This window comes from Excalfactoria chinensis, unplaced genomic scaffold (assembly GCF_039878825.1).
Source record: "Excalfactoria chinensis isolate bCotChi1 unplaced genomic scaffold, bCotChi1.hap2 Scaffold_68, whole genome shotgun sequence".
In the NCBI taxonomy this organism is placed as follows: Eukaryota; Metazoa; Chordata; class Aves; order Galliformes; family Phasianidae; genus Excalfactoria; species Excalfactoria chinensis.
This window is the reverse complement of record NW_027315710.1, coordinates 1,306,635-1,371,654: the sequence shown is the minus strand read 5'-3', so window position 1 is coordinate 1,371,654 and position 65,020 is coordinate 1,306,635. Positions and strand designations below refer to the sequence as shown.

The window sequence follows — 65,020 nt, the reverse complement described above, 5'->3', positions numbered from 1 at the left end:
TAATGACACAAGAGTCCGACCCCCAGCTCTCTACAACCTCCCTTCAGGAAACTATAGAGAGCAATGAGGTCTCTCTCCTGAGCCTCCTCTTCTCCAGGCTTAACATTCCCAGCTCCTTCAGCCTCTCATCATAAGGCCTGTGCTCCAGACCCCTCACCAGCTTTGTTGCCCTCCTTTGAAAACATTCCAGGGCTTCAATGTCTTTCTTGCAGTGAGGTGCCCAAAACTGGACACAGTGCTCAACGTGTGGTCTCACCAGAGCTGAGTACAGGGGGACAATTACCTCCCTGTTCCTGCTAGTAACACTGTTTCTGATGCAAGCCAGGATGCCGTTGGCCTTCCTGGCCATCCGGGCACACTTTTGGCTCATGTTCAGCCAAGCATCAATCAGTACCCCCAGGTCCATTTCCTCTACACAGTCTTCCAGCCACTCCGCCCCAAGCCTGTACTGTTGACTGGGGTTGATGTAGCCAAAGTGCAGGACCCGGCATTTGGTCTTGTTGAACCTCATCCCACTGACTTCAGCCCAGCTCTCCAGCCTGTCCAGACCCCTCTGTAGGGCCTTGCTACTGAAGAATTTAAGACCCTAGAAGTCCGCAGCTGGGCCAATTACCGAAGTAACACCAAGAGGATGAGCGGTAAAATGGCGATTTCTTAAAGCAAACACACACTTATATAAACTATGCTCTTCGTGTACACCTCTCTTGTACACGTCATTGATCCTTCCAGAAATTGGGGAAGGCCTGTCGCGTGACAGCCCGATATCCCCATATTTTGTCTAATACAACATCTCCCCCTCCCCATGCTAAGAAAACTTAACCCGTTACAATACGCAACACTATAAACCTAACCAATGCTTAAAGCTTATCCTGCATTCTATGGTATTCTATACTCTAATGGAAATACCTAAAGAAACTCTATTGAATTATCCGTCTTATTTGCTATACCTTAACATACTATGCATAACCTTAAAATACACTCTTACCATAACTAATATTATATAGTACTCTATATAAACCCTTAACTAAACCTTAACAAACTCTCTATAATATAATCAGTAGCATAAGGCACAACCATGTTATGAAAACACCACCACAACTGTGTGAAGCAAGTGATTGAATATTCCTCTTGTTGTCAGGAACCTTTCGAGCAGCAATTCTTGTCTGCGATGTTTTCCATCCCTCTTCATTCTTCTTACGCCTGATGTATCTTCTCTGTATGGTGAACATCCGTCAAAGTCTTTCTGTCCATATCCTCGATAGCGTCCATCAGCTCATCAGCACATGGCATCATGCACCATCGTTGCATTAACGCGTACTCGATATGTAGTGACTAGGTAACTAGAATCTCAACCTATAGGATAAGAAGATCACACCTTAAGAGATAAGTGAAGTTGCAACCACAGATTAAGTGTGAATCTACTGTTGGCTGAGACCCAACAATTCCAGACTGAATCCCAAAGGTCCCTGCACCTGTTGTTTGAGCGATACTTATCACTGAGACCAACAGGAGCAGAACAACCTCAGGTACCAGATTCGCCATTGACTGCTCCTATAAAGAAAGAACTCTTATCCCACTTCCCATAGTCAGTAAAGCGAGAAATGAAGCAGGACCCATTGTGAGTCTTAACGTAACTGGATAAACCAACCACAGCAACAGCGATTGTCCAATGGTATCGGACTGCAGTCGAGCCAGACCTGACATGCTGAGTGTCCATAATGACAATAGAGGAGGTACTCACAGCAATAACCAACCATTGGCAGGGAGACAAGCAAGGCTCCCAGGTGACATCCATTTGCCAGATCTGCAGCGATCCAAGGCCAATGACAGGTGTGCTGGTAACTATCTGCTGTTGCATTACCTGTGGCAAAAAGGCTTTGCACCCCAGAGTGACCACACACACGTAAGGGTGCAACAGGAGCTGTGCGGAAGACCAAGGCCTCTTCCAGAGTTCCAGCAGCCTCTGTACTTGAGAGACCCTCCTGGCCCATCCGGGCCAACTGCTTGACTGCAAAGATGGAATCAGCAACAATGTTAGAGGGTATCATTCGCCAGAGGTGCACTGCAGCTGTTACAGCCATCACCTCAAGCATCTGCACGCTGACCTTTCTGTTTGTGAAGACAGCAGCCTGTGAACTACGGTTGGGATCCTGCCAAACCATTGCCCTGAGACTAAGAGTCTCATGCTGCACAAGCGATCCTTCCATGCAGCTCTGTATGATCTTTTGCCAAACTGCAGCCCTTCCGTTAGACCGATTTTTGGGTTCTTCTGCATCGGATCCCTTTAGCTGACCATACAAGGGTTTCCTCAATCCTGAAGGCATTCCCAAAGCACTCCGAACCCACTGGAGGGTTCCTACCACATTCTGCACATCCCATAGTGTCTTTACATGTGGTTGAATATCAAGACCCACCAGCTGCATTATCTCAGGACTAAACTTATATCCCAAGCACTCTGCTCTAATCCTCCCCTGCATGCCTATACCATGCACAGGGTGAAAGGAATCATCCTGCTCAGCTGCCAACACTCTCCCAAGCTCTGTCATCCACCCTTCTTTCCAGAGTGTGTATTGCACCCACTTGAGAATCACGTATGCGAGGCTTTCAGTGTCATGAGGGAGCACAGGGCCATGCACCGTCAAAGTTTCCGCTGTGTTTAAAGCTAGAGGCAAACGAAACTCTCGGCAGCAGCCAGCAGCCCGATGCCGGAAGGCGGAGCGGCCCCGCGCCGGCGAATCGAGCCCCGGTCCCCTGCATGACAGGCAGGCAGCAGGAGCCACAGCGAGCAAACAACTTGCAGCTGCGGGCCCTGTTGGTCCCCTTTGGACCTGGCTACTCCCCCCCCCGGGATAGCACCACGTTTGCGCTCCCCCCGGGTCTGGAACACGCCTACTTCTCCAACCACTTGAATTAACCACACGCTCGCACTCCCCGCCCCCCAATGACAAAGGAGAGGGGTCGAGAGGGGATGCGGTCGACTGGAATTCGCCATCTCCCTGTGGGGGTGCAACCAGCGCCGTTAGAGCAGCAGCTGACTGCAACTTTGTTCTCTCTCCGGGAGGTGCAGCTAGCACTGGAGCAGCGACTGGCTGTAATACTTGCTCTCCCTGATCCAATCTCTCAGCTGCTTTTCCAGGCTGGTCCCGGTCAAGTACAAGCCCAAGCGACAAACACGCTTCAACAAGCTTCCCCTCCATCCTGGAGGCTTTAAGAGAACCCAAAATCAGACCCCAGGTCGCAAGCTCTGCAAATGTCTGGGTAGTCTCTGCATGCTCTGCAAGCACATCAGTGAGCGGATCCCATTTACGATAGTCCAGGATCTCGCAGGGTGATGAAAGTTCCCTGTCCCGCTCAAGATAACTAAGTACTGCAGCAATCTCCTTCACAGATGGAGCACTTTCTCCACAGTATTCTTTGCAAAGAGAAAACAACACCTCACTGATACGCTCCCTGCTATCACTTTTCCCACGTTGCGCAATAACTCCTCTGGCCGACTCATGGGTGGGTGCTGAGGGGCCACATCCCCCCTGGACGGGCTCCTGTGCTGCCCACATCGAATCACCACCCCCACATCCACATCCACGTCCACTATCACACTGGGCGGTGCGATCCACCCCTTTTTGGGAGTGGACACAGCAGCAGGCAGATCCCGACAGTAGGGAAGTACTGCCCACCTCCTCAGATTTCATTGGCTGCACCACACCTCCCCCATTCGGCTCACCCGCCCCCTGCACGCTGTTATCAGCTTCGTTACTAACATCACCACACTCCTCAGGGGGCCCCCCTCCCCCCTTGTCCCTGAAAAGTTTCAAGGAAGGATATAGGCTCCGAGCGGGATAAGGAGGCGGGAGTAGGGTGTACTCTGGAGCTGACTGGTCTTGATCAACGTCCTTCTTCGTCGTTCTCGAAGGTGAAGCGTTGGGTGGGATCGAGGGGGTCGGCGCCATCTTGGCCCCTTCCGAACCTGCAGAGGAGACAAGACTCACCCCCGCTTCCAACCCCAGCAGTTTCCTAGTGCGCTGGTATGCAAGCTTCTCCTCCCACGCTGCCTTTAGCGCTTCTAAGATAAATCCCCAGTCCTTGAATTCTGACTCTTTTCGGGCGGCTAGCGTTCCTTGAGATAACGCTGCCGTAATTCCATCCCAGTTGTCGGGATCGTATAAATCAGAGGGGGATACTAATAGCCCTTCATTCTACAGCAGCAAGAGGACTGCTATAACCTCCTTCTTAGAAGGAGTCTGTTTTCCACAGTGAAGATTACAGGCATGAAGAATTACCTTGATAACAGCTTCCATGTCGCCCCGGCCCAAATCTCCGTCCGCCTCCAGGCGCTTCCCAGACAGCTCCTGGGGGTTCCGAGCGCTCTCTCTCTCCCGCTTAACGAAGAACCTTGGCCACGATCTCTCCGTCCCGAGCATCTACCACTCGCGGCAAAGGGAAGTAAGGCGCCGCCCTGTAGTAGGGATCTTGCCGTTACACAGACAGCTGCCCCGTTTCTTCTAGGTCTTCTAGGTCTCCTTATCAGTCTGCACTGTTGTAAATTGCAGCTTATCACGTCGGGGTCACCATTTGAAGACTTTAAGACCCTAGAAGCCCGCAGCTGGGCCAATTATCGAAGTAACACCAAGAGGGTGAGCGGTAAAATGGCGATTTCTTAAAGCAAACACACACTTATATAAACTATGCTCTTCGTGTACGCCTCTCTTGTACATGTCATCGATCCTTCCAGAAATTAGGGAGGGCCTGTTGTGTGACAGCCCGATATCCCCGTATTTTGCCTAATACAACAACTCTCTATCATCTTTGAGAGGTCTTGGAGAATGGGGGAGGTGCCTGAAGACTGCAGGATAGCCAATGTCACTCCGGTCTTCAATAACGGCAAGAAGGAAGATGCAGGTAATTACAGGCCAGTCAGCCTCACCTCTGTCCCTGGAAAGGTGACGGAACAGCTTGTGATGGATGCCATCTCCAGGCAACAGGAAGAAAAGGAGGTTATCAGGAGTAGTCTGCATGGGTTCACCAAGGGGAGGTAATGCTCAGCCAACTTGGTAGCCTTCTATGACATTGTCACTGTCAGGGTGGATGGGGGGAGAGCGGTGGATGTAGTCTACCTTGATTTCAGAAAGGCATTTGATACTGTCTCCCATGACATTCCATGGCAGTGAGGTATAGATAAGTGGACAGTGAGGTGGGTTGAGAACTGTCTGACTGGCAGAGCAGAGAGGGCTGTCATTGGTAGTACAGAGTCCGGTCTGAGACCTGTAAGTAGTGGTGTTCCCCAGGGATCCGCGCTGGGTCTGGTCTTGTTCAACATCTTCATCAGTGACTTTGACGAGGGGATAGTGACCACCCTTAGCAAGTTTGCTGATGACACAAAGTTGGGAGGATTGGCTGACACGCCTGAAGGCTGTGCTGCCATTCAGCGAGACCTGGACAGGCTGGAGAGCTGGGCAGTAAGAAACCAGATGAGGTTTAGCAAAAGCAAATGTAGAGTCTTGCACCTAGGGAGGAGTAATTGCATGCACCGGGACGGGTTGAGGGATGAGCTGCTGGAGAGGAGCTCTGCTGAGTGGGACCTGGGCGTCCTGGTGGATGACAGGTTGACCATGAGCCAGCAGTGTGCCCTTGTAGCCAAAAAGGCTAATGGAATTCTGGGGTGCATTAAAAAGAGCATGTTCAGCAGGTCGAGGGAGGTGATCTTCCCCCTCTACTCTGCCCTGGTGAGGCCTCATCTGGAATACTGTGTTCAGTTCTGGGCTCCCCAGTACAAAAAAGACAGGGATCTCTTGGAAAGAGTCCAGCGGAGGGCCACAAAGATGGTGAAGGGCCTTGAGCATCTCCCCTATGAGGAGAGACTTAGGGAACTGGTCTGTTTAGCCTTGAGAAAAGAAAGCTGAGAGGGGACTTGATCCAGGTTTATAAATACCTGAAGAGTGGAAGCCATAGTGGCGAGGCTGGTCTGTTTTCAGTAGTGCGTGGGGACAGGACTAGGGGAAATGGGCTGAAATTTCAGCATAGGAAGTTCCGCACGAATGTGCGCAAGAACTTCTTTACGGTGAGGGTGACGGAGCACTGGAACAGGCTGCACAGGGGGGTGGTGGAGTCTCCTTCTCTGGAGATATTCAAGACCCGCCTGGACGCCTACCTGTGCAACGTGTTGTAGGGAGCCTGCTTTGGCAGGGGGGTTGGACTCGATGGATGGTCCCTTCCAACCCCTACAATTCTGTGATTCTGTGATTCTGTGATGCTGTGTGGAGAAAGGATAAGGGGAAATGGCCAGGAACTGGAGCATAGGAAGTTCTGCATGAATGTGTGCAAGAACTTCTTTACGGTGAGGGTGATGGAGCACTGGAACAGGCTGCCCAGGGTGGTTGTGTAGTCTCCTTGTCTGGAGATATTCAAGACCCACCTGGACGCCTACCTGTGTGCCTACTTTGTGTTCTCCAGAGGTCAGTGCTGGTGCCTTTGCTCTTCAATATCTTTATTATTGACCTGGATGAGGGCATCGAGTGAACCCTAAGTAAGTTTACAGATGACACCAAATTGGATGGGAGTGTGGATCTGCCTGGAGTTAGCAAGGCCCTGCTGAGGAATCTGGACAGGCTGGAGAGAGAGAGCCATCCAATGGGATGAAGTTCACCAAGATCAAAAACCATGTCCTGCAATTTGGGAAATGGAATGGACTTCCCGGGGTGGGGGGAGATTCACTGACCCTGGAGGTATTCAAGGAATGATTAGATATTGTGATGAGGGACATGGATTAGTGGGAGCTATTGGTGATAGCTGAACAGTTGGACTGGATAATCTTTTACATCTTTTCCAACCTTGGTGATTTCATGATTCTATGATATCCTGTAGTTCTCTGTATGCTCCTTTTTGTTTCAGCAAACACTCTCTGGGAGGACTCACCACATGTCTGGAATTAGTCACTGACCACTAGAAATCTGGTGTTAAATTCAACAGATTTCAAAGCACAGTCATGATGCTGTTGTCTTTCAGGAGCTGTTGACCATGAAGATGCAGAGAAATCTCGGGGGATACGAGTGGGAAGGATAAAAATGACATCCTCTGCTACAGAGCTGGGCTGGGCTCCTGGGACACAGGGAGCTCATAAAAGTTTGTGGTGCTGCAGAGACAGCTGTGCCCAGGAGCAGCTCTTGTGCACAGCACAGCCTGAAGGTGACAGAAGGAGAGGAGAGAAAGGGAGAGAGCTTCCAGGATGCGTGAGGTGTGAGCAGCCTTCTGAGCCTGCTGCAGGAGCATAGCCGACAGACCATGACAAGGTAAGTCTCACTTCAGGCCATGCAGCTGGTTTTCATAGAGGGTTATCTTAATCAGGGACATTCAATAGCAGATCTGGGTGCAGGCACTGCATGTTTCTTTATTGTGGAAAAAGACTTCTGCTCCAGCTGAGGTTTTCCATGCTGCAGTATGAAAGCACAGCCCTGAGGGCTGCGTGTCCCAGCACGGCTGCAGGATGAGCAGCTGGAGCTGCAGGCAGGTGCCCAGGGCTGTCCTGCAGAGCAGGGTCCCTGCTGTGCCCCAGGGGCTGTGTGCCGGCTATGGGACTCTGCCGCCTGCCAGGCTCAGCACTCAGCCTGCCCGGGGAGCTGCCCAGGGTGCTGCGGGGAGACGTGAGGGGGAAGGAGCCCCCCGGCAGGGCTTGTGCTGCCACAGCTGCTGCCTGGGGCAGGGGATCACAGCTCCACTGCACAACAGACTCTTTCTGAGGGTCCTTTGCAAGAGGAGAGCCAAGGCAGGGATTTTCCTTTTTCTGTTCTGAGTGAAAACAGAAAGGAATGGAGCCAAAAAATCTAAAAGGGGCTGTCAACATTGAACACAGCTCAGAGACTCCCCAGTATTTCTCCAATCAGTTGGCTGTTTTGTGAAAAGTCACACAGGTTGTGTTTTCAGCCTCACCTACCTAAAAGGGTACAATCAGCTGAAGTTATAGTTCTTTTCTGCAGGCATTAATAGTTCAGTTGTCCTGCAAACAGGCTGATTTCTCTAAGACAAACTGAAGTGCAAAGAGGCTGGGGCTGTGGTCTCAAAGAGCAATTGGAGTAAAGAGGAAAATATCCAGGAGGCTGGGGTATGATATAGGAAATGAGAAGAAAGTAAGAGCTCCCCAGTCTTCTACTCGTTACGGGATGGTGAAGCTCATGATACTATACAAGTTCTGGAGTTAAATAATTATTTTCCTAAGGGAAATGAAAATTTACATAGTATTGCAGGAGGAGTGAGTTTGAGAGTGGTCTGGATTTGACATTATCTTCTTCACTCTGAGCAGGACTCCAAGACCAGGAACAGCAGATGCCCAACAGCAGCTCCATCAGCGAGTTCCTCCTGCTGCCGTTGGCAGACACGCGGCAGCTGCAGCTCCTGCACTTCTGGCTCTTGCTGGGCATCTACCTGGCTGCCCTCCTGGGCAACGGCCTCATCAGCACAGCCGTAGCCTGCGACCGCCGCCTGCACACCCCCATGTACTTCTTCCTGCTCAACCTGGCCCTCCTCGACCTGGGCTGCATCTCCACCACTCTCCCCAAAGCCATGGCCAACGCCCTCTGGGACACCAGGGCCATCTCCTACGCAGGATGTGCTGCACAGCTCTTTTTCTTTCTCTTCTTCATTACCGCAGAGTATTTCCTTCTCACCATCATGTCCTATGACCGCTACGTTGCCATCTGCAAGCCCCTGCACTACGGGACCTTGATGGACAGCAGAGCTTGTGCCACCATGGCAGCAGCTGCCTGGGGCGCTGGGGTTTTCTATTCCTTGCTGCACACTGCCAGTACGTTTTCACTGCCTCTCTGCCAAGGCAATGTTGACAACCAGTTTTTCTGTGAAATCCCCCAATTCCTCAAGCTCTCCTGCTCAGGCTTCTTCCTCAGGGAACTTGTGCTTATCATTTTTAGTGCCAGTTTATTGTTTGGGTGTTTTGTTTTCATAGTTGTCTCCTATGTGCAGATCTTCCTTGCTGTGCTGAGGATGCCCTCTGAGCAGGGACGGCACAAAGCCTTCTCCACATGCCTCCCTCACCTGGCTGTGGTCTCCCTGTTTCTCAGCTCTGCATTTTTTGCCCACCTGAAGCCCCCCTTTATCTCTTATCCACTCCTGGATTTGACAGTGGCACTTCTGTACTCCGTGGTTCCTCCAACACTGAACCCTATTATCTACAGCATGAGGTACAGGGAGATCAAGCACGCTGTCAGCAAGGTGTTGCAATACGCACTATTCCAGCTTCAATAAAGTGCACATCTTTCACACACAGTTCCCAGAGAAGGTTCTTTTTTTAGTGCATGTTTGAGTGTTTGATTCTGTGTCTTCTTTCCTACCTACTTTCCATTTTCTCACTCCAAGAGCTCTGGCACTGCCATAACAAGAGGGACCATTCAAAGCAGAACCAGAGAATTCGAGGCCTCTTCCAAAGTTGGTGTAAGGAATGTACCTCAGGAGCTGCTCCCTGAGAAGACCTCGAGATCTTCTGGTGATCTTCACTGAGTGACTGGGTCAATTTCAGGATTCCCAAGGAGATCTGTAAGGGACTCAGGACAGTGTTGTGGTTTAAAATTTATGGGTTGAGATAAAGAGAAAATGGAGAATAATTATGACAAATATATTTATACATATATAATATATTTATTATATTTTCAAATGTCTACAACATATGCCGTTGCAAACAGATATGCATAGATACTGACACATATGCGTATCTATTGCAAGTCCAGGAGTTGTTGCAGGGTTTTTAACAGCCACAGGGTTCACTGTAGGAGCTGAAGCAGCTGTCGGGCTGTTGCAGGAGTTGGAGCAACTGCAGAGCTCATTGCCAGAGCTGGAATCACCACAGGACCTGTGACAAAGTTGGAGCTGCCACTGGGCTCATTGGAGGGGTTGGAGTAACCACAGGGCTGTACCTCCTGGCACAGTGCAACTCCCAGAGGGACGAACACTATGCAAATGAGTTATAGGAAACAATGAATATGTGGCACTGAATAAACGGATCCCTGCTTTATAACCTAACACTTGGTTATAGGGTTTCATTACACAAGTCAATTTGGTGACACAGATGGGGCCAGCTCTGTTTGGCTGCAGGACCAGCTGAGAGGGGAGACACCTTTGGCTCACCCTGAGATTTCTCAGAAGGACTCCCTTCCTCACCTGACCACTGCCGGGACAGACATGAACCCTCCATAGGTGGACCATGTGTGTGTATGGTAATGGGAACCTATAAGTCGTGAGGAGACGTCAAACTCTGGGTACAGCCATCCATGCTGCCCCTTTGGAGGTGATCTTATGGGTTAGGTTAAGTAATAAATCATGGTTTTTGATGTAAATTTCAGAGTGACTGTGGTGTGAGTGAGAGACTGCATAGCTGCGGGGTGAGTGCAGAGTCCTGATCTGCTGTTCCTTCCACCTGAGGGAAATGTCAGGAGATATATGAAGTGAAGGACTCTGTGTTGTCTGTCCACTCATTTGTACTTTATGCTTGTATGTAAGAAGACGGGAGTTTGAACTCCATAGATTAGGAATAGGGTAGGTGTACATTCCACCCGACAAATGAGTGTCAACCCAGTTCTGTAAGACTATGTTCTGCTTGTGAGGAAGTGTGTGAGGGATGTGGGTCAGTCAGTGCTGGTTCTGTGGCGAGGTGTTTATAACTGAACAAAACAGACTGTTAAGGGAAAGTTATACGGTATTAAAAGTGTTTATGGGAATGAAGAACTGCATTGTTTGACAAACTGTTCTGATGTTATAAGAAAGTGTAATTGTTAATGGCATATGCAAGTGTGCTTGAGGGTATGTGGAAGTGTAAATGAGGGCACAAGTAGTGGAATAGTGTGCAGAGGAAAAAGGGTTAAAGAGGATGTGAGTTAATGTATGCTGGCATGAGAGCATCACCCCTGCCCCGTTCCCCTGCAAGCAGAGCAGAACTCTCAGATTGAGAGAGTGAGTTGGGGTCAGAGACTGCTGCTGCAAAGAGCACTACTTGCAAAGGGGGCGGTGGAGAGGACAGGGCAAGGGAAGTGAAAAGAGCCTTCATCGGCAGATATCTAGGAAAGCCGAAATCCCAGTGTTAGCACCAGAAGCCTCTGGAGAGGAGGAGGTGGGACTCAAATATGATGTTAGTAGTTGAAGTAATAATGAGAGTTTAGAAAACTGTAGAGGAGCTACGGATACTACAAGATTCAAGGGCTAGAAACAGAATAGTAGAGGATTTATATCCATGGGTAGCATATCCACATACACCGCTTACAAAATTATCAGGGGAATTGGCATGGTCCCTCTTGTGCCATCCCGTGGCACCCAGTCTGTGTTGCTGAAAGGGTTGGACTGAGGCACCAGCTCTGTCAGCCTCATCTCAATTCTCCTGTACCACAGCGGCATCTCCCGGTGGTGGGTGATGAGGTCATAGAGGCTGTCAAATTCTCGGCTGTCAGTCAGAAAGAACCTGTGGATGCTGGCGTCTTGCCGCCAGTGGATGTGACAATGCTGCACCTTCCTATTATACGAGATGGACAGAATGCAGTCACCAACGAATGTTTGGCTCTCCCTGACAGGAAAGGAGCCATCGGGGGCCCCCATCTCAGTGCAGTACTCTGTCAGAAGCCACTCAGCAATGTGCTGCACACCACACCCTGCTCCCATCCTGCCATGGAACCATTCCTGTGTGAGATGCAGCTGCATGTTCGCGCTCACCTCCTTTTGCACAGCTCGTCTTCCCCTGACGCCTCCCCCTGCTGTCCTGACCAGGACAACACAGAGTGGGTTCCATGCACAAGTGATGGGGTCTTCCACTGTTTGGCACTCTGCTGTTTGCTCTTCTGTATTTGCCATCTTCTCCTTTGTCAGCCATGAACCCATGGCTCCTTACCGCTCACTTCAAGCCACCTCAGGTTTGGTGGGGCTTGCCATTGGTCTTTATAGCGTCTGCTAAGACCCACGCTAGATGTCTCATGATTATGCTGAGAGGGTCTGTCTGGCATGGATAGTTACAGTCTGTCAGTTTTCTTCCTCCATGTCTGCTGAAATTAATTCGGAGGAGGGAAGGGGGGGCTGGCTTGGAGTGTTGTGGCTCGGAAGTTATACACCACCACTGAATAAGTAGTGCAGCAATGTGAGGTTTGTTTACAGAATAATCCTAGAACAGGCCCCAGTGTTCTGTGGAACAAACAGGGAAGGGAATTTACCCTGGGCAACAATGGCAAATGGATTTCTCTGAACTCCCAAGGAAAAGGATGGTTTCATTATATGCTAGTTTGAACCAATACCTTTTCAGGATAGCTGTATGGGATTCATTCCCCGATCGTACTCAGAATGTCCAGGATGGGGAAAAGAGAGTGGAAAATCTTCCTAAAAATCCTGCAGTTGTAATAGTTGCAGAACTAAAGGATCTCAGTCAAACATCTGAAACTGAGACAGGGTATGGGGATATGAATGCCTGTGTAGAATCAATTAAATAAACTGCCCAGTGTCTCAACCATAGCAATATTTTGAAACTCCACTGTCAGCGTTATGGGGAACTCTGGGCAAGGGACCAGCTGGAAACAGATTATTTCTGTGAAGCTGCAGCGGCGTGAAAAGGGCAGAGTGAGGAAGACTTTGAGCCTTCGCCAGGAAGACGTCGAGCCTTCATCCAGCAACCACCAGGAGGAGCCCCCTGCTGTGGACAGTGCATGCACCAAGGGGAGGGGCAGTATGCAAATGAATTCTCAGGAAAATTATGAATATGTAGATGGCTTCCAGGACATCTGATGAATATGTATGAGCTTGGCTTCCAAATATGAAACAATTTTGCTTGCTGGTGTGCCAGTTAGGAGGAGCGATCCCCCTTGCACCCTGCATGGAAATTTCAGCACCGCTGAAATAAACATACCTACTCTACATCTCTCGGGCTATAGAGTTTGATTCCGCAAGTCAAGCAGAGAGCTTATTGTATGCTGAGGTACAAAACACCCCTGTTTCTTCAGACCTCTTTTCTCTTTTCCAGAGCCTCACTGTCAGTGAGTTTAGTTTCTGTCACTGTCATTCGGTGAGGCCAAGCTGACCTCTCTGTCTCCCACAACAATGAGTCCCCAAAACGATTGACATTTTTCCCTCTCCAGGTCTCAGTTCTTTTACACATGCAAATCTCTTGGTGGTTCATTTGTGGTCTTTCAGATGAAGGCCCTCATCTTCTTTTTCTTTGACTTGAGTCAAGCTGGTAAACACTTGGCTGGCTCTGATTGGTGGTCTTAAGGGCTACAACAATTAACCAAATAAAGTGTGAGAAAAACCCACAGTAAAATGTGAGTAAAATCAATGAAAAGTTGTAAAGCGTGGTGTAAAGTAGGAGGAAACCCAAAGAAAATTGTGAGTAAATCCTTGAGTAAAGCGTGAGTTGGTCTAGAGAAAAGGATGAGTAAACCTGGATTGATGTGCTAGTAAACCCACAGTAAACCCAGGATCCCATCCATTAGGCATCTACAGCCTCTAAGGGCAACTTTATCCAGTGCCTCTGTGTAAAAAATAAGTTCTTAACATCTAACCTATGACTCCCCTTTTTGATTTAAAGCCATTTCCATTGTCCTGTTATTATCTGACCATCCCATCCTAACTCTAGAGTTAGGCATTGCATCCTCAGCTGGAAACCCTGGGGCTGAACTGGGATCAGTTCCTCAAAGAACCACGGGAGCAGGGAGTTCACTTAGCTCAATTCAGATGTGTACAATGAGGTGTCTGTGTGTGAGTCCCTCATCTGAATCCTTGGTCTTTATTCAACAGGGACCACAATGCATTGCTTGTGCACAGACTCTCAGTGATGCTCAAGGTGCCTGGGGTGATCCTAGTTGTGTGCTAGTGCTTGTAAACTGTGACAGAAAATCTCTGAGATAGACACCTCTTTCCTGAGCAACAGCTGAGAGCCAGAAGGGAGGTATTCATGGCCATCCTAAATGCTACCACAGCCCCATGCTTAGGGCACCCAGTGTGTCTTTTGCACCTATCCCAGAGTAGCATGTAGTGATGTTCTACTCACCAAATGAATGAGCTCTCAACAGAAGAGGCAGATCTTCCTCCCTGCTCCATCTGTGTCATACTCTGGAGTTCAAGGCATCGCAAAGTTATGGCACATCTACGTTCTTGCAGTGAGGACACTTTAGTATGCTCTGGGCTCTCATTTCAAATGCATCAAAGTAAGTCTTGGGTCATGCCACTTGACAGGAAGCTGGCAAATGTTGTCCCATTATAACGAAGAGCAAGAAAGATGACACGGGCGATTATGGACCTGTCACTCTCACTCCAGTGCCTGGTAAAATTTTGGATGAAATGATGGCGGGAGTTATGGAAAAACAGCTGAAGGACAATTCTGTCATTGGTTGCAGTCAACACAAGTACACTGGGTCCTTCTCACATCCCACATCCTGCAAGGAAACACAGGGCACACATGGGACATGAACTTCACAGCATCATTGCACCCCATGAAGAGCCTGGGATCTTCTGTCCCCATGTCTTTATTTTGAAATCATACAGACCTCCATCCCACTGCCCCAGGAAGGGCCCTGAGACAACATGAGGGACAGGATCTCCCTGCCAAGGGTCTGGGAATCAGGGCTTGGCCTGTCTGCTTCGTAAGACAAAGGAGATGTTTCTTAGCATGAAAGCCACCATGTCAGTGTCTTTGCCTGCCTGTACTCATGGCTTCCAATTATCTTCTCTAACAAGTCCCTTGGGAAGCTGGCTTGGTAATGTTCCTCAGTGGGCCCATTAATACTCCAAGAAACTTCACTGTTACTTCTGCCTTTGTCTTGTTGAGCACTCTGTGCAAACTTCTTCTGTCTGCACTGGAGGTTGATGGACTCAGCAGCAAATGCCGCCTGGGGCCCATTATAACCTGAAGTGCCTCCTGTGCCTTGTGCCTTCCTGTTATTTTCTTCAAGTTTTCAGAACATGTTCAGCAAAATGGAGAGGTAACTGGAGAGAATTTAAAGAGGAAGTATCCAAAATACATTTATTGTTTATTTATCATTGTGTTTAAAGAAGGAATTAAAGCAGCACTGTGCAAATGATATCAATCCAGGGTGTCCCCAATGTGTTCTATTCCGTTACTATGTGGACAATGGTCCTCCTCAACTTCCCAACTCTACATGTTACATGGGTAACTCTGTATGCTCCGTGTAGATGGGTGACAGAGGCACTTTGAGATGCCCTAAATGTTTGCCTCTGATGTCATTAGGATGGCCAACAATAGGCCTTTCCCCTCACAGATCCTTAGCTCATTAAGGAGGTGTCAATCGCAGGAAACTGAGATGGTTAATTCAGCAGAACTTAAAGCACAGTCGTGATGCTGTTGTCTTTCAGGAACTGTTGGCTATGAAGATGCAGAGACGTGTCAGGGGACATGAGTGGGTAGGATAAAAATGACATTATCTGCTGCTGAGCTGGGCCAGGCTCCTGGGACACAGGGAGCTCATAAAAGTGGGCAGTGCTGTAGAGAGACAGAGCTGTGCCCAGGAGCAGCTCTTATGCACAGCACAGCATGCAGGAGACAGACAGAGAAGAGAGAAACTGGAGAGAGCTTACAGGATGTGTACGGTGTGAGCGGGCTGTGAGCTGACTGCAGGAGCATTGCTCAAAGACCACGACATGGTAAGTCTCTTGAAGTAGGCAATGCAGCTGCTTTTAATAGAGGGTTATCTAAACTGGGACATGCCATAGCAGATCTGGCTGCAGGCACTGCATGTTTCTTTACTGTGGAAAAAGACTTCTGTTTGAGCTGAGGGCTTCCGTGCTGCAGCATCAGAGCACAGCCCTGAGGGCTGCGTGTCCCAGCACGGCTGCAGGCTGTGCATATGGGGCTGAAGGTGGGTGCCCAGGGCTGTCCTGCAGAGCAGGGTCCCTGCTGTGCCCCAGGGGCTGTGTGCCGGCTATGGGACTCTGCCGCCTGCCAGGCTCAGCACTCAGCCTGCCCGGGGAGCTGCCCAGGGTGCTGCAGGGAGATGTGTGGGGAGAAGGAGCCCCCCGGCAGGGCTTGTGCTGCCACAGCTGCTGCCTGGGGCAGGGGATCACAGCTCCACTGCACAGCAGGATGTTTGTGAGGGTACTTTGTGAGAGGAGAGCCAAGTCTGGGATTTCCCATTTCCTGTTCTGAGGGAAGGCAGAAATGACTGGAGGCAGAAATCTGAAAGGGGCTGTCACAGCTCTGAGAATTTTCCTTCCATCCAAAAGTTGTATTGTGAAACACGTGATTTTCTTTCAATCTCTCCTTTCTCGCAGGGTGGAACCAGCTGTAATTATAATCATTTTCTGAAGACAAGAATAATTCACCTAACCTGCCAACAGGCAGCTTTTTCACACAGAAATTAAAAGTCAGAGGCTGGGCTTGGGGGGTTCTGAGAGCAGTTGGTGTAAAGATATGAGACATGAAACAGATAAAAATATCCAGTGAGACGGAGTAATATAAAAAAAAAGAAGAGGAAGGTTAGAGCTCCAAATGCTGCTTCTGCTTAAAAAATGATGAACGACATGAAATTAAATGCAAGTAATGGTGCTAAATGTAGACTGTTTTAGGAGAATGAAAACATGTAATATTGTAGCAGGAGGAGTGTCTCTGAGAATGATCTGAACATGTCATTACCTTCTGCACTCTGAGCAGGACTCCAAGCCCAGGAACAGCAGATGCCCAACAGCAGCTCCATCAGCGAGTTCCTCCTGCTGCCGTTGGCAGACACGCGGCAGCTGCAGCTCCTGCACTTCTGGCTCTTGCTGGGCATCTACCTGGCTGCCCTCCTGGGCAACGGCCTCATCAGCACAGCCGTAGCCTGCGACCGCCGCCTGCACACCCCCATGTACTTCTTCCTGCTCAACCTGGCCCTCCTCGACCTGGGCTGCATCTCCACCACTCTCCCCAAAGCCATGGCCAACGCCCTCTGGGACACCAGGGCCATCTCCTACGCAGGATGTGCTGCACAGATCTTTTTCTTTACCTTCTTCATGTCAGCAGAGTATTACCTTCTCACTATCATGTCCTATGACCGCTACGTTGCCATCTGCAAGCCCCTGCACTACGGGACCTTGATGGACAGCAGAGCTTGTGCCACCATGGCAGCAGCTGCCTGGGGTGCTGGGCTTCTCAATTCCCTGCTGCAGACTGCCAGTACGTTTTCACTGCCTCTCTGCCAAGGCAATGTAGTCAACCAGTTCTTCTGTGAAATCCCCCAGATCCTCAAGCTCTCCTGCAAAGAATCAAATCTCAGGGAAGTTGTGTTTCTCATTTTTAGTATTAGTTTAGTCTTTGGGTGCTTTGTTTTCATAGTTGTGTCGTATGTGCAGATCTTCATGGCCGTGCTGAGGATGCCCTCTGAGCAGGCACGGCACAAAGCCTTCTCCACGTGCCTCCCTCACCTGGCCGTGGTCTCCCTATTTGTCATCACTGGCTTTTATGCCTACCTGAAGCCTCCCTCCATCTCTTCCCCATCCATGGACCTGATGGTGGCAGTTCTGTACTCAGTGGTGCCTCCAGCAATGAACCCCCTCATCTACAGCATGAGGAACAGGGAAGTCAAGGATGCAGTGAGGAAAGTGATGACCAAATGTGTTTCAAAAGCAGTGAAGTGGCCATTTTTTGGTATTATTGTCTTGTAATGCAGCTTTTTACTAAATTATGCTCTCTTTAATTGTTTTACTTTTTGTTGTTTTTTTTTTTTTTTTGTGTGTGTGTGTGTGTATTTTGTTTTGTTTTGTTTTGTTTTCATTGCACCATTTTGTGTGTTATTTATTCTTACTCATTTTTTTAAAATACTGTAATGTTATTCACCAAAACATCATTACTCAAGTCACTTCCGATTCTGCTTGTTCCTTTGTACATTAGCCCATTAATACTCTAAATAATGAACCAGATTCTCTCTGATCCTGAACAAAATAAAGGACATGCAGTGACTCTGTCTGTCCTCCTTCTTTTGGAGCTGTCAGGGTTGGATGGTCTCAGAAACCCACAGTCCATCAGGAAACATGCAGCTGTTCATCAATCTGTGCAGTGGCTTCAGCCTGCAACAGCTGACGGGCCATCCCTGGGCTCCTGGCTGGGGTCTGTGCTTTCAGGCTCACATCTGCCAGTGCCTCTGAGAGGCCAGAAGCAGCAGCTGGTTTGCACATTGGTTGTCAGGTCCCCTCTTGCTCATTCCTTGTGAGACCCTGCACAGAACAAGTTCTTGGATATGGGTTATCAGGTCAGAATCTGCCAAGCTTCATAGAATCATAGAATCACAAAATTACCCAGGCTGGAAAAGATTTTGAAGATCATCAGGTCCAACCACAGCCTAACCATAGTACCCTAACTCTAACAACCCTCTGCTAAATCTTATCCCTGAGCACCACATCCAAACAGCTCTTAAACACATCCAGTGACGGTGACTCAACCACCCCCCTGGGAGTCCATTCCTGTGTTTAACTGCCCATTCTGTAAAGAAGTGTTTCCTAAAGTCCAACCTGAACTTACTCTGGCGCAACTTGAGGCCATTTCCCCTCGTCCTGTCACTTGTCACTTGTGAGAAGAGACCTGCCCCACTCTCACTGTAAGAACCTTTCAGGTACTGGCAGATGGCAATAAGGTCTCCCCTCAGCCTCCTCTTCCTCAGACTAAACAGCCCCAGCTTCCTTAGACTCTCCTCGTAGGGCTGATTCTCCAAGCCCTTCACGAGCCTCGTTGCCCTTCTCTGGACCTGCTCCAGTACCTCCATATCTTTCTTGTGCTGAGGTGCCCAAAACTGGACACAGTACTCGAGGTGAGGCCTCACCAATGCCGAGTACAGGGGCAGGATGACTTCCTTAGTCCTGCTCACCACACCATTCTTGATACACACCAGGATGCCGTTGGCCTTCTTGGCCACCCGGGCACACTGTCGGCTCATGTTCAGCCGTGCATCAATCAGTTCCCCCAGGTCCATTTCCTCCACATAGTCCTCCAGCCACTCCGCCCCAAGCCTATAGCGCTGCCTGGGCTTGTTGTGGCCAAAGTGCAGGACCCGGCATTTGGTCTTGTTGAACCTCATCCCATTGGCTTCAGCCCGGCTCTCCAGCCTGTCCAGATCCCTCTGTAGGGCCTCGCTACCCCCAGGCTGATCCACACTCCCAGCCAATTTAGTGTCATCTGCGAACTTACTGAGGGTGCACTCAATGCCCCCATCGAGGTCATCAATAAAGATGTTGAAGAGGACAGGCCCCAGCACCAACCCCTGGGGAACACCACTCGTGACCGGTCACCAGCTGGATTTAACTCCATTCACCACCACTCTCTGGGCCCGGCCCTTCAGCCAGCTCCTTACCCAGCCGAGACTGTACCCGTCCAAGCCATGGGCTGCCAGCTTCTGCAGGAGAATAGCATGGGAGACAGTGTCAAAGGCTTTGCTGAAGTCTAGGTAGAGCACATCAACAGCCTTTCCCTCATCCAGCAGATGGGTCACAGGGTCGTAGACGGAGATCAGGTTGGTCAGACAGGACCTGACCTTCATGAACCCATGCTGGCTAGGCCCGATCCCCCGGCCATCCCGCACATGCCGAGTGATCTCCCTCAAGACAATCTGTTCCATTACCTTCCCTGGCACTGAGCTCAGGCTCACAGGCCTGTAGTTCCCCGGATCCTCCTTACAACCCTTCTTGTAAATGGGAGTCACGTCGGCAAGCCTCCAGTCTTCTGGGACCTCACCAGTCAACAAGGAGAGCTGGTAGATGATGGAAAGCGGCTCGGCTACCACCTCTGCCAGTTCCCTCAGCACTCTCGGCTGGATCTCATCCGGCCCCATGGACTTGTGGCAGTCCAGTTGGTGTAGTAAGTCTCTGACCGTTTCTTCCAGAATCACAGGGGGGTCAGCGTGCTCCCCAGCCGAGACTACCAGTTCAGAGAGAGGAGTACCCTGAGGATAACTGGTCTGACCTTTAAAGACAGACGTAAAGAAGGCATTCAGAACCTCCACCTTTTCCTTATCCTCAGTGGTCACATTCCCAGTCTCATCCAGTAAAGAGTGGATATTCTCCTTTGTCCTCCTCTTACTGTTAATGTACTTATAAAAGAGTTTGCTATTCCTTTTCACCCCAGCGGCCAGGTTAAATTTGAGCTGGGCTTTTGCCTTTCTGATTTCACCTCTACACATCCTAACGACTTCCTTGAATTCATTCTCAGTTGCCCATCCCTCCTTCCACAGGCGGTAGATTCTCTTTTTCTCTCGGAGCCTCAAGAACAGTTCCCTATTCATCCACCCTGGTCTTCTTCCCCACCAGCTCATTTTGCAGCTCAGGGGGACCACCTGCTCCTGTGCCCTTAGGACTTCCTTCTTGAAGAGCAACCAGCTCTCATGGACCCCTTTGTTCGCTAAGATTGAATGCCAGGGGACTCCCCCTACTAGTCTCTTGAACAAATCAAAGTCTGCCCTCCGGAAGTCCAAGATAGCAATTCTATTATGCATTATTTATTAATTACACATTATTTATTATTTTATTACACATGCTGTAAGATCTCAGTGGACTCTCAATTAAAGCTCTGATATGAGGTGCTAGCAGGACCATCAGGGAGTGTGAGTGGGAGATCGACTGTTGGAGTGACTTGCTGGCATCCCCGAGAGAAGAGTGACAGTGAGATACCCCCAGAAAAGTGGTTGACCCCCTGCCCTGTCACAGTCAGACAGACCTGACTGATAAGGAGGGCTGGAAGAGAGTCCCAACTTGGCTTCATGGGAGCCCCCCCTGCCTGCCTGGCCCTCTTCCCCAGCTCCCTCTAAGCAACAGGTTTAAGATACAGGAACCTGACGGAGATGTGAGTGGGGAGGCAATGGAGGTTCTGACTAGGAGGGAGCCTAAGGCAAGGTGGTCACCATGCCTCAAGACTTCCTCTGTCATGAAATAAAGAAGGGTGGTCGTAGTGGGTGACTCCCTTCTTAGAGGAACAGAGGGCTCCATATGCAGACCAGACCTGAGCCATTGGGAAGTCTGCTGCTTTCCTGGGGCCCGGATCAAGGCCATAAGCAAGAAACTCCCAAAGCTGGTTTGGTCCACTGATGATTTTTCACTACTCATAGTTCAGGTGGGCAGTGATGAAACTGCTCAGAGAAGCCTACAAACTGTGAAAAGAAATTTCAGGGGTTTATCATATCATAGTATCATAGTATTGTGTGAGTTGGAAGGGACCTTAGAGATCATCGAGTCCAACTCCTGGGATTCGAGCCCTTCTGTGTAGCAGAGCAGCATTTCTGCCACTTGCGCCACAGGGGGGATTCGAACCCCGGGCCTCTGGTGTTGCAAGCAGCAATTCTACCACTGCGTCACCAGAGGCACACAAGGCTGTGAAGGCTGTTTAGTTCGAAGAGCGAGAGCTCAAGCGATTTTTTTGCTCTATACCTTCAGGGAGTGAGGGAAACAGAGCAGGCTTGGAAAGCACAAGCAATGAATCATTGGCTCAGAGGCTGGTGTTAAGCCACAAACTTTGGGTTCTTTGATCATGGGGCAGTTTACTTGGCCTCAGGCCTGTTATCCATGAATGGAACCCAACTATCTCAAAGGGGGCAACGAATCCTAGCGCAGAAGATAGAGGGGCTTATCGAACGAGCTTTAAACTAGCCATGATGGGGAAGAGGACCAAACAGTGCTCACCAGAGGTGAGCCTAGGGGAATGATGCTTGATCTGGGGATGAGGCAGATGACTCAGCTGAAGTGCATCTACACCAATGAATGCAGCTTAAGCAACAAGCAGGAGGAGATGGAAGCGATTGTGCATCTGGAAAACCATGATCTAGTTGCTATTACCAATCCATGGTGGGACCGCTGCCATGACTGGAGTGCTGTGATGGATGGTTACAAGCTCTTCAGAAAAGATAGATGAGGAAGGGTGGTGGTGTGGCCCTTTATATTAAAGAGAGTTTTGATATCGAATAGCTTGGGCTTCGGAATGGTAAAGTTGAGTGTCTGTGGGTAAGGATCAGGGGGAAGGCCTGTAGGGGTGACATTTTGCTGGGGGTCTGTTGTAGACCACCTAATGGGGATGAAGAGATGGTTTGAGGCTTTCTACGAGCAGCTTACTGAAGTCACACAATAACCAGCACTCATTCTCTTGGGAGACTTCCACTTCCCTGATATTTTGGAAATACAATACAGCCCAGAGGAAGCAGTCTAAGAGGTTTCTAGATTGTATGGAAGACAGCTTCCTTACGCAGCTGGTACAGAAGCCTACCAGGGGTGGTGTCCTGCTAGACCTGCTCTTCACTAATAGTGAAGGACTGGTAGGAGATGAGAAGGCTGGGGACTGTCTTGGGCAGAGCGACCATGAAATGGTAGAATTCTCTATTCTTGGAGATGTCAGAAGGGTGACTAGCAAAACTACTATCCTGAACTTCGAGAGGGTGGAGTTTAACCCGTTCAAGACACCTGCAGCACAGGTCCCTTGGGAGTAGCTCCTTACGGGTAAAGGGGTCCAGGAAGCCTGGATGCTCCTCAAAATGGAAATCTTCAAGGCACAAGAACAGGGTGTCCTTGAATGCTGTAAGGCGAGCCGTAGGATGAACAGGGAACAATTGTTGAGACTCCAGAAGAAAAAGAGAATCTACGTCCTCTGGAAGAAGGGACAGGCTACTTGGGGAGACTACAAGGAGGTTGCTAAGGAATGCAGGCAGGAAGTTAGGAAGGCTAAAGCCTAGATCAAATGTAGATTGGCCACGATGGTAAAAGAAAATAAGAAATCTTTTTACAAATATATCAACAGGAAGAGAACCAAGGAAAGTGTCCATTCCTTACCTGATACAACAGGGAATGTGACCACTGAGAATAAGGGAAGGCTGAGGTCCTCAGTGCCTTCTTTACACCTGCCTTTAATGGGCAGAACAGTTGTCCTCAGGGCACTTCATGCCCCGATTTGAAAGTCTGGGATGGAATGCAGAATACACCCCCAGTGATTCAGCTGGAGACAGTTAAAGAGCTCCTCCTCCACCTGGACTGTCACAAGTCCATGGGACCAGATGGGCTCCACCATCAAGTGCTGAAGGAGCTGGCAAGGGTGATTGCTGAGCCACTCTACCATCTATCAGTGCTCCTGATTAACTGGAGAGGTCCCAGAGGATTGGAGGCTTGCTGATGTGATTCCCCTCTACAAGAAGGGTAGTAAGGAGGATCTGGGGAACTACAGGCCTGTCAGCCTGACCTCGGTACCGGGTAAAGTTATGGAGCAAATCTTCTTGGCTGAGATCACATGGCATATGCGTGGCATCCAGGGGATCAGGCCTAGCCAGCATGGATTCATGAAAGGCAGGTTGTGCTTAACCAATCTCATCTCCTTCTACGATTGGGTGACCAGGCTGGTAGATGAGGGTAAGGCAGTTGATGTAGTCTACCTGGACTTCAGCAAGGCCTTTGACATGGTTTCTCACAGTATCCTCCAGAGGAAACTGGCTGCCCGTGGCCTAGACAGGTATACCCTTCTTTGGGTAAGGAACTGGCTGGAGGATCGTGCTCAGAGAGTAGTGGGAGTTAAGTCCGGCTGGCGACCCGTTACAAGTGGTGTCCCCCAAGTGTCGGTTCTGAGGCCAATCTTGTTTAACATCTTCATTGATAACCTGGATGAGGGAATTGAGTGCAAGCTAAGTAAACTTGCAGATGACACCAAGTTGGGAGGTGGTGTTGATCTGCTTGAGGGTGGGGAGGCCCTGCTAAGGGATCTGGATAGGCTGAATTGCTGGGATGAGGTTAATGGGATGAGGTTCAACAAGGCCAAGTGCCGGGTCCTGCACTTTGGCCACAACAACCCCATGCAGCTCTATAGGCTTGGGGCAGAGTGTCTGGATGACTGTGAAGAGGAAAGGGACCTGGGGGTGTTGGTTGATGCTTGGCTGAATATGAGCTGACAGTGTGCCCAGGAGGCCAAGAAGGACAACAGCATCCTGGCTTGTATAAGAAATAGCGTGGCCAGCAGGAGCAGAGAGGTGATCATTCCTCTGTACTCATCTCTGGTGAGGCTGCACCTCGAGTACTGTGTTCAGTTTTGGGTTCCTCTCTACAAGAAAGACATTGAAGCTCTGGAACGTGTCCAGAGAAGGGCAACAAAACTGGTGAGGGGTCTGGAGCACAAGTCTTATGAGGAGCAGCTCAGGGAGCTGGGATTGTTTAGCCTGGAGAAGAGGAGGCTCAGGGGAGACTTCATTGCACTTTATAACTTCCTGAAGGGAGGCTGTGATGAGGAGGGGCTTGGCCTCTTTTGCCAGGCAACAAACAGGACTGAAGAAATGGCCACATGTTGTATCAGAAGAGGTTTAGGCTGAACATATGAAGGAACGTTTTCTCTCAGAGAGTGGTCTGGCACTGGAATAGTCTGCCCAGAGAAGTGGTGGAGTCGCCATCACTGGCAGTGTTCAAGAAGTGACTGGACAGGGAGCTAGGAGATATGGGTTAGGGGTTTTCTGTAGGTATGGTAAAGGAGGACGGTTGGACTTGATGATATTATAGGTCCTTCTCAACCTTGTGATTCTATGATGTTCTGTTGTGGAATACCGACAACAGACATCACAAAACCACAACACAGAGGCAGTGACAGATGTGAATCTGAAAGCACAGACCCGAGCCAGGAGCCCAGGGATGGCCCATCAGCTGCTGCAGGCTGAATTCACCACACAGTTTGATGAACAGCTGCGTGCTTCCTGCTGGATTGTGAGTATCTGAGCATATCTGACGCCGACAGATCCAGAAATGTCTCACAAGAAGGAGAACAAGTCACTGCACATCCTTTATTCTCTTAAGGTTCACAGAGAGCCTGGTTCATTTAATGAAAAGAATTACAGTATCTAAAAAAAATAAAATAAAAATTAATACATTGCACCTATAAGAAATGATCAAAACAAAACAAAACAAAACAAAGAGTTTGCAGCAGTAAAGAGCTGTATTACATGCCATGAATTCCAAAAGATGGGCAGTTCAGTGCTTTTGTGTGAAGGACAGATCTGGTTTTCTTTTGTTGTCTCAAAGCTTGCTTCGTGAGGTTTTTCTGATGATAAGACTCTGACTGGCGACTGCTAACTATCTAGGAGGGTGAATGGTGGTTGCTATTGTGCCATTTCTGCTTATGATTGCAAAGATAAGCAGAGACAGGACAAGCAGTCTTTTTCAGGGGTGCTGCTTGAAGGAGCGGACCACTGCAGAAGGCGATAATGCTTGTGTCTGGCAAACAGAGGCACCACCAACCCCTGCTGGCTTATCTGTGGGCCAGGAATGTCACAAAAGCTGGTTTTAAACCATTTTACAGAGAGTGTTTGCCTTCAGAAGATGCTTGTTTAGACATTCAGTGTTTGTTCGAGATATCCTCAAACTTCAAAGAAGAAGAAAAACAACCCCACCGAAATGGGGGATAAAAGGCCCTCGCTAAACTGGGGATTTGTGGAGACGAACTTTGGAGATGAATTTTGGAGACGATCTAGGAGACGATCTATGGAGACGAACTTTGGAGACGATCTCCCAAAAACACCTTTGACGGAGAATTCCCCGAGGGGAAAACCTCTTCGGAAGGCCGGCTTGCTGCAGTGCTTCCTGACTTTCTCCCATCCCCCACGGTGATCAGACGAGTTCCTGAAATCTACGGACCTAATGTGTACCTCGCTGGACCCACGGTGGTGACTATCTCTTTTGCTCTCCACAGACTCCTTGCTTATTTTTCCTACTTTTCCTATCGCCCACCTTCCCTTCCCCATCTCCCTAAAACGGCCAGGACTTTAATAAACTGGTTGGACCAACATTTGAACCGTTGCTTCTTAATCTCACGCCGGGTATATACACATATCAAAGAACCTCGCCTCTCTCCTGCAAATTGGAGCGAGACATTTATTATTGGAGCGAGACATTTATTATTGGCGTCACGGACAGAATGCCCGCCGTGAGAGTGTTGTCCTCCCAGATATAGCCTGAAACTTTTCTATGTGCACCTCCTGGAGTTGCAAGGAGCGACAGTTTTGGTAACTTAGATGTGAGCACCTCTCCAGGAAGACCGCTCCATATTCTGAAACTTTACTTTCTTTTGTGTTTACCTCTCAGGGACGTATGAATTAATTTTGACTATTTGCTTTTGTTTTATACGTGTGTGCCTCCTCGAGAAGACAATTTTGCATTTTTTGTGGTTTAAGTAACTTGTAACCTAGGTGCGGAATTTGCATTTTTTTTTTTTTTTTCCTCTGTGTGGCCTCGCAGGAAAATAAGGGGCGATTTAACCCAAAAGGTGTTGTTTTAGCCTGCTGTCTTTGTGTGCTCCTCTAAACAAAAGGGAGGCATGATTGTAGCATTTACATTTGTTTAATTGGTGCGTGCCTCCCTGGGGAGGGGTAAGGAGTTAAGTGTTTTTCTTCCCTTAGTGTAGATCTTTTAGGGTATTGAGAAATGAGTGAAAGTATTGCCACTATGAAAAGTGAAAATGTGCTATTTGACCTTTTAGAAAAGCACGGTGCTCGGCCCTCTTTATCAGGGGTGGATTGGGCACGACAAAACTGGCATAACTTGCAGAGTGTTTCAGACCGCATTTGTGTTTTACAACATGGGGCTCGTACCCGAGCCGGGAAAGGAAAATCATTTATTTGTGCGGTACTCGGTGCAGCTTTAAAAGCAGCCGTGGAGTTCCGAGATGAAAAACATTCGGCAGAAACCCAAACCATACAAGCATTACAGGAATCAGTTAAAGTAATGCAAGAATTGGTAAAAACTCTGCAGAATCAAATAGTGAACCTTGAGGAACAATTACAAAGAGAGCAACACAATTCAGTTTTGTTGCAAATGGCGTTTAAGGAACTATTAGCATATAAGAATACTAGCAATGCTGTTGTCCATAATTTGCCTCAAGAAAAAACTTTTCCTCAGAAGGAACTACAAGGAATGAGGGAAGGGCTTGACAAACTAGAGGACTCGCCAACCCAGTTGCGTCCTTTGATAAAAACTGAATATGCATTTGATAATGGTGAGGACCTGGATCCTAAAATGAATGTTAAAGAAATTCCCTTCTCTGTCACTGAATTAGCAAAACTGAAAAAGGATTTTAGCCGTTCTCCAAAAGAATCAGAAACGGAGTATGTATGGAGAGTCAGTCTCACTGGTGGAGACCAAATAATGTTAACTGAAAAGGAAGCTGAAGGTTATTGGGGTCCAGGAGTATTTTTAACTACTGGTAACAACCGTGCTCCCTGGTCCCTAACGCAGAGGGCTGCCTATTGGGCAGGTGGTCTTAACCCTTTAGAAAGGGGAGACCCTCTTGCTATTAATGGGACAGTGGATCAATTGGTTGAAAGTGTCCAAAAGGCTGCCTGTTTGCAAATGATGTATGATAGAAAGTTGCAGCCACATCATGAATCACCTATGATGATGCCTGTTGATCCTGAAAGGATGACTCCTTTAATTAGGGGGCTTCCAGAATCACTGAAACCTATAGGTATACAACTACAAGGAAAAATACAAGCTTTGCCTCAGAGAGAAAGAACCCAGGCAGCATTAGAAGGAACTGTAACCTCTAACCATCTGCAGTCAGGATATAAAGTATGGACATGGGGGGAGGTTGCCCAAGAATTAATTAACTATGAAAGAAAATATGGGCCGGTGATTTCTAACACTAGTAAATTTGACCCAAGGGAAGTGAGGCTTGCAGCTGTCAGCCTTGCCCCTGGGCCACCTAGTCCAAAGCTTAGTGAAACTGGAAGGGTCTCATTGCCAGTAAGAACAGGTAGGCGAAATATTGGTCATAAACGTAATCGTCTCTGGACACTTGGCTGGCAAAAGGGTGTTCCACGAGATGTGATGAATGGATTACCCACAGTCAGACTAGAGAAATTAGTTAACTGGTGGCCAGAACAAAAGCTCAGGAAGCTCAAGGAAAGCTGATGCTTTCGCCCCCTCCCCCAGATGAGTGGGAGGTGGGGGGGGGGAAGGCAGTGAGGGGTGGATGTATTAGAAAGCTCACAACAAAAGGAGATCCTCGATTTAACACCTTCTGTCCCAAGGCCTTACCACTCCTGCCTATTGCCCCTGTGAGTCACAATACAGTTACTGATAAGCTAGGGAAACACTTATCTCCCTGGCCAGCCTGTGTCAACTGACTCAGCTAACCTGAGGACAGTTTCCCTAACCTTAATGAAATCCCTTAAGAAATATCCTTGGAAGGCTAAGGACACCCCGATAAAGAAATGTAAAATCAACTCTTGCTGGATTGTTCCCTCATTTTTTAATTGTATTAACAATAGCCCCAAAAGGGCAAGTTGTCTTGTTTTATTTTACAGAAGATCCTCGTGGGACCTTTACTGAACACAGAATGGCTGATAGCTGACTTTAACCATTTGTGTTTTGTGACAGGAAAATTGAAGATGAGATCATGCTAGAATGCTGAATATACCTCTTGATTACATATTTTGGTTGCAATAGTATTATGTTTTGTTTGTTGTGGATTGTGATTGATATAAGTCCTTGGATCTCTTAAAACTTCACAATTTGGTTCAGAGTTTTTACAGGTTATTCTGGCTTTATGGTACTCTGCACAGTAATAACCATTCCTTCTGACCCCTTCTTTCACCCCTTTTGGTTAAACTGATTGTGATTTGCATGTAATTCCTCCATAGTGTTTCCAAATTCCTAACAAATTGGGAAATGAGCCAACTGTATTGTTTAATCTGTGGGTTCTGAAGGGAATGGGACAAACTGCTTTGATGGTATAAGAAAAGTGTAATTATATAATTGAGGGTATGTGGAAGTGTAACTGAGGGTACAAATTGTGGAGAATGTTAGTAGTTTACGTAATGATGAGAGTTTGGAAAGTGAGAAAGTTTGGAACAAACACAGGCTGAAGAAGGCAAGGACTGGCAAGGTATAACAGGGATATCAGGACTGATAAGAGGTGAACGATGTGAAAACAAAACAAAACAAAAAGAATTCCTGTCTGGATCTTGGCTTACACTGGGACTTCCTGAATGGAGAAAGCAACTGACACAAATACCCCTATTTATTTGTTTTATTTGATACTATTGGTTATTGTCACTGTCTTTGTGATTGTTAAATGTTTATGGTATATGTAAGTATAAATGAAAATGATATATGGAAATGTAAATGTTAATGGTAAATGGCGGTGGAAGTGCCGCAAGAGAACGCATTCCTCGTGCTGCTCCTCCTCACCGCCCCCCCCCCATCCTCTGCCGCTTGTGATCAGAAAGTAAACAAATCGTTACTTCTGAATAGGGACAAAAGCACAACATTGGAAGTGCACGTGCCCTTAGTTTTGTGTTAATTATTACCCCTGATAGGACCAGTATTACAGACAAAGTAAGTGATCAATTTGGTGTGCCAGTAGAAACCCTAGGTAGGGATAAGAATGCAGTGTCTCATACAGGTGAAGAAAGGCAAATACAATCAAAGTTTACCTGTGGTAATTAGACACGGACTCTGTGGTTAGTGCAGAACAAAAACTTTTATTGTGAACAATGAACTTAAATAATATGAACTTGGTCAAGTGCCTTATTAAATATGACTCTCTTTTCACGCACGATGGTGCTGGATCTTCCATCCTGCCCTGAGGAAGATGGTGCTGGAGCTGTGCTCGATCTTCAGGTGCCGTCCCGCGGCACCCAGTCTTTGGAACGAGGCACAGGCACTGTCAGTCTCAACTCCATTTCATTGTACCTCAGCGGTGTCTCCCGATAATAGGAGATGAGGTCATAGAGACTGTCGAAGATTCTGTTGTTGGTAAGAAAGTACCTGTGGCTGTTGGCATCCTGCCACCAATGGATGCGACAGTGCTGCACCCCTCCATTACGCCAGATGGACAGGACGTAGTCCCCAATGAATGTCCCGCTCTCTCTTACAAGAAAGGAGCCGTCGGGAGCCCCCATCATGGTGCAGTACTCCCTCAGCATCCGCTCAGCGATGAGCCGCCCACTGCACCCTGGTCCCATCTTGCCGTGGAACCATTCCTGCGCGAGATGCAGCTCGATGTTGGCGCTCACCTCCTTCTGCGCTGGTCATCTTCTCCATCTGTTCCAGGCTGGGACTTCGTAGAGCGGATTCCATGCGTAGATTATGGGGTCGTCCATGATTTGAGAATCTGCGATCTGCTCCTGCTGCTCCTCCTCCATGATTTGAGAATCCTCCGTCTGCTCCTCATCCATGATTTGACTACCCGTCGTCTGCTCCGTCTGCTCCTCTTCCACGATTTGGCTATCTGCCGTTTGCTCCTCTGTCTTCGCCACTTGCTCCTTGGTCATACACGAACCCATGGTCTCTTGCCACTCACTCCAAGCCGCCTCAGGTTTGGCGGGCTTGCCAATGGTCTTTATAAAATCTGCTCACACCCATGCCAGGTGTGCAAGCTAGACATCCCGTGATCATGCCAAGAGGGTCTGTCTGGCAGGAATAGCTACAATCTTTCGGTTTTATCCCTCCTTGTCTGCTGAATTGTTTGCACCTCTGAAGGTCTTTTGCTAGTCCGAGCAAGTATGTCTTCATTTTCTCCCAACAGGGACCCGGACAAATTTATTGATGGAGCTTGGAAATTATATTGAAAGAGGGACTGTAGTGAAAGAATTGGGAAGAACAATAGCAGCTGCACCAGAGCAGGATCTGAAGATCCCAGGATTAGTTTTGCCCCAGTGGACTGAACGCATTGTGCACACAGCAGTGTAAAGATGTTTGTTTTCTGGTAGATATCAGTGCATCTCACTCTGTATTGCATCAAGAATGACTGCCCATTGATGATTTTTGTAACAATAGTAGGAGCAGGTCAACAAGAAAAGCTTACTAATTCAATAGAAAAGGGAGCTAAGGGTAAAGCAAGTAACAATGGGAATAAGTGACTATAGCTGTAAATAACTTTCTGTGAGTAATTATTATTTTAAAGAGATCTAAAATACATGCCTCTATGAATGTACATATATTGACTGAAAATAATTATGACCTTACAAGTAACCTTATGTTTAGTGTGTTATCAGTCAAGGTTTTGATTGAGTGATGATGATGATGTAAACATTTAATTCCCCATTATCCCCCATCCCTCTTTTCCCTTATGCTTACTTTTTTTTTTTTTTTTTTTCCTTTCCTCACCACCGTGAATGGTCATTTGCACATCAGTTTCAAACAACCTTTGAGCCACGGGGTGGTGTGAAGGACAGATCTGGTTTTCTTTTGTTGTCTCAAAGCTTGCTTCGTGAGGTTTTTCTGATGATAAGACTCTGACTGGCGACTGCTAACTATCTAGGAGGGTGAATGGTGGTTGCTATTGTGCCATTTCTGCTTATGATTGCAAAGATAAGCAGAGACAGGACAAGCAGTCTTTTTCAGGGGTGCTGCTTGAAGGAGCGGACCACTGCAGAAGGCGATAATGCTTGTGTCTGGCAAACAGAGGCACCACCAACCCCTGCTGGCTTATCTGTGGGCCAGGAATGTCACAAAAGCTGGTTTTAAACCATTTTACAGAGAGTGTTTGCCTTCAGAAGATGCTTGTTTAGACATTCAGTGTTTGTTCGAGATATCCTCAAACTTCAAAGAAGAAGAAAAACAACCCCACCGAAATGGGGGATAAAAGGCCCTCGCTAAACTGGGGATTTGTGGAGACGAACTTTGGAGATGAATTTTGGAGACGATCTAGGAGACGATCTATGGAGACGAACTTTGGAGACGATCTCCCAAAAACACCTTTGACGGAGAATTCCCCGAGGGGAAAACCTCTTCGGAAGGCCGGCTTGCTGCAGTGCTTCCTGACTTTCTCCCATCCCCCACGGTGATCAGACGAGTTCCTGAAATCTACGGACCTAATGTGTACCTCGCTGGACCCACGGTGGTGACTATCTCTTTTGCTCTCCACAGACTCCTTGCTTATTTTTCCTACTTTTCCTATCGCCCACCTTCCCTTCCCCATCTCCCTAAAACGGCCAGGACTTTAATAAACTGGTTGGACCAACATTTGAACCGTTGCTTCTTAATCTCACGCCGGGTATATACACATATCAAAGAACCTTGCCTCTCTCCTGCAAATTGGAGCGAGACATTTATTATTGGAGCGAGACATTTTGATACAAATTTGTTTATCAATTTCCTCACTGCATCCTTGACTTCCTGGTTCCTCATGCTGTAGATGAGGGGGTTCACTGCTGGAGGTACCACCGAGTACAGAAATGCAACCATCAGATCCATGGTTGGGGAGGAAAATGAGGGGGGCTTCAGGTAGGCAAAAAAGCCATTACTGAGAAACAGGGAGACGACAGCCAGGTGAGGGAGGCACGTGGAGAAGGCTTTGTGCCTTCCCTGCTCAGAGGACATCCTCAGCACGGCCATGAAGATCTGCACATAGGACACAACTATGAAAACAAAGCACCCAAAGACTAAACTGATACTAAAAATGACAAGCACAACTTCCCTGAGATAAGAGGCTGAGCAGGAGAGCTTGAGAATCTGGGGGATTTCACAGAAAAACTGGTTGACAACATTGCCTTGGCAGAGAGGCAGTGAAAACGTACTGGCAGTGTGCAGCAGGGAATTGAGAACCCCAGCGCCCCAGGCAGCTGCTGCCATGGTGGCACAAGCTCTGCTGTCCATCAAGGTCCCGTAGTGCAGGGGCTTGCAGATGGCAACGTAGCGGTCATAGGACATGATGGTGAGAAGGGAATACTCTGCTGAGATGAAGAAGACAAAGAAAAAGACCTGTGCTACACATCCTGCGTAGGAGATGGCCCTGGTGTCCCAGAGGGCGTTGGCCATGGCTTTGGGGAGAGTGGTGGAGATGCAGCCCAGGTCGAGGAGGGCCAGGTTGAGCAGGAAGAAGTACATGGGGGTGTGCAGGCGGCGGTCGCAGGCTACGGCTGTGCTGATGAGGCCGTTGCCCAGGAGGGCAGCCAGGTAGATGCCCAGCAAGAGCCAGAAGTGCAGGAGCTGCAGCTGCCGCGTGTCTGCCAACGGCAGCAGGAGGAACTCGCTGATGGAGCTGCTGTTGGGCATCTGCTGTTCCTGGGCTTGGAGTCCTGTTCAGAGTGCAGAAGATAATGACAAGTCCAGACCATTCTCAAAGACAGTCCTTCTGCTGTACTGTGAAATGTTTTCCTTTCCCTTTGGAAAATGTTCATTTAAGTCCAGAACTTGAATTTATTCTTCATGAGCTTCACCATCCCTAAAGAAGTAGAAGATTAAGGAGATCTTACTTTTTTTCCTCATTTCATAATCCTATTCCAGACTCCTGAATATTTTCCTCTCAGGATCTGTTTACAGATCTCATATCTTTACTCCAACAGGTTTTAGAGCCTCTTTGCACTTCAGTTTGTCTTAGAGAAATCAGACTGTTTGCAGGATAAGAACACTATTTAATGTCTGCAGAAAAGAATAAAAACATAAACTGATTCTGTCCTATTAGAAATGAGAGGCTGAAAGCACAACCTGTGTGACTGTTCACAAAACAACGGATAGACTGAAGAAATATTTGGGAGTCTCAGAGTTGTGCTCTAATTTGAAAGCCTTTTAGATTTCTGCCCCCAGTCCTTTCTGCCTTCCCTGAGAACAGGAAATGAAAAATCTCTGCCTTGTCTCTCCTCTTGCAAAGGGCCCTTACAAGCATCCTCTTGTGCAGTGGAGCTGTGATCCCCTGCCACAGGCAGCAGCTGTGGCAGCAGAATACCTGCCGGGGGGCTCCTTCTTCCCACACGCCGCCCCCTGCACAGCAGGGACCCTGCTCTGCACGACAGCCCTGGGCACTTGCCTGCAGCCCCATATTCACAGCCTATAGCCGTGCAGGGACATGCAGCACTCAGGGCTTTGCTCTGATGCTGCAGAACGGAAACACTCAGCTGGAGCTGAAGTCTTTTTCATAGTAAAGAAACATGCAGTGCCTGCAGCCAGATCTGCTATGGGATGTCCCTGATTAAGTTAACCCCCTATGAATAGCATCTGCATGGTCTGCAGTTAGACTTACCGTGTCGTGATCTGTGAGCAATGCTCCTGCAGTGAGCTCACAGCCCACTCTCACCGTTCACATCCTGCAAGCTCTCTCCCCTTTCTCTCCTCTCCTTCTGTCACCTGCAGGCTGTGCTGTGCACAAGAGCTGCTCTGGGCACAGCTGTCTCTCTGCAGCACTGCCCACTTGTATGAGCTCCCTGTGTCCCAGGAGCCCAGCCCAGCCCAGCAGATTAGGATGGCATTTTCATCCTTCCCACTCCTCTCCCCTGAGATATCCCTGGGTCCTCATGGCCAACAGCTCCTGAAAGAAAACAGCATCATGACTATGTCTAACTCATTTCTTGTACAAATATGCCCTGTGAAAGACAAACCTCAATTAGAAGCGGCATGGACATGGCATGCAGTTGATCACTGTGTTTTACTGTTCATCCATTTGCAACACCTTTCCTGCTGTTTGTTGGCCAAAAAAAAAAGAGAGAAATCTTTCCTTTTACATGTGCAGCTGGTTTTCTGTGGAAAGCTAGTGGGAGTTGGTGTAAAGGAGTTTTAACACTGAGTGGGTGGCTTCAGAGGAGAAGAGTGATGTGAAGAAAAGTGATGCAAGTCCCATGGGGCCAGTGTGTGCAGAAATGGGGTGGGGAGGCTGAAGAGGACCTTTGTCCACACAGTAACAGAACAGAACTCACTGGGAACATTCTGGATTAATACCAGTTACACAGTGCTGCTTTAATGTTTTGTTTAAACTCAATTATAAATAAATAAACAATAAACGCTTGCCGGATTCGGCCACTTTAAGCTCTCTCCAGGTATCTCTCCATTTTGCTGAACAAGTTCTGAAAACCTGAAGAGAATGACAGCAAGGCACAAGGCTCAGGAGGCTCTTTAGGTGGTAAGGAGCCCCAGGCGGCATTTGTTGCTGAGTCCGTCAACCTCCAGTGCAGAGAGAAGTTTGCACAAAGTGCTCAACAAGACAAAGGCAGAAGTAACAGTGAAGTTACTTGGAGTATTAATGGGCCCACTGAGGAACATTAACAAGCCAGCTTCCCAAGGGACTTGTTAGAGCAGATAATTGGAAGCCATGAGTACAGGCAATGAAAGGCACTGGCATGGTGGCTCTGATGCTGAGAATCTCCCCCTTTGTCTTATGAAGAAGAAAGGCCTGATCTCTAGACATTGGCAGGGAGATCCTGTCTCTCATATTGGCTTAGGGCCCTTCCTGGGGCAGTGGATGGAGAACTGTATGATGTCAAATAAAAGACAAGAGGACTGATGATCCCAGGTTCTGCATGGGGTGCAAGGACACTGTGGGGTTCATGTCCCATGTGTGCCCTGTGTCTCATCACAGGATGTGGGATGTAAGAAAGGCCCAATCTGAGCAAGCAGTCAATCCCAATGAAACACTGAACTTCAGATCTCTCTGTTCCAGTGTCCTGTTTTGCACACCCTCCCATTGTTTGATGTTCTTTATATTATGTGGTGCCCAGAAGAGCACCCAGTGCTCCAGGTGTAGAAATGTAGAGCAGAGAGGGATGATCCTTTCCCTCACCCAGCTGGCAATACCTTACGTGATGCACTCCAGAGGACTGTTGGCCTTCCTAGCTTCCTGGGCACATTGCATACTCAAATTCAATTTGATGCTGAGCAGGACCTCTAATCCTTTTCAGTCAGAATCCCCTCCGTTGTTCCTTATCCTGTCAGTGTATATGTCCAGGGTTGCCCCTATACAGGCGCACAATCAGGCACTTGTTATACTTTATGCACTTGGTGCATAGTACCAACTGGTACCCACTTCTATGATTGTCCACATCTCTCTGCAAGCCCTCTTCACCCTCAGTGGATGCAACAGCACCTCCTCATCTGGTCTCATCAGCAAGCTTGCTCAGAACATCTTCAAGTCCTGCATGCAAGTCATCCACAAAAACATGATAGTAAAGTGGATCTAAAATGCAGCCCTAGGGAGCCATTACAGTGACCATCAACCAGCCTGATGAAAACTATTGACTATAATCCTTTGGGCCTGACCTAATGGGCAACTGATTACCCACCATGTTCTGTTTCTGTCTAGCCGTATGCAGGACATTCTGCTCAGAAGAGTGCTGTAAGAAACAGTATCAGAAGCTCTACTGAAATCATCAAGGATAACATCAACTGGCTTCCCTTGGTCAGCTAAATGGATAAATGTGTCATAAATGACCTGAATTTAAACAGGACCGTCCCCTCAGGAACTTGTGTTGGCTGTGATCAATGGCAGAATTTCCTTCAGCTGTTTTTCCATAACTCCCACCATCACTGTCTCCATAGTTTTACCAGGCACTGGAGTGAGACTGGCAGGTTCATAATTGCCCATATTATCTTTCTCTTTCTTCCTTACAATGAGACAACATTTTCCAGCTACCTGTCAACTGGCATGACCCTAGACTTCTTTAGATGCAATTGAAATAAGAGCCCAGAGCATACTAAACTGTCATCATTGCAAGAACATTGATGTGCCATTGCTTTGCAATGCCGTGAACTCCAGAGTATGCCACAGATGGAGCAGAGAGGAAGATCTGCCTCTTCCGTTGCGAACTCATCCATTTGGTAAGCAGAATAGCACTACATGATACATGGGGACTGTGTCTCTGCTCTGCTCTGCTCACAGAGGAACGGTGCGGGGGGTTGCGCTCATGTCAGTGCAGATAAACTCACTTTCTCTTCAACCCTTTTTCCTCTGCAAACATTTCCACTATTTGTACCCTCATTTACACTTCCACATACCCTCCGGTACACTTCCATACGCCATCAACAATTACACTTTATTATACCGTCAAGACAGTTTGTCAAACAATACTGTTTTTAAGATCCCATATACACCCTTACTACCATTTATCTTTCCATTAACAGTCTGTATTGTCCAGTTATAAACACCTCAATGCAGAACCAGCCCTGATTGTCCCACCTCTCTCACACAGATCCTTGCAAGCAGAACATAGTATTACATAAATTGGTTGACACTCATTAAATATATATATATATATAAAGTATGTTATGAATAAAAGGAAGACTAGGGAGACTGTGGGTACCCTACTAAGTGAGGGGGGTATTCTGGTGATGGGGGATGCTGTGACGCTGGAGATACTGAACGCCTTCTTTGCTTCTGTCTTCAGTGAAAAAGCTCTCCCTCAGGAATCCCAGAGCCTGGAGCTTAGTGAGAGGGTCTGAGGAATGAAGACTTGCCTTTAGTCAGGGAAGAGCTGGTCCATAAGCGCCTAAGCAGCACTAAGGTCCATAAATCCATGGGACATGATAAGGTGCATCTGTAAGTGCTGAGAGAGCTGGCAGAGGTGATTGCTGAACTGCTCTCTGTAATCTTTGAGAGGTCTTGGAGAATGGGGGAGGTGCCTGAAGACTGGAGGATAGCCACTGTCACTCCGGTCTTCAATAACGGCAAGAAGGAAGATCTGGGTTGTTACAGTCTAGGCTGCCTCACCTCTGTCTTTTGAAAGGTGATGGAACAGCTTGTGCTGGATGCCATCTCCAGACAGCTGGATGAAAAGGAGGTTATCAGGAGTAGTCAGCATGTGTCCACCAAGGGGAGGTCATGCTCGACCAACCTGGTAGCCTTCTATGACATTTTCCATGGCTGGGTGGATGGGGGGAGAGCGATGGATGTCATCTACCTTGATTTCAGCAAGGCATTTGGTACTGTTCCCCATGACATCCTTATAACAAAGCTGAGGAAGTTTGGGATAGATGAGTGGACAGTGAGGTGGGTTGAGAACTGGCTGACTAGCGGAGCACACAGTGTCATCGTTGGCGGTGCAGAGTCTGGTTGGTGACTTGTAACTAGCGGTGTTCCCCAGGAGTCAGGGCTGGGTCTAGTCTTGTTCAACATCCTTATCAGCAAACTTGACAAGGGAATAGAGGCCACCAACATCAAGTTTGCTGATGATAGGTAGTTGGGAGGATTGGCTGACACGCCTGAATGCTGTGCTGCCATTCAGCGAGACCTGGACAGGCTGGAGAGCTGGGCAGTAAGAAACCAGATGAGGTTTAACAAAAGCAAGTGTAGAGTCTTGCACCTAGGGAGGAATAATTGCATGCACCAGGACAGGCTGGGGGATGAGCTGCTGGAGAGGAACTCTGCAGAGAAGGACCTGGGTGTCCTGGTTGGCCAAGAGCCAGCAGTGTGCCCTCATGGCCAAAAAGGCCAATGGCATTCTGGGGTGCATTAAAAAGAGTGTGTCCAGCATGTCAAGGGAGGTGATCCTCTACTCTGCCCTGGTGAGACCTTATCTGGAGCACTGTTTCCAGTTCTGGACTTCCCACTACAAAAAAGACACGGACCTCTTGGAAGCACCCCTGCAGAGGGCCACAAATGTTGGTGAAGGGCGTGGAGCATCTCGCCTATGGAGAAAGTCTAAGTGAGCTGGGTCTGTTTAGCCTTGAAAAAAGAAGGCTGAGAGGGGACCTGATCCAGGTCTATAAATATCTGTGGTGTGGGGAACAAAGTCGTGAGTCCAGACTCTTATCAGTAATGTGTGGAGACAGGAAAAAGGGGAAATGGTAGGAACTGGAACATAGGAAATACTGCACGATTGTGTGCAAGAACTTCATTATGTTAAGGGTGACTGAGCACTGAAACAGGCTGACCAATTGGGTTGTGGAGTCTCCTTCTATGCAGATATTCATGTCCTGCCTGGCCGCCTACCTGTGCACGTAGCTGGTGTTCCCCAGGGGTCATTGCTGGGGCCTGTCCTCTTCAACATCTTTAGTGATGACTTGGATGAGGGCATTGAGTGCACCCTCAGTAAGTTCGCAGATGACACCAAATTGGCTGAGAGTGTGGATCTGCCTGGGAGTAGAAAGGCTCTACAGAGGGATCTGGACAGGCTGAAGAGCTCAGCTGAAGCCAATGGGATGAGGTTCAACAAGACCAAATGCCGAGTGCTGCACTTTGGGAGCTGGAATGGACTTCCCAGGGGTGTGGTGGATTCACGGACCCTGGAGGTGTTCAAGGAATGAATGGATATTGTGCTGAAGGACATGGATTAGTGGGAGCTATTGGTGATAGGTGAAGAGCTGAACTGGATGATCTTGTAGGTCTTTGCCAACCTTGGTGATTCTATCATTCTATGCTATTGTGTCCTTGTCTGTGTGCCCTTTTAGTTTCAGCAAACACTCTCTGGGAGGACTCACCACATGTCTGGAATTAGTCACTGACCACTAGAAATCTGGTGTTAAACTCAACAGATTTTAATGTACTGTCATGATGCTGTTGTCTTTCAGGAGCTGTTTGCCATGAGGACCCGGGGACATCTCAGGGGACACGTGTAGGAAGGATAAACATGATAAACTCTGCTGCTGAGCTGGGCTGGGCTCCTGGGACACAGGGAGCTCATAAAAGTGGGCAATGTTGTAGATAGACAGCCGTGCCCAGGAGCAGCTCTTGTGCACATCACAGCCTGTAGGTGACAGAAGGAGAGGAGAGAAAGGTGAGAGAGCTTACAGGATGTGTGAAGTGTGAGCAGCCTTCTGAGCCTGCTGCAGGAACATTGCTGACAGACCATGACAAGGTAAGTCTCACTTCAGACCATGAAGATGCTGTTCATAGAGGGTTAACTATAACTGGGACATTCAATAGCAGATCTGGCTTCAGACACTGCATGTTTCTTTACTGTGGAAAAAGACTTCTGCTCCAGCTGAGGGCTTCCGTGCTGTAGCATCAGAGCACAGCCCTGAGGGCTGCAGGCGGGTGCCCAGAGCTGTCCTGCAGAGCAGGGTCCCTGCTGTGCCCCAGGGGCTGTGTGCCGGCTATGGGACTCTGCCGCCTGCCAGGCTCAGCACTCAGCCTGCCCGGGGAGCTGTCCAGGGTGCTGCAGGGAGATGTGTGGGGAAAGGAGCCCCCCGGCAGGGCTTGTGCTGCCACAGCTGCTGCCTGGGGCAGGGGGATCACAGCTCCACTGCACAACTGAATGTTTCTGAGGGCCCTTTGCAAGAGTAGAGACAAGGCAGGGATTTTTCATTTACTGTTCTGAAAGAAGCCAAAAAGAATTGGAGGCAGAAATCTAAAAGGCTGTCAAATTAGAGCACAGCTCTAAGACTCGCAAATATTTTTTCAGTCCATCGGTTTTTTTGTCAACAGTCACACAGAATGTGCTTTCAGCCTCTCATTACTAAAAGAATACAAACAGTTTCAGTTCTTGTTGTTTTCTGCAGATATTAATAGTTCACTTGTCCTGCAAACAGGCTGATTTCTCTAAGGCACATTGAAGTGCACAGAGGCAGGGGCTGGGGTCTTGAAGTACTGCTGGAGTAAAGAGGAAAATATCCAGGAGGCTGGAATGTGATTAGGAAATGAGAAGAAAGTAAGAGCTCAATAATGTTCTGCTCTTTAAGGAATGGTGAAGCTCATGAAAATAAATTCAAGTTCTCGAGTTAAAAGAAAATTATCTAAAGGGAAAGGAAAACTTTTATAGTATAGAAGGAGTTTCTCTGAGAATGGTCTGGACTTGTCATTGTCTTCTGATTTCTGAACAGTGCTCCAAGCCCAGGAACAGCAGATGCCCAACAGCAGCTCTGTCAGCGAGTTCCTCCTGCTGCCGTTGGCAGACACGCGGCAGCTGCAGCTCCTGCACTTCTGGCTCTTGCTGGGCATCTACCTGGCTGCCCTCCTGGGCAACGGCCTCATCAGCACAGCCGTAGCCTGCGACCGCCGCCTGCACACCCCCATGTACTTCTTCCTGCTCAACCTGGCCCTCCTCGACCTGGGCTGCATCTCCACCACTCTCCCCAAAGCCCTGGCCAACGCCCTCTGGGACACCAGGGCCATCTCCTACGCAGGATGTGCTGCACAACTCTTTTTCTTTTCCTTCTTCATGCCAGCAGAGTATTCCCTTCTCACCATCATGTCCTATGACCGCTACGTTGCCATCTGCAAGCCCCTGCACTACGGGACCTTGATGGACAGCAGAGCTTGTGCCACCATGGCAGCAGCTGCCTGGGGCGCTGGGGTTCTCAATTCCCTGCTGCACACTGCCAGTACGTTTTCACTGCCTCTCTGCCAAGGCAATGTTGTCAACCAGTTTTTCTGTGAAATCCCCCAGATCCTCAAGCTCTCATGCTCAGCCTCCTACCTCAGGGAAGTTGTGCTTGTCATTTTTAGTTTCAGTTTAGCCTTTGGCTGCTTTGTTTTCATAGTTGTGTCCTATGTGCAGATCTTCCTTGCTGTGCTGAGGATGCCCTCTGAGCAGGGACGGCACAAAGCCTTCTCCACGTGCCTTCCTCACCTGGCTGTGGTCTCCCTATATGTCATCACTGGCTTTTATGCCTACCTGAAGCCCCACTCCGCTTCCTCCCCACTCCTGGATCTGACAGTGGCACTTCTGTATGCAGTGGTTCCTCCAACACTGAACCCTATTATCTACAGCATGAGGAACAGGGAGATCAAGCAAGCTCTCAGCAAGGTGTTGCAACATGCACTATTCCAGCTTCAATAACGTGCACATCTTCCTCACAGGATTCCCAGTGATGGTTCTTTATGTTTTATTTGTGTTTGTATTTTTGATTTTGTGTGATACAGTACTCTGCGAATGTGTTGCAGTATGTTTCACTACTTCCTTTCTACCTAATTTCCTTTTTCTTACTCCAAGAGCTCATGTAAACATGGAACCAGATTCCCTCAATTGGTTAAGAGATAAATAAAAAGCTTTCAAAACTGACTTTTCCTTAACTCTTCTCTCTTTCTACCTTGTCTGTTTCTGGGGGAGTTACAGCCACAGACAGCAGCACAACGTGCTCTTTTCAATCCTGCTTTGTTTACAGTGCCACAGTGCTCTCTAGTCCTTGCATTTGAGCAGGCTTGAAGCTCCTGCATGTCTCACAACAGTTCTGTTGTCTCTACAGCAGTCTGTAGCCGGCAATATGAACGGCTGTGTCTGCGCTGGTCTCCTTGCTGGCACTGTCATGGAGTTATCTAGATCAGTCGATGGCAGAAGGGGCAGTAGGCCTGTGGGCCCCCTGTCCTCCAACAAAGGGGAATGGAAAAAGGAATGGTTTAGGGAGATGGGAGCTGGGCTCAAGGAAACAGATCAACAGCAACGACCTAACGAGGAGAACTTGTTTTACAAACTATGATATGTGGAATACCAATAGGAAAAACTACAAAACCATGGCATTCCACCCCTTATTCTGCATCACTATATCATGCTTAGAAAACATATTTATATAGAAATAAACAATAATTAAAATGCAATACACATACAGGTCTGTATACATATATATACACAGAATTACTGACGGCACTCCCCCAACATCAAATTCCCTTGTGGTACATAGTGAACATCCCAGCCTTTCTGCATCACCCACCAAGTGCACCCAGGTCCCTGGGCAAAATCAGTTCCACTGAGAGTTTCACCTTTTCCGGAGGCTGGAAGGACCCAAACAGCTTTTCCCAACATGTTCCTTACATGTACAACAGGGACCTTATCTCCTTCTATAGCGTGTAGGGGGCTGGATTGACTAGGACCATCACGACTGACAGATCCTCTAGTATTGACAAACCAAGTGGCTTCTGCCAGATGCTTTTCCCAGTGCTTAAATGTTCCACCACCCATTGCTTTCAACATAGTTTTCAACAACCCGTTATATTGTTCAATTTTACCAGAAGCTGGTGCATGGTAGGGAATATGATAAACCCACTCAATGCCATGATCTTTGGCCCAAGCATTTATAAGGGAATTTTTGAAATGTGTCCCATTATCAGACTCAATTCTTTCTGGGGTGCCATGCCGCCACAGGACTTGTTTCTCAAGACCCAATATGGTGTTTTGAGCGGTAGCATGGGGTACTGCGTATGTTTCACGCCACCCAGTGGTTGCCTCCACCATGGTAGGCACATAGCATTTACCACTGCGAGATCGTGGCAAGGTGATATAATCAACCTGCCATGTCTCCCCTTATTTAAACTTTTGCCATCACTCTTCCCCCCAGAGAGGTTTCATCCTCTTGGCTTGTTTAATTATGGCACATGTTTCACAGTCATGAATAGTCTGTGCAATAGCGCCCATAGTTAAGTCCACCCCTCGGTCTCTGGCCCGCTTATATGTTGCATCTCTTCCTTGATGGCCTGAGGTCTCATGGGCCCATCGAGCTAGAAATAATTCACCCTTGTTAGCCATTTCAAATCTATTTGAGCCACCTCAATTCTGGTAGCTCGATCTTCCAGATTCTTTAGTTGTTCTTCAGTGCCCTGACTCGTGGGCATGTGTGCATCCACGTGACACACGTTTACAACCATACCTTTTGTTCGGGCAGCAATGTCTTTCCACAGTTCAGCAGCCTAAATTGGTTTACTCCTCTGCTGCCAGTTTGATTTTTCCCACTACTGTAACCACCCCCATAAGGCTTTTGCTACCATCCATGAGTCAGTATAAAGATGAAGCATCGGCCACCTTTCCCGTTCAGCAACATCTAAGGCCAGCTGCACAGCTGTCTGTGTGGACAACCTGTCGTGTGGGGCTCCACACAGCAGCCTTCTATTTGCAATGCTTCCCTACAATAAGACATGATCCATCTGTGAACAGGCATATTTCTTTTCATTTTCTGGTAGTTCATTGTATGGTGGGGCCTCTTTGGCGCGTGACACCTCTTCTGCTGGTGATGTTCCAAACCTTTTACCTTCAGGCCAGTCTATGATCACCTCTAAAATTCCTGGACTATTGAGGTTCCCCATTCGTGCTCGATGTGTAATCAAGGTAATCCACTTGCTCCAGGTGACATCGGTAGCATGATGGGTGGAGGGAACCTCCCCTTTGAACATCCAGTTCAGCACTGGCAGTCGAGGTGCCAGAAGGAGCTGTGTTTCAGTACCAACTACTTCGGAAGCAGCCCGAACCCCCTCATATGCGGCTAAGATCTCCTTCTCAGTTGGAGTGCAGCACTCTTCAGACCCCTTATACGCTCGACTCCAAAATCCCAGGGGTCGGCCTCGGGTCTCTCCTGAGGCTCTTTGCCACAAACTCCAAGTGGGACCTTTCTCTCCAGCAGCAGTGTAGAGGATGTTCTTTACATCCTGTCCCGTCCGTACTGGCCCCAAGGCCACGGCACGGGCTATCTCTTGTTTTATCTGCTCAAAAGCCTGCTGCTGTTCAGGGCCCCATGTGAAATTGTTCTTTTTCCGCGTTACGTGATAAAGGGGGCTTACAGTGAGGCTGTAGTTTGGAACGTGCATCCTCCAAAAGCCCACTACACCCAGGAAAGACTGTGTCTCTTTCTTGTTAGTTGGTGGAGACATGGCAGTGATTTTGTCGATCACATCTGCTGGGATGTGACGACGTCCATCCTGCCACTTTATACCTACGAACTGAATTTCTTGGGCAAGCCCTTTTACTTTGCTTTGCTTAATAGCAAAACCAGCTTACAAAAGAATTTGGATAATCTTTTCTCCTTTTGTGAAAACTTCCTCTGCTCTATCACCCCACACAATGATTTCATCAATGTACTGCAGGTGCTCAGGAGCACCACCCTGTTCCAACACAGTTTGGACCAACCCATGGCAAATGGTTGGGCTGTGTTTCCACCCCTGGGGCAAATGGTTCCAGGTATACTGAATGCCCCTCCAGGTGAAGGCAAACTGTGGCCTACATTCTGCGGCCAAAGGAATGGAGAATAAGGCATTAGCAATGTCAGTGGTGGCATGCCATTTGGCTGCTTTTGACTCCAGCTCGTATTTTAGTTCCAACATGTCCGGCACAGCAGCACTCAGTGGAGGTGTTACCTCATTCAGGCCACGTTAGTCTACTGTCAGCCTCCATTCTCCACTGGCTTAACGCACTGGCCATATGGGGCTATTAAAAGGTGAGTGAGTTTTACTGATCACTCTCTGATTCTCCAGATGGCGAATTGTAATCGGGATATCTAGATTTACCTGTGATAGAGGCTGCTGCCCCTGAAAGGAGGGGAATGGACAAAACCAGTGGCAGCAATCTAAGGAGAAAACTTATTTTACTAAATACGATATTGGAATACAAGATAACACAATATGATACAATATAATTGCGACTACTAAATCAAACAAGACAGCGATAAAATTGGCAGCTGACAAAAGGAGGTTTTGTGCACATTTATCTCTGAGGTCATCTTTGAGTTATGGAAGCAACATTGTTCATAAGATTAATAATTAAACTCTTTACTTTTGACTCCTCAGGGAGTCTGGCTACGGAGGAGAGAAGGGAGGACACCTTCCAGTAGTCCCTCAGACTCACTCTCACTTCGTTTTGTCCTGGAGATCGAGAGCTAGTTCCAATAGCTCCTGAGGATTTTGACTATCCATGGGATGCTCACACCAGCACACTCCCATTGCTATGTGTCATTAATGTGTTCCAGGTTATGTTTGAGATTAAACAATTATTCAAGAATATCACTGAGAGATCTGACCCAAGGTGAGAAGGCTCTGCATGGCAGGGGGTGTGGGACGGTCTGTGGAGCTGCCTGAAGCAGTGGGCACCCCCAGGACTTTGCAACTTCATCTCCGTGCAGGATCCTGAGAAACTGGTAGAATACTGGGGGCCAAGTTACTGTTCCATGTATTGCGATAAGAAACTGAAACAACTGCCTCCCATGGGAGGTGCGCTGTGCCAGGAAGTACAGCCCTGTGGTCACTCCAACCTCCCCAATGAGCCCAGTGGCTGCTCCAACTTAGTCAGAGGTCCTGTGGTCATTCCAGCTCTGACAATGAGTTCTGAAGTTGCCCCAGTCCCTGCAACAGCCCAACAGTAGCTGCAGATCCTACTGTGAACCCTGTGGCTGTTAAAACCCCTGCAAAAGGTTCTGGAATTTCAAAAAGATATGCATATGAATTAGTATCTATGCATATATTTTTGCAACTGCATATGTTATATATATGTGAAAATATACCGTATGTAAGCATGTGTTCATATATATAGATATAGATTTAAGTCATAATCATACTGCTTTTCTTTTTGTCTATCTTAGTAAATAGATTTAACCCAACAAATTCGAAACCACAGCACTGCCCTGAGTCCCATACACATCTCCTTGGGACTCTTGAAACTTACCCTGTCACTCAGTGAAGAGCACCAGAAGATCTCGAGGACTTTTCAGGCAGTAGCTCCTGAGGTACATTCCTTACACCATCTTTGGAAGAGGCCTCCAGTTCTCTGGTCCTGCTCTGAAGGGGCCCTCTTGTTACGGCAGTGCCAGCAAGAAGACCAGCCCTGACACAGCCGTTCATATTGCTGGTTACTGACTGCAGCCCTGGAGTGCTGCTGTAGAGACAACAGGACTGTCGTGAGACACACAAGACCTTCAGGCCTGCACAAATGAGAGGACTCATTAAGAGCACTGTGGCAGTGTAAATAGAGCAGGAATGAAAAGAGAACGTTGTGCTGCTGTCTGTGGCTGTACCTCCCCCAGACCCAGACAAGGTAGGAAGTGAGAAAAGCTAAGGAAAAGTCTAATTTGAAAGCTTTTTAGGAATCATTTTACCTATTCAGGGTATCTTGTTCCATATTTACATGAGCTCTTGGACTGAGAAAATGGAAAGTAGATTGGAAGGAAGTAGTTACAAAACTTGCAACAATTTTATTGCAGATTGATGTATAACAATTACACAATCAAAAAATCACAGATGCATAAAACATAAAGAACCACCTCTGGGAACTGTGTATGGAAGATGTGCGCTTCATGGAAGCTGAAATAGTGCATGTTGCAACACCTTGCTGAGAGCGTGTATGATCTCCCTGTTCCTCATGCTGTAGATAATAGGGTTCAGTGCTGGACGCACCACGGAGTACAGAACTGCTACCGTCAGGTTCATGGATGGGGAGGACAAAGAGGGGGGCTTCAGGTAGGCAAAAACAGCAGTGATGAGAAACAGGGAGACCACAGCCAGGTGAGGGAGGCACGTGGAGAAGGCTTTGTGCCGTCCCTGCTCAGAGGGCATCATCAGCACGGCCATGAAGATCTGCACATAGGACACAACCATGAAAAAAAAGCACCCAAATCCTAAACTGATACTAAAAATGGTAAACACAACTTCCCTGAGATTTGATTCTGAGCAGGAGAGCTTGAGGATCTGGGGGATTTCACAGAAAAACTGGTTGACAACATTGCCTTGGCAGAGAGGCAGTGAAAACGTACTGGCAGTGTGCAGCAGGGAATTGAGAAGCCCAGCACCCCAGGCAGCTGCTGCCATGGTGGCACAAGCTCTGCTGTCCATCAAGGTCCCGTAGTGCAGGGGCTTGCAGATGGCAACGTAGCGGTCATAGGACATGATGGTGAGAAGGTAATACTCTGCTGACATGAAGAAGAGAAAGAAAAAGAGCTGTGCAGCACATCCTGCGTAGGAGATGGCCCTGGTGTCCCAGAGGGCGTTGGCCACGGCTTTGGGGAGAGTGGTGGAGATGCAGCCCAGGTCGAGGAGGGCCAGGTTGAGCAGGAAGAAGTACATGGGGGTGTGCAGGCGGCGGTCGCAGGCTACGGCTGTGCTGATGAGGCCGTTGCCCAGGAGGGCAGCCAGGTAGATGCCCAGCAAGAGCCAGAAGTGCAGGAGCTGCAGCTGCCGCGTGTCTGCCAACGGCAGCAGGAGGAACTCGCTGATGGAGCTGCTGTTGGGCATCTGCTGTTCCTGGGCTGGGAGTCCTGTTCAGAGAGCAGAAGTTAGTGACAAGTCCAGGTCATTCTCAGAGGTAATCCTTCTGATATACTGTAAAAGTTCTCGTTTTCCTTTGGAAAATGTTCATTTAAGTCCAGAACTTGAATTTATTTTTCATGAGATTCACCATACCTGAAGGAGTAGAAAATTAAGGAGCTCTTACTTCCTTCTTATTTCCTAAACATACCCCAGCCTCCAGGATATTTTTATCTTTTCTGAAGCTGCTCTTCAAGACTCCCGCCCCAGCCTCTGTGCACTTCCATTTGTGTTCGAGAAATCAGCCTGTTTGCAGGACAAGTGAACTATTAATGCCTGCAGAAAAGAACTAAAACTTAAGTTGATTGTATCCTATTAGGTAGGTGAGGCTGAAAACACAACCTGTGTGACTTTTCACAAAACATCCAACTGACTGGAGAAATACTGGGGAGTCTCCGAGCTGTGTTCAAAGTTGACAGCCCCTTTTAGATTTCTGCCTCCAATCATTTCTGCTTTCACTGAGAACAAGAAATGGAAAATCCCTGCCCTGGCTCTCCTTTTGCAAAGTACCTTCACAAACATCATGCTGTGCAGTGGAGCTGTGATCCCCTGCCCCATGCAGCAGCTGTGGCAGCAGAAGCCCTGCCGGGGGGCTCCTTCCCCCTTCAGGCATGTCCCTGATTTAGATAACCATCTATGAAAATCAGCTGCATGGTCTGCAGTGAGACTTACCGTGTCGTGATCGGTGAGCAATGCTCCTGCAGTGAGCTCACAGCCCACTCACACCGTTCACATCCTTCAAGCTGTCCCCCTTTCTCTCCTCTCCTTCTGTCACCTGCAGGCTGTGCTGTGCACAAGAGCTGATCCTGGGAACAACTGTCTCTCTGCAGCACTGCCCATTTGTATGAGCTCCCTGTGTCCCAGGAGCCCAGCCCAGCCCAGCAGATTAGGATGGCATTTTCATCCTTCCCACTCCTCTCCCCTGAGATATCCCTGGGTCCTCATGGCCAACAGCTCCTGAAAGAAAACAGCATCATGACTGTGTCTAACTCATTTCTTGTACAAATATTCCCTGTGAAAGACAAACCTCAATAGATGCGGCATGGACATGGCATGCAGTAGATCACTGTGTTTTACTGTTCATTCCTGCTGTTTGTTGGCCAAAAAAAAAAAAATCTTTCCTTTTACATGTGCCACTAGTTCTTTGTGGAAAGCTAGTTTTAGTTGGTGCAAAGGAGTTTTAACACTGAGTGGGTGAATGCAGAGGAGAAGACTGATGTGAAGAAAAGTGATGGAAGTCCCGTGGGGCCAATGTGAGTAGAAATGAAGTGGGGAGGTTGAGGAGGACCTTTGTCCACACAGTAACACAACAGAACTCATTGGGAACATTCCAGATTGGTACCAGTTGCACAGCGCTGCTTTAATGTCTTGTTTGAACACAACTATAAATAAACAGACAATAAACGCCTGCCGGCTTCGGCCACTTTAAGCTCTCTCCAGATACATCTCCATTTTGCTGAACAAGTTCTGAGAACCTGAAGAGGATGACAGGAAGGCTCAGGAGGCTCTTTAGGTGTTAAGGAGCCCCAGGCGGCATTTGTTGCTGAGTCCGTCAACCTCCAGTGCAGAGAGAAGTTTGCACAAAGTGCTCAACAAGACAAAGTCAGAAGTAACAGTGAAGTTTCTTGGAGTATTAATGGGCCCACTGAGGAACACTAGTAAGCCAGCTTCCCAAGGGACTTGTTAGAGCAGATAATTGGAAGCCATGACTGCAGGCAAGCAAAGGCACTGGCATGGTGGCTCTGATGCTGAGAAACTCCTGCTTTGTCTTATGAAGCAGAAAGGCCAAACCATGATCTCAAGATTTGGCAGGGAGATCCTGTCCCTCATGTTGGCTCAGGGCCATTCCTGGGGCAGTGGATGGATAATTGTATGATGTCAGATGAAAGACAGAAGGACCGATGATACCTGGCTCAGCATGGGGTGCAAGGACACTGTGGGGTTCATGTCCCATGTGTGCCCTGTGTCTCATCGCAGGATGTGGGATATAAGAAAGGCCCAATATGATCATGTAGTCAATCCCAATGAAACTCTGAACTTCCGATCTCTCTGTTCCAGTGTCCTGTTTTGCACACCCTCCCATTGTTTGATGTTCTTTATATTATGTGGTGCCCAGAAGAGCACCCAGTGCTCCAGGTGTAGCAATGCAGAGCAGAGAGGGATGATCCTTTCCCTCACCCAGCTGGCAATACCTTACGTGATGCACTCCAGAGGACTGTTGGCCTTCCTGGCTTCCTGGGCACATTGCATACTCAAATTCAATTTGATGCTGAGCAGGACCCCCAATCCTTTTCAGTCAGAATGCCCTCCGTTGTTCCTTATCCAGTCAGTGTGTATGTCCAGGGTTGCCCCTATACAGGCGCACAATCAGGCACTTGTTATACTTTATGCACTTGGTGCATAGTACCAACTGGTACCCACTTCTATGATTGTCCACATCTCTCCGCAAGTCCTCTTCACCCTCAGTGGAGGCAACAGCACCTCTTCATCTGGTCTCATCAGCCAACTTGCTCAGAACATCTTCTAGTCCTGCATGCGAGTCATCCACAAATACCTGAAAGTAAAGTGGCCCTAAAATGAGCGCTGGGGAACCATTACAGTAACCATCTACCAGCCTGATGAAAACTATTGACTATAATCCTTTGGGCCTGACCTAATGGGCAAATGATCACACACCATGTTCTGTTTCTGTCTAGCCTTATGCAGGACATTCTGCTCAGAAGAGTGCTGTCAGAAAGAGTATCAGAAGCTCTACTGAAATCATCAAGGATAACATCAACTGGCTTCCCTTGGTCAGCTAAATGGATAAATGTGTCATAAATGACCTGAATTTAAACAGGACCGTCCCCTCGGGAACTTGTGTTGGCTGTGATCAATGGCAGAATTTCCTTCAGCTGTTTTTCCATAACTCCCACCATCATTGTCTCCATAGTTTTACCAGGCTCTGGAGTGAGACTGACAGGTTCATAATTGCCCATATTATCTTTCTCTTTCTTCCTTACAATGAGACAACATTTTCCAGCTACCTGTCAACTGGCATGACCCTAGACTTCTTTAGATGCAATTGAAATAAGAGCCCAGAGCATACTAAACTGTCATCATTGCAAGAACATTGATGTGCCATTGCTTTGCAATGCCGTGAACTACAGAGTATGCCACAGATGGAGCAGAGAGGAAGATCTGCCTCTTCCGTTGCGAGCTCATCCATTTGGTAAGCAGAATAGCACTACATGATACATGGGGACTGTGTCTCTGCTCTGCTCTGCTCACAGAGGAACGGTGCGGGGGGTTGCGCTCATGTCAGTGCAGATAAACTCACTTTCTCTTCAACCCTTTTTCCTCTGCAAACATTTCCACTATTTGTATCCTCATTTACATTTCCACATACCCTCCGGTACACTCCCATATGCCATCAACAATTACACTTTCTTATACCTTCAATACAGTTTGTGAAACAATACTATTTTTTAGATCCCATACACACCCTTACTACCATATATCTTTCCATTAACAGTCTGTATTGTCCATTTATAAGCACCTCAACGCAGAACCAGCCCTGATTGGCCCACCTCTCTCACACAGTTCCTTGCAAGCAGAACATAGTATTACATAAATTGGTTGACACTCATTAAAATAAATAAATAAATAAATAAATAAATAAATAAATAAATAAATAAATAAATAAATTAAGTATGTTATGAATAAAAGGAAGACTAGAGAGACAGTGGGGACAGTGGGTACCCTACTAAGTGAGGGCAGTATTCTGGTAACGGGGGATGCTGAGACGCTGGAGATACTGAACGCCTTCTTTGCTTCTGTCTTCAGTGAAAAAGCTCTCCCTCAGGAATCCCAGAGCCTGGAGCTTAGTGGGAGGGTCTGAGGAATGAAGACTTGCCTTTAGTCAGGGAAAAGCTGGTCCATGAGCGCCTAAACAGCACTAAGGTCCATAAATCCATGGGGCCTGATGGGGTGCATATGTAAGTGCTGAGAGAGCTGGCAGAGGTGATTGCTGAACCGCTCTCTGTAATCTTTGAGAGGTCTTGGAGAATGGGGGAGGTGCCTGAAGACTGGAGGACAGCCAGTGTCACTCCGGTCTTCAAAACGTGCAAGAAGGAAGATCTGGGTTATTACAGGCTAGGCCGCCTCACCTCTGTCTTTTGAAAGGTGATGGAACAGCTTGTGCTGGATGCCATCTCCATACAGCTGGATGAAAAGGAGGTTATCAGGAGTAGTCAGCATGTGTCCACCAAGGGGAGGTCATGCTCGACCAACCTGGTAGCCTTCTATGACATTTTCCATGGCTGGGTGGATGGGGGGAGAGCGATGGATGTCATCTACCTTGATTTCAGCAAGGCATTTGGTACTGTTCCCCATGACATCCTTATAACAAAGCTGAGGAAGTTTGGGATAGATGAGTGGACAGTGAGGTGGGTTGAGAACTGGCTGACTAGCGGAGCACACAGTGTCATCGTTGGCGGTGCAGAGTCTGGTTGGTGACTTGTAACTAGCGGTGTTCCCCAGGGGTCAGGGCTGGGTCCAGTCTTGTTCAACATCTTTATCAGCAAACTTGACAAGATAATAGAGGCCACCAACATCAAGTTTGCTGATGATAGGTAGTTGGGAGGATTGGCTGACACGCCTGAATGCTGTGCTGCCATTCAGCGAGACCTGGGCAGGCTGGAGAGCCGGGCAGTAAGAAACCAGATGAGGTTTAACAAAAGCAAGTGTAGAGTCTTGCACCTAGGGAGGAATAATTGCATGCACCAGGACAGGCTGGGGGATGAGCTGCTGGAGAGGAGCTCTGCTGAGAGGGACCTGGGTGTCCTGGTTGGCCAAGAGCCAGCAGTGTGCCCTCATGGCCAAAAAGGCCAATGGCATTCTGGGGTGCATTAAAAAGAGTGTGTCCAGCATGTCAAGAGAGGTGATCCTCTACTCTGCCCTGGTAAGACCTTATCTGGAGCACTGTTTCCAGTTCTGGGCTTCCCACTACAAAAAAGACACGGACATCTTGGAAGCACCCCAGCAGAGGGCCACAAATGTTGGTGAAGGGCGTGGAGCATCTCCTTTATGGAGAAAGGCTAAGTGAGCTGGGTCTGTTTAGCCTTGAAAAAAGAAGGCTGCGAGGGGACCTGATCCAGGTCTATAAATATCTGTGGTGTGGGGAACAAAGTCGTGAGTCCAGACTCTTATCAGTAATGTGTGGAGACAGGAAAAGGGAAATGGCCAGGAACTGGAGCATAGGAAATACTGCACGATTGTGTGCAAGATCTTCATTATGGTAAGGGTGACGGAGGACTGGAACAGGCTGACCAATTGGGTTGTGGAGTCTCCTTATATGCAGATATTCATGTCCCGCATGGCCGCCTACCTGTGCACGTAGCTGGTGTTCCCCAGGGGTCATTGCTGGGGCCTGTCCTCTTCAACATCTTTATTGATGACCTGGATGAGGGCATTGAGTGCACCCTCAGTAAGCTCGCAGATGACACCAAATTGGCTGAGAGTGTGGATCTGTCTGGGGTTAGCAAGGCCCTACAGAGGGCTCTGGACAGGCTGGAGAGCTGGGCTGAAGCCAATGGGATGAGGTTCACCAAGACCAAATGTCACATCCTGCACTTTGGGAGCTGGAATGGACTACCCAGGGGGTTGGTATAGTCACCGACCCTGGAGGTGTTCAAGGAATGAATGGATGTTGTGTTGAGGGACATGGATTAGTGGGAGCTATTGGTGATAGATGAACAGTTGGACTGGATGATCTTGTAGGTCTTTCCCAACCTTGGTGATTCTATGATTATATGATATCTTGACCTTGTCTGGGTGCCCTTTTTATTTTAGCAAACACTCTCTGGGAGGACTCACCACATGTCGGGAATTAGTCACTGACCTCTAGAAATCTGGTGTTTAATTCATCAGATTTGAATATACTGTCATGATGCTGTTGTCTTTCAGGAGCTGTTTGCCATGAGGACCCAGGGACATCTCAGGGGAGACAAGTGGGAAGGATAAAAATGATATCCTCTGCAACTGAGCTGGGCTGGGCTCCTGAGACACAGGAAGCTCATAAAAGTGGGTGGTGCTGCAGAGACAGCTGTGCCCAGGAGCAGCTCTTGTGCACAGCACAGCCTGCAGGTGACAGAAGGAGAGGAGAGAAAGGGAGAGAGCTTCCAGGATGCGTGAGGTGTGAGCAGCCTTCTGAGCCTGCTGCAGGAGCATTGCTGACAGACCATGACAAGGTAAGTCTCACTTCAGGCCATGCAGCTGCTGTTCATAGAGGGTTAACTATAAATGGGATATCCAATAGCAGATCTGGCTGCAGGCACTGAATGTTTCTTTACTGTGGAAAAAGACTTCTGCTCCAGCTGAGGGCTTCCGTGCTGCAGCGTCAGAGCACAGCCCTGAAGGCTTTGTGTCCCAGCATGCCTGCAGTCTGCGCAGATGGGGCTGCAGGCGGGTGCCCAGGGCTGTCCTGCAGAGCAGGTCCCTGCTGTGCAGGGGGAGACGTGTGGGGGGAAGGAGATCCCCGGCAGGGTTTCTGCTGCCACAGCTGCTGGCTGGGGCAGAGGGATCACAGCTCAACTGCACAACAAAATGTTTGTAAGCGTGCTTTGCCAGAGGAGAGCCAAGGCAGGGATTTTCCATTTCCTGTTCTGAGGGAAGGGATGAGGATTCAGGGCAGAAATCTAATAGGGGCTGTCAACTTTGAACACAGCTCTGTGACTCTCCAGTTTCGGGAGTTCCCGATGCATTGGTTATTTTGTGGACAGTCACACAAGTTGTGCTTTCAGCCTCTCATTACAAAAAGAATATAGTCAGTTTCAGTGATAGTTGTTTTCTGCAGACATAATTAGTTCACTTCTCCAGCAAACAGGCTGATTTCTATGAGATGATTTGAAGTGGAAAGATGCTGGGGCTGGGGTCTTGAAGAGCAGCTGCAGGAAAGAGGAAACTATCCAGGTGGCTGTAATATAATTAGGAAATGAGAAGAAAGTAAGAGCTCCCTAATATTCTACTCTTTAGGGGATGGTGAAATTCATGAAAATAACTTCAAGTTCTGGAGTAAAGTGAACATTTTCCAAAGGAAAAGGAAAATTATTATAGTATAGCAGGAGGAGTGTATCTGAGAATGATCTGAACTTGTCGTTATCTTCTGCACTGTGAACAGGACTCCAAGCCCAGCAACAGCAGATGCCCAACAGCAGCTCCATCAGCGAGTTCCTCCTGCTGCCGTTGGCAGACACGCGGCAGCTGCAGCTCCTGCACTTCTGGCTCTTGCTGGGCATCTACCTGGCTGCCCTCCTGGGCAACGGCCTCATCAGCACAGCCGTAGCCTGCGACCGCCGCCTGCACACCCCCATGTACTTGTTTCTCCTCAACCTGGCCCTCCTCGACCTGGGCTGCATCTCCACCACTCTCCCCAAAGCCATGGCCAACGTTCTCTGGGACACCAGGGCCATCTCCTACGCAGGATGTGCTGCACAGCTCTTTTTCTTTGTCTTCTTCCTCGCAGCAGAGTGTTCCCTTCTCACCATCATGTCCTATGACCGCTACGTTGCCATCTGCAAGCCCCTGCACTACGGGACCTTGATGGACAGCAGAGCTTGTGCCACCATGGCAGCAGCTGCCTGGGGCGCTGGGCTTCTCAATTCCCTGCTGCACACTGCCAGTACGTTTTCACTGCCTCTCTGCCAAGGCAATGTTGTCAACCAGTTTTTCTGTGAAATCCCCCAGATCCTCAAGCTCTCCTGCTCAGCCTCCAACCTCAGGGAAGTTGTGGTGCTCATTTTCAGTGCCAGTTTAGCCTTTGGGTGCTTTGTTTTCATAGTTGTGTCCTATGTGCAGATCTTCATGGCCGTGCTTAGGATGCCCTCTGAGCAGGGACGGCACAAAGCCTTCTCCACGTGCCTCCCTCACCTGGCCGTGGTCTCCCTGTTTCTCATCACTGGCTTTTTTGCCCACCTGAAGCCCCCCTCCATTTCCTCCCCATCCATGGACCTGATGGTGTCATTTCTGTATGCAGTGGTTCCTTCAACACTGAACCCTATTATCTACAGCATGAGGAACAGGGAGATCAAGCAAGCTCTCAGCAAGGTGTTGCAACATGCACTATTCCAGCTTCCATAATTTGCACATCTTCCTTACATGATTCCCAGTGATGGTTCTTTATGTTTTATGCATCTTTGATTGTTTGATTGTGTTTGATATTGCAACTTGAATAGAAAATGTTATCGAACATATAAATAAAAAATAAATAAATAAATAAATAAAAATATCTCACTTCTTCCCTTCCTTCTTTCCATTTTCTCACTCCAAGAGCTCACATCAACATCTAACCAGATTCCCCGAATAGGTTATAAGATACCTAAAAAGCTTTCAAAATAGACTGTTCCTTAGCTCTCCTCTCTTTTTGCCTTGCCTGGGTGTGAGGAAGGTACAGCCACAGACAGAAGCACAACGTACTATTTTCATTCCTGCTCTCTTTACACTGCCTCTGTGCTCTCAAGTCCTCTCATTTGCGCAGGTCTGACAGTCTTGTGTGTCTCGCAACAGTCCTGTTGTCTCTACAGCAGCACTCCAGGGCTGCAGTCAGTAGCCGGCAATATGAACGGCTGTGTCAGAGCTGGTCTCCTTGCTGGCACTGCCATAACAAGAGGGCCCCTTCAGAGCAGGAGGCCTCTTCCAAAGCTGGTGTAAGGAATGTACCTCAAGAGCTGCTCCCTGAGAAAACCTCGAGATCTTCTGGTGCTCTTCACTGAGTGACAGGGACAGTTTCAAGAGTCTAAATGAGATCTGTAAGGGACTCAGGACAGTGCTGCGCTTTAGAATTTGTGGGTTGAAGTAAAGCTACTTTGTGAGACAGAGAATAAATAATGCGTAATCATTATGACAAGTACATGTATATTTGTATTTACACACACATACATGTTATATATATGGTATATTTTCACATATAGACAATATTTGCTGTTGCAAACATATATGCATAGATACTAATATGTATGCATATAAGTTTGCAACTCCAGGACCTGTGGCAGGGGTTTTGACAGCCACAGGGTTCACTGTAGGAGCTGCAGCAGCTGTTGTGCTGTTGCAGGAGCGCATCTCATTGCCATATCTGGAATCACCACAGAACCTGTGACAGAATTTGGGGCAGCAACTAGGCGGATTCGAAGGGTTAGAGCGACCACATGGCTGTACCTGCTGGCACAGTGCACCTCCCCTGGGAGGAATTTGTTTCATTGTGCTATAGCAATACTTGGAACAGCTACAGGACCTGTAGCAGGAGTGACTGCAGAGCTCATTATGAAGGGAGGAGTGACAGCGGGATCTGTCCAGAGCTTGGAGCAACTGCAGGACATGCAGCAAAAACTTGGAGTTGCTGCAGGGTCTGTGCCAGGAGTTGCAGAGGCTGCAGCACTGTCAGCAGATCCAGCTCTCTTTCACTTGAGGATGCTGAAGAGTGTTGAACACAGCTCAGTAGGTGTGGGCCAGGCCCTGGCACACTGCAGTCGTTTGTGCCTCTATGGGATTACCAGGGCCACAGCAGACCTTCCCCCATATTCTACCAGGTTCTCAGGATTCTGCAGTTGTTCAGAGATGAAGTTCCAAAGCCCTGGGTTGTGCCCACGGCTCCAGGCATCTGCCCAGACCATCCCACACCCCCTGCCATGCAAAGCTGTCTCACCTTGGGGCAGATCTCAGTGATAGTCTTGATTAATCATTTAATCTGAGTCATAACCTGAAACACATTAACGACATGTAGCAATGGGAGCGTGTAGGTTTGAGCTTCCCATGGATCATCAAAATCCTCAGGAGCTATTGGAACTAGCTCTGGAGCTCCAGGGGAAGAAGAAGTGAGATGGAGGCTGAGGGACTGCTGGAAAGTGTCCTCCTTTCTCTCCTCCATAGCCAGACTCCCTGAAAAGACAAAGTATAGGGTGTAATTACTGATCATATCAACAATATTCCTTCCAAAACCCAAAGATGAACATAGAGCTGAATGTGCACAAAACTTTACTTTGTCAGCTGCCTATTTTATCGTGATATAAACCAAGGTCAAACAGCATAGCAAAATAAATACCCGAATCCAGCTCCCAGAGTTGACAAACAGTGCAGCAGGGAAAACAAGCAGCAAGCAAGGAGCTGTGCAATGCAGCTTCATGAGAAGACACAACAAGCTCCACAAACAGGGAAACAATCAGCATCATGGCCAGCAATTCTGCAGCTTCCACAGAGCCCTGTGTTAACTCGCTCTGGACAGATGTGCTGTTATCTCAATCCTTGGAGCCCCACATCGGGCACCAAAATGATGGTGGTGCATAGGGTAACCTATGACAGGCTTGAATCCATTTCCCCTAGTCCAATCATTAATGGCACAAGAGGCCGACCCCCAGCTCATCACAACCTCCCTTCAGGAAGTTATAGAGACCAGTGAGGTCTCTCTCCTGAGCCTCCACTTCTCCAGGCTGAACATTCCCAGCTCCTGCAGCATCTCCTCATATGGCCTGTGCTCCAGACCCCTCACCAGCTTTGTAGCCCTCCTCTGAACACGTTCCAGGGCCTCAATGTCTTTCTTGCAGTGAGGTGCCCAAAACTGGACACAGTGCTCAACGTGTGGTCTCACCAGAGCTGAGTACAGGGGGACAATTACCTCCCTGTTCCTGCTAGTAACGCTGTTTCTGATGCAAGCCAGGATGCCGTTGGCCTTCCTGGCCATCCGGGAACACTTTTGGCATCAGTCAGTACCCCCAGGTCCATTTCCTCTACGCAGTCTTCCAGCCACTCCGCCCCAAGCCTGTACCGTTGATCAGGGTTGATGTAGCCAAAGTGCAGGATCCGGCACTTGGTCTTGTTGAACCTCATCCCATTGGCTTCAGCCCAGCTCTCCAGCCTGTCCAGATCCCTCTGTAGGGCCTCGCTACCCCCAGGCAGATCCACACTCCCAGCCAATTTGGTGTCATCTGCGAACTTACTGAGGGCGCACTCAATGCCCTCATCCTGGTCATCAATAAAGATGTTGAAGAGGACAGGCCCCAGCACTGACCCCTGGGGAACACCACTTGTGAAAGGTCGCCAGCTGGATTTAACTCCATTTACCACCACTCTCTGGGCCCAGCCCTCCAGCCAGCTCCTTACCCAGCTGAGAGTGTACCCATCCAAGCCACGGGCTGCCAGCTTCTGCAGGAGAATACCATGGGAGACAGTGTCGAAGGCTTTGCTGAAATCTAGGTAGAGCACATCAACAGCCTTTCCCTCAACCAGAAGATGGGTCACTCGATCATAAAAGGAGATCAGGTTGGTTGGTCAAACAGGACCTGCCCTTCATGAACCTGAAGAACAACAAAACCACTCTTGAAAACTATGTTGAAAGCAATGGGTGGTGGAACATCTAAGCACTGGGAAAAGCATCTGGCAGAAGCCACTTGGTTGGTCAATACTAGAGGATCTGTCAATCGTGATGGCCCTACCTAGCCCCCTACACACTATAGAAGGAGATAAGGTACCTGTTGTACATGTAAAGAACATGTTGGGAAAAGCTGTTTGGGTCTTTCCAGCCTCTGCAAAGGGCAAACCTGTCCATGGAACTGTTTTTGCCCAGGGACCTGGGTGCACTTGGTGGGTGATGCAGAAGGATGGGGATGTTCAAGGTGTACCACAAGGGAATTTGATGCTGGGGGAGAGCAGTCAGTAATTCTATGCATCTATGGATATATTTGCACATTTACTGTATTTTAGTTATTATAATTATACATTTAGTTCTGATACATTTCATTGTATTATTTAGCTATCATAGTTTTATATACGTGTATATATGTATATATATTAACCATGATGTAATAATGTAGAATAAGGGGTGGAATGTCATAGTTTTGTGGTGCTGCTGTCAGTATTCCACATCATAACATCATGTGCAGTATGGATCATTCATGCTCCAGTTCCGTAGAATGGCAGCGTCCCGAGTACTCAGCTCTCGGAGAAGGACTACATATCCCAGAGGACGCCGCGTCCAGAGATAAGTCACGGGAGGAGGACATCTATAATCTCGCTCCCAGGCTGGAGCTCTCTCTCTCTCTCGGACTTTCAGGGAGTGGGAAGAGTTCACAGTAGGCCTCTCGGCTTTTGGGGACTCTCTCTCTGTTTTGTTCGATTTAGTTGCCTCAATTGTATTATATTATTGTGTATGCCATGGAGCTCCATGGGAAACCCCTATGGGTGTTGGCAACAGCAGGATCACTCAGAACACTGCCTGGAAGAACAGTGCTGGGATGGGCTGTGCTGGGCCAAAGATGCGTAGATGCTACTTGACCCAAAGTGGTGCAGCAGCTCATGGAATGCCACTGGACAAACCATGCGCTCTCTGTGAATCTGTAATTGTGATGGTTTATTGATTGACTGCAATCAAACTTGGAGTGCTGAGTTGGGCAGCAACTGAAACGCTGCGCACTGCAGTCGCTGCCTTCTGACGCTCCTCCTCTCAGTCCCTCAGCTGCAGCTTCTGCATCATCTCCACAAGGCTGTTCATCACTGCGGAGAACTGGAAAGAGACAAAGCAAGCGTAGAAGTAGGACAGAAACAATCTAGGGAGATCTCATGAAGAAAGTCTGACCAGTAAACTTCCAGAATGGCCTCATGCGGAACAGCACGTTCCTTTCATGCAGGTCACTGACACTACTTCCCATGACATGATGCCTATGGTAAGATTCATGCTCTGTCGTGGGAAGGCAGTTTCAAAGGCTGCAGTGCCCGACATGGAGAGCTTCCTTATCACAGCCAAACCCTTTGGCTGTTACCAACCACATCCTTCCCAAGCCAGAGGAAGGTGTCCAAGCTCCCCATGGCAGCTCTCACTGACAGTGTCATTTCCTCAAACACACAGCTGGCTGTTTTGCTATGCCATCGCTTCCCTCAGCATTTTATCATCTCTTTCATGTCTGACAGATGGAGGCACTAAGACCAACAAGAGAATCACAGAATCACAGAATTGTAGGGGTTGGAAGGGACCTCTAGAGATCATCGAGTCCAACCCCCTGCCAAAGCAGGCTCCCTACAACATGTTGCACAGGTAGGCATCCAGGCGGGTCTTGAATATCTCCAGAGAAGGAGAATCCACCACTTCCCTGTGCAGCCTGTTCCAGTGCTCCGTCACCCTCACCGTAAAGAAGTTCTTGCGCACATTCGTGCGGAACTTCCTATGCTGAAGTTTCAGCCCATTTCCCCTAGTCCTGTCCCCACGCACTACTGAAAACAGACCAGCCTCGCCACTATGGCTCCCACACTTCAGGTATTTATAAACCTGGATCAAGTCCCCTCTCAGCCTTCTTTTCTCAAGGCTAAACAGACCCAGTTCCCTAAGTCTCTCCTCATAGGGGAGATGCTCCAGGCCCTTCACCATCTTTGTGGCCCTCCGCTGGACTCTTCCCAAGAGATCCCTGTCTTTTTTGTACTGGGGAGCCCAGAACTGGACACAGTATTCCAGATGAGGCCTCACCAGGGCAGAGTAGAGGGGGAGGATCACCTCCCTCGACCTGCTGGACACGCTCTTTTTAAGGCACCCCAGAATGCCATTGGCCTTTTTGGCTACAAGGGCACACTGCTGGCTCATGAATGGCTTAGAACTGCAAACAACTCAAGGATTCTACAAGGAAACATGATACGCCAATTTGAAGTGCTTCAATTGACAGAACAGCCAGATGGTCACAACTTTCATGGGGAAATTGCCATAAACAAAAGAGCTGCTGGGGATCATCTCTGAGAGGAACACTTGAACATTTAGTTTGGAAATTGCCCGGAGAGCAGCCAGCTGGAAGAGTTTCCTTTTCCTGACCTCCTCGTGTCAGTCATCTCATTCGGGGCATTCCTACCAGCTGATGCTCCAGAATGGCTCCTATAGGTGATGGGTAAATTTTATCAGTCTTTTGTGCACGATTCCTCTACCACAGACCATCTTGGAGGCAGCGACCACCTCTGTGTACAAAATGGAAGAAGCCCTGAAGGAAACTTGGGAACTTCTGATATGATAACCCATGTCCAAGAACTTGTCCTGTGCAGAGTCTCACAGGGAATAAGGAAGAGGGGACCTGACAACCAACATGCAAACCAGCAGATGCTCCTGGTCTCTCAAAGGCACTGACAGATGTGAGCCTGAAAGCACAGACCCCAGCCAGAAGACCAGGGATGGCCCATCAGCTGTTGCAGGCTGAAGCTACTGTACATTCTGATGAACATCTGTGTGCTTCCTGATGGATTGTGGCTTTCTGAGAACATCTGACCCCAAAAGCTTCAGAAATGTCTCACAAGAAGGAGAACAGATGGAGTCACTGCATATTCTTTATTCTGTTAAGGTAAACAGAGAGCCTGGCTCATTATGTACAGTGTGTCTGGGCTACACTACAAATGTACAAGCTAAATAAGAACTGGTTTCAATATTGAGGTTTTAGTGAAAAACATTACAGTATTTAAAAAATAATAAGAAGAATAAATTACACTGATAAAATGGCACAAAACAAACAAACAATAAAAGTGATCTTTATTCAGTAAAAAGCTGCATTACAAGCCATGAATTCCAAGAGATGGGCAGTTCACAGCTTTTGAAACGCATGTGGTCATCACTTTCCTCACTGCATCCTTGACTTCCCTGTTCCTCATGCTGTAGACGAGGGGGTTCACTGTTGGAGTCACAACTGAGTACAGAAGTGCCACCATCAGGTCCATGGATGGAAAGGAGACAGAGGGGGGCTTCAGGTAGGCAAAAAAGGCGGTGCAGAGAAACAGGGAGACCACGGCCAGGTGAGGGAGGCACGTGGAGAAGGCTTTGTGCCGTCCCTGCTCAGAGGGCATCCTCAGCACGGCCATGAAGATCTGCACATAGGACACAACTATGAAAACAAAGCAGCCAAAGGCTAAACTGATACTAAAAATGATGAACACAACTTCCCTGAGATTTGATTCTGAACAGGAGAGCTTGAGGATCTGGGGGATTTCACAGAAAAACTGGTTGACAACATTGCCTTGGCAGAGAGGCAGTGAAAACGTACTGGCAGTGTGCAGCACAGAACAGAGAGCCCCAGCGCCCCAGGCAGCTGCTGCCATGGTGGCACAAGCTCTGCTGTCCATCAGGGTCCCGTAGTGCAGGGGCTTGCAGATGGCAACGTAGCGGTCATAGGACATGACGGTGAGAAGGTAATATTCTGCTGAGAGGAAGAAGAGAAAGAAAAAGAGCTGTGCAGCACATCCTGTGTAGGAGATGGCCCTGGTGTCCCAGAGGGCGTTGGCCATGGCTTTGGGGAGAGTGGTGGAGATGCTGCCCAGGTCGAGAAGGGCCAGGTTGAGCAGGAAGAAGTACATGGGGGTGTGCAGGCGGCGGTCGCAGGCTACGGCTGTGCTGATGAGGCCGTTGCCCAGGAGGGCAGCCAGGTAGATGCCCAGCAAGAGCCAGAAGTGCAGGAGCTGCAGCTGCCGCGTGTCTGCCAACGGCAGCAGGAGGAACTCGCTGATGGAGCTGCTGTTGGGCATCTGCTGTTCCTGGGCTTGGAGTCCTGCTCAGAGTGCAGAAGATAATGACCAGTCCAGACCATTCTCAGACACACTCCTTCTGCTGTGCTATGAATTATGTTGATTCTCTTACTATAATGTTCATTTAGCACATGTACTTGCATTTCATTTCATGAAGTTTAGCCTTACTTAAGAAGAAGAAGCTTGTGAAGCTTTAAACTTCCTTTGATTTTCTGATCTTATTCCATTTCCCTGGATTTTTTCATATGTTTCATGCCAGATGTCTTAACCCCAAATGCTCTTATAGCACCCAACCCCGGTCTCCGTTTCCTTCAATCTCTTTTGAAAAAGCTGCCTGTTGGCAGGATATGTGAATTATTCATGTCTTCAGAGTATGATAATAATTACAACTGGTTCCACCATACTAGACAGGAGAGACTGAAAGCAAATCACGTGTGACGGATAGCAAAACATCCAATGTATGGAAGAAAAATTCTCAGAGCAGTGAGATCCGCTTTTAGATTTTTGTCTCCAATCCTTTTTTCCTTCCCTCAGTACAGGAAAGAAAAAAATCCCTGCCTTGACTGTCCACTTGGAAAGTACCCCCAGAAACATTCAGCTGTGCAGTGGAGCTGTGATCCCCTGCCCCAGGCAGCAGCTGTGGCAGCACAAGCCCTGCCGAGGGGCTCCTTCCCCCCACCACGTCTCCCCGCAGCACCCTGGACAGCTCCCCGGGCAGGCTGAGTGCTGAGCCTGGCAGGCGGCAGAGTCCCATAGCCGGCACACAGCCCCTGGGGCACAGCAGGGACCCTGCTCTGCAGGACAGCCCTGGGCACCCGCCTGCAGCCCTCAGGGCTGGGCTCTGATGCTGCAGCACAGAAGCCCTCAGCTGGAGCAGAAATCTTTTTCCACAGTAATGAAACATGCAGTGTCTGAAGCCAGATCTGCTATTGAATGTCCCAGTTATAGTTAGCCCTCTATGAACAGCAGCTGCATGGCCTGAAGTGAGACTTACCTTGTCATGGTCTGTCAGCAATGTTCCTGCCGCGAGCTCAGAAGGCTGCTCACACCTCACTCATCCTGGAAGCTCTCTCCCCTTTCTCTCCTCTCCTTCTGTCACCTGCAGGCTGTGCTGTGCACAAGAGCTGCTCCTGGGCACAGCTGTCTCTGCAGCACCATCCACTTTTATGAGCTTCCTGTGTCTTAGGAGCCCAGCCCAGCACAGTAACAGAGGATGTCATTTTTATCCTTCCCACTTGTCTCCCCTGAGATGTCCCTGGGTCCTCATGGCAAACAGCTCCTGAAAGACAACAGCATCATGACTGTACTTTGAAATCTGATGAATTAAACACCAGATTTCTAGTGGTCAGTGACTAATTCCAGACATGAGGTGAGTCCTCCCACAGAGTGTTTGCTGAAACAAAAAGGGCACACATACAAGGTCAGGATATCATAGAATCATAGAATCACCAAAGTTGGAAAAGACCTAAAAGATTATCCAGTCCAACTGTTCTCCTATCACCAATAGCTCCCACTAATCCATGTTCTTCAACACAACATCCATTCATTCCTTGAACACCTCCAAGGTCGGTGACTATACCAACCCCCTGGGAAGTCCATTCCAGCTCCCAAAGTGCAGGATGTGACATTTGGTCTTGTTGAACCTCATTCCATTGGCTTCAGCCCAGCTCTCCATCCTGTTTAGATCTCTCTGTAGGGCCTCGCTGCCCCCAGGCAGATCCACACTCCCAGCCAATTTGGTGTCATTTACAAACTTACTGAGGGTGAACTCAATGCCCTCATCCAGGTCATCAATAAAGATGTTGAAGAGGACAGGTCCCAGCAATGACCCCTGAGGAACACCAGCTACGTGCACAGGTAGGCGGTCAGGCGGGACATGAATATCTGCATAAAAGGAGACTCCACAACCCAATTGGTCAGCCTGTTCCAGTG

At 48.4% G+C, this 65,020-nt stretch overlaps 5 protein-coding genes across 5 annotated transcripts; 3 read left to right on the top strand and 2 right to left on the bottom strand.

The window, feature by feature from the left end:
* Window positions 1-8,313: 8,313 nt before the first annotated feature.
* Window positions 8,314-9,249, top strand: LOC140265148 (olfactory receptor 14C36-like). Its single transcript, XM_072361033.1, has one exon. The coding sequence runs from the start codon at window positions 8,314-8,316 to the stop codon at window positions 9,247-9,249; it is 936 nt and encodes a 311-aa protein (XP_072217134.1).
* A 7,404-nt stretch (window positions 9,250-16,653) lies between these two features.
* On the top strand, window positions 16,654-17,619 carry LOC140265147 (olfactory receptor 14C36-like). Its single transcript, XM_072361032.1, has one exon. It carries the CDS (start codon window positions 16,654-16,656, stop codon window positions 17,617-17,619), a length of 966 nt encoding a protein of 321 aa, XP_072217133.1.
* A 7,267-nt stretch (window positions 17,620-24,886) lies between these two features.
* Window positions 24,887-32,943, bottom strand: LOC140265146 (olfactory receptor 14J1-like). The gene is made up of 2 exons (XM_072361030.1): window positions 32,016-32,943; window positions 24,887-24,924 (listed from the first exon to the last, which is right to left on the bottom strand). Exons 1-2 carry the CDS (start codon window positions 32,941-32,943, stop codon window positions 24,887-24,889), a joined length of 966 nt encoding a protein of 321 aa, XP_072217131.1.
* LOC140265075 (uncharacterized) lies at window positions 26,368-27,852 on the top strand. Its single transcript, XM_072360953.1, has one exon. The coding sequence runs from the start codon at window positions 26,368-26,370 to the stop codon at window positions 27,850-27,852; it is 1,485 nt and encodes a 494-aa protein (XP_072217054.1).
* A 13,630-nt stretch (window positions 32,944-46,573) lies between the features above and the next one.
* LOC140265145 (olfactory receptor 14J1-like) lies at window positions 46,574-47,509 on the bottom strand. Its single transcript, XM_072361029.1, has one exon. It carries the CDS (start codon window positions 47,507-47,509, stop codon window positions 46,574-46,576), a length of 936 nt encoding a protein of 311 aa, XP_072217130.1.
* Window positions 47,510-65,020: the final 17,511 nt, after the last annotated feature.

Coding starts and splice junctions, on each gene's coding strand:
- LOC140265075 (XM_072360953.1), top strand. CDS start 26,368: ATGAGTGAAAGTATTGCCACTATGAAAAGTGAAAATGTGCTATTTGAC.
- LOC140265146 (XM_072361030.1), bottom strand. CDS start 32,943: ATGCCCAACAGCAGCTCCATCAGCGAGTTCCTCCTGCTGCCGTTGGCA. Junction 24,925..32,015: donor AAACAAATTTGTATCAAAAT/GTCTCGCTCCAA, acceptor TTCACACAAAAG/CACTGAACTGCCCATCTTTT.
- LOC140265148 (XM_072361033.1), top strand. CDS start 8,314: ATGCCCAACAGCAGCTCCATCAGCGAGTTCCTCCTGCTGCCGTTGGCA.
- LOC140265145 (XM_072361029.1), bottom strand. CDS start 47,509: ATGCCCAACAGCAGCTCCATCAGCGAGTTCCTCCTGCTGCCGTTGGCA.
- LOC140265147 (XM_072361032.1), top strand. CDS start 16,654: ATGCCCAACAGCAGCTCCATCAGCGAGTTCCTCCTGCTGCCGTTGGCA.